Source organism: Myxocyprinus asiaticus, chromosome 8, assembly GCF_019703515.2.
Source record: "Myxocyprinus asiaticus isolate MX2 ecotype Aquarium Trade chromosome 8, UBuf_Myxa_2, whole genome shotgun sequence".
NCBI lineage: Eukaryota > Metazoa > Chordata > Actinopteri > Cypriniformes > Catostomidae > Myxocyprinus > Myxocyprinus asiaticus.
Window position 1 is genome coordinate 43,471,047 of NC_059351.1, and position 69,774 is coordinate 43,540,820.

The window sequence follows — 69,774 nt, forward strand, 5'->3', positions numbered from 1 at the left end:
ACATTCATCACTGGTTGACATCTTCAAATTTCAACAGCATTTCAGATGAAAATTACGTAGCTTACTTTCATAGGTAACATTCACCAGCTTCACTGATTCGTTGAGCTGTGACTCTCTGGAGTTCCGGAGAGTGCTGATGGCACTGAGGACCAGAGCTTCGCTGGGGACTGGAGATGAAGAGTTGAACAGCAGTTTGCTTGTCACCACTGCGGAACCAGATCTGCAAAAGACACCATTTTTTTTTTGAATACAATTGAAGGGTTTTGGAGTGAAAATGGAACTGTCTGACTGTGATTCCTGAAGCGAAATAATTAACACTCACACTAGGTTTAAAGCTGTCACAGGGAAGCTGCTTGTTGTCATCGGAGACACAGTTGTAGTGGTTAAACCTGCAATACAATCCAAAGGGAAACAATACAACTGTCAAGATTTGGAGGAAGGTTTATGCACTTTCAAGACATTACAACATTCATATCACTGAAGATGATCTAATAGGACATACCCATCAGTAAATGAAGCTCATTTAGGAAGCTGACTGGTTTTATCACCTCTCCATCCTGGAAGGTATATTCCATAATGCCCTCTATTTGGTTTGATGTGCTCCTGCAGAAACAGAAGAAAACTGTTTCTAAAAAGCTAAAATTCAAACATGTAAAAGAGATTTATTTAGATATTTTGGCAAATGTATGTTTCTTTTTGGTTGTTTCAACGTCCAGAAATATGTTGATGAAGAAACTGCACATTTCAAATGAACTGGATTAAGTGACAGAAGACAGATTTTCTCTTACGTGAAGTTGGAGGACTTGGGTTCAAAAACTTGGCTGCCAGGCTCATTAAGAAGAGTGTTCAACTGCAGGGAAATATCAAAACATTTGTCACACTCTCGGCATGGTTTGTAATAAGCCCATGCTCTTATTGGGTCAGTTGTGAATGCTTACCACATTATTGGTAATATTCTGCACTCGCTGGTAGGTGTTGCTTCTGAGCTCAGGGTCCCCTTGCATGCTTATGTTGATCAGGTTAAATGTAAAGATGACCGCATAGGAGGTTTCAGAGATTTCTGTTTAAAAATATGTTACTTTTTGATTGCGCCAAAGCTTGACATTCATCACTGGTTGACATCTTCAAATTTCAACAGCATTTCAGATGAAAATTACGTAGCTTACTTTCATAGGTAACATTCACCAGCTTCACTGATTCGTTGAGCTGTGACTCTCTGGAGTTCCGGAGAGTGCTGATGGCACTGAGGACCAGAGCTTCGCTGGGGACTGGAGATGAAGAGTTGAACAGCAGTTTGCTTGTCACCACTGCGGAACCAGATCTGCAAAAGACACCATTTTTTTTTGAATACAATTGAAGGGTTTTGGAGTGAAAATGGAACTGTCTGACTGTGATTCCTGAAGCGAAATAATTAACACTCACACTAGGTTTAAAGCTGTCACAGGGAAGCTGCTTGTTGTCATCGGAGACACAGTTGTAGTGGTTAAACCTGCAATACAATCCAAAGGGAAACAATACAACTGTCAAGATTTGGAGGAAGGTTTATGCACTTTCAAGACATTACAACATTCATATCACTGAAGATGATCTAATAGGACATACCCATCAGTAAATGAAGCTCATTTAGGAAGCTGACTGGTTTTATCACCTCTCCATCCTGGAAGGTATATTCCATAATGCCCTCTATTTGGTTTGATGTGCTCCTGCAGAAACAGAAGAAAACTGTTTCTAAAAAGCTAAAATTCAAACATGTAAAAGAGATTTATTTAGATATTTTGGCAAATGTATGTTTCTTTTTGGTTGTTTCAACGTCCAGAAATATGTTGATGAAGAAACTGCACATTTCAAATGAACTGGATTAAGTGACAGAAGACAGATTTTCTCTTACGTGAAGTTGGAGGACTTGGGTTCAAAAACTTGGCTGCCAGGCTCATTAAGAAGAGTGTTCAACTGCAGGGAAATATCAAAACATTTGTCACACTCTCGGCATGGTTTGTAATAAGCCCATGCTCTTATTGGGTCAGTTGTGAATGCTTACCACATTATTGGTAATATTCTGCACTCGCTGGTAGGTGTTGCTTCTGAGCTCAGGGTCCCCTTGCATGCTTATGTTGATCAGGTTAAATGTAAAGATGACCGCATAGGAGGTTTCAGAGATTTCTGTTTAAAAATATGTTACTTTTTGATTGCGCCAAAGCTTGACATTCATCACTGGTTGACATCTTCAAATTTCAACAGCATTTCAGATGAAAATTACGTAGCTTACTTTCATAGGTAACATTCACCAGCTTCACTGATTCGTTGAGCTGTGACTCTCTGGAGTTCCGGAGAGTGCTGATGGCACTGAGGACCAGAGCTTCGCTGGGGACTGGAGATGAAGAGTTGAACAGCAGTTTGCTTGTCACCACTGCGGAACCAGATCTGCAAAAGACACCATTTTTTTTTGAATACAATTGAAGGGTTTTGGAGTGAAAATGGAACTGTCTGACTGTGATTCCTGAAGCGAAATAATTAACACTCACACTAGGTTTAAAGCTGTCACAGGGAAGCTGCTTGTTGTCATCGGAGACACAGTTGTAGTGGTTAAACCTGCAATACAATCCAAAGGGAAACAATACAACTGTCAAGATTTGGAGGAAGGTTTATGCACTTTCAAGACATTACAACATTCATATCACTGAAGATGATCTAATAGGACATACCCATCAGTAAATGAAGCTCATTTAGGAAGCTGACTGGTTTTATCACCTCTCCATCCTGGAAGGTATATTCCATAATGCCCTCTATTTGGTTTGATGTGCTCCTGCAGAAACAGAAGAAAACTGTTTCTAAAAAGCTAAAATTCAAACATGTAAAAGAGATTTATTTAGATATTTTGGCAAATGTATGTTTCTTTTTGGTTGTTTCAACGTCCAGAAATATGTTGATGAAGAAACTGCACATTTCAAATGAACTGGATTAAGTGACAGAAGACAGATTTTCTCTTACGTGAAGTTGGAGGACTTGGGTTCAAAAACTTGGCTGCCAGGCTCATTAAGAAGAGTGTTCAACTGCAGGGAAATATCAAAACATTTGTCACACTCTCGGCATGGTTTGTAATAAGCCCATGCTCTTATTGGGTCAGTTGTGAATGCTTACCACATTATTGGTAATATTCTGCACTCGCTGGTAGGTGTTGCTTCTGAGCTCAGGGTCCCCTTGCATGCTTATGTTGATCAGGTTAAATGTAAAGATGACCGCATAGGAGGTTTCAGAGATTTCTGTTTAAAAATATGTTACTTTTTGATTGCGCCAAAGCTTGACATTCATCACTGGTTGACATCTTCAAATTTCAACAGCATTTCAGATGAAAATTACGTAGCTTACTTTCATAGGTAACATTCACCAGCTTCACTGATTCGTTGAGCTGTGACTCTCTGGAGTTCCGGAGAGTGCTGATGGCACTGAGGACCAGAGCTTCGCTGGGGACTGGAGATGAAGAGTTGAACAGCAGTTTGCTTGTCACCACTGCGGAACCAGATCTGCAAAAGACACCATTTTTTTTTGAATACAATTGAAGGGTTTTGGAGTGAAAATGGAACTGTCTGACTGTGATTCCTGAAGCGAAATAATTAACACTCACACTAGGTTTAAAGCTGTCACAGGGAAGCTGCTTGTTGTCATCGGAGACACAGTTGTAGTGGTTAAACCTGCAATACAATCCAAAGGGAAACAATACAACTGTCAAGATTTGGAGGAAGGTTTATGCACTTTCAAGACATTACAACATTCATATCACTGAAGATGATCTAATAGGACATACCCATCAGTAAATGAAGCTCATTTAGGAAGCTGACTGGTTTTATCACCTCTCCATCCTGGAAGGTATATTCCATAATGCCCTCTATTTGGTTTGATGTGCTCCTGCAGAAACAGAAGAAAACTGTTTCTAAAAAGCTAAAATTCAAACATGTAAAAGAGATTTATTTAGATATTTTGGCAAATGTATGTTTCTTTTTGGTTGTTTCAACGTCCAGAAATATGTTGTTGAAGAAACTGCACATTTCAAATGAACTGGATTAAGTGACAAAAGACAGATTTTCTCTTACGTGAAGTTGGAGGACTTGGGTTCAAAAACTTGGCTGCCAGGCTCATTAAGAAGAGTGTTCAACTGCAGGGAAATATCAAAACATTTGTCACACTCTCGGCATGGTTTGTAATAAGCCCATGCTCTTATTGAGTCAGTTGTGAATGCTTACCACATTATTGGTAATATTCTGCACTCGCTGGTAGGTGTTGCTTCTGAGCTCAGGGTCCCCTTGCATGCTTATGTTGATCAGGTTAAATGTAAAGATGACCGCATAGGAGGTTTCAGAGATTTCTGTTTAAAAATATGTTACTTTTTGATTGCGCCAAAGCTTGACATTCATCACTGGTTGACATCTTCAAATTTCAACAGCATTTCAGATGAAAATTACGTAGCTTACTTTCATAGGTAACATTCACCAGCTTCACTGATTTGTTGAGCTGTGACTCTCTGGAGTTCCGGAGAGTGCTGATGGCACTGAGGACCAGAGCTTCGCTGGGGACTGGAGATGAAGAGTTGAACAGCAGTTTGCTTGTCACCACTGCGGAACCAGATCTGCAAAAGACACCATTTTTTTTTTGAATACAATTGAAGGGTTTTGGAGTGAAAATGGAACTGTCTGACTGTGATTCCTGAAGCGAAATAATTAACACTCACACTAGGTTTAAAGCTGTCACAGGGAAGCTGCTTGTTGTCATCGGAGACACAGTTGTAGTGGTTAAACCTGCAATACAATCCAAAGGGAAACAATACAACTGTCAAGATTTGGAGGAAGGTTTATGCACTTTCAAGACATTACAACATTCATATCACTGAAGATGATCTAATAGGACATACCCATCAGTAAATGAAGCTCATTTAGGAAGCTGACTGGTTTTATCACCTCTCCATCCTGGAAGGTATATTCCATAATGCCCTCTATTTGGTTTGATGTGCTCCTGCAGAAACAGAAGAAAACTGTTTCTAAAAAGCTAAAATTCAAACATGTAAAAGAGATTTATTTAGATATTTTGGCAAATGTATGTTTCTTTTTGGTTGTTTCAACGTCCAGAAATATGTTGATGAAGAAACTGCACATTTCAAATGAACTGGATTAAGTGACAGAAGACAGATTTTCTCTTACGTGAAGTTGGAGGACTTGGGTTCAAAAACTTGGCTGCCAGGCTCATTAAGAAGAGTGTTCAACTGCAGGGAAATATCAAAACATTTGTCACACTCTCGGCATGGTTTGTAATAAGCCCATGCTCTTATTGGGTCAGTTGTGAATGCTTACCACATTATTGGTAATATTCTGCACTCGCTGGTAGGTGTTGCTTCTGAGCTCAGGGTCCCCTTGCATGCTTATGTTGATCAGGTTAAATGTAAAGATGACCGCATAGGAGGTTTCAGAGATTTCTGTTTAAAAATATGTTACTTTTTGATTGCGCCAAAGCTTGACATTCATCACTGGTTGACATCTTCAAATTTCAACAGCATTTCAGATGAAAATTACGTAGCTTACTTTCATAGGTAACATTCACCAGCTTCACTGATTCGTTGAGCTGTGACTCTCTGGAGTTCCGGAGAGTGCTGATGGCACTGAGGACCAGAGCTTCGCTGGGGACTGGAGATGAAGAGTTGAACAGCAGTTTGCTTGTCACCACTGCGGAACCAGATCTGCAAAAGACACCATTTTTTTTTGAATACAATTGAAGGGTTTTGGAGTGAAAATGGAACTGTCTGACTGTGATTCCTGAAGCGAAATAATTAACACTCACACTAGGTTTAAAGCTGTCACAGGGAAGCTGCTTGTTGTCATCGGAGACACAGTTGTAGTGGTTAAACCTGCAATACAATCCAAAGGGAAACAATACAACTGTCAAGATTTGGAGGAAGGTTTATGCACTTTCAAGACATTACAACATTCATATCACTGAAGATGATGTAATAGGACATACCCATCAGTAAATGAAGCTCATTTAGGAAGCTGACTGGTTTTATCACCTCTCCATCCTGGAAGGTATATTCCATAATGCCCTCTATTTGGTTTGATGTGCTCCTGCAGAAACAAAAGAAAACTGTTTCTAAAAAGCTAAAATTCAAACATGTAAAAGAGATTTATTTAGATATTTTGGCAAATGTATGTTTCTTTTTGGTTGTTTCAACGTCCAGAAATATGTTGATGAAGAAACTGCACATTTCAAATGAACTGGATTAAGTGACAGAAGACAGATTTTCTCTTACGTGAAGTTGGAGGACTTGGGTTCAAAAACTTGGCTGCCAGGCTCATTAAGAAGAGTGTTCAACTGTAGGGAAATATCAAAACTTTTGTCACACTCTCGGCATGGTTTGTAATAAGCCCATGCTCTTACTGGGTCAGTTGTGAATGCTTACCACATTATTGATAATATTCTGCAGTCGCTGGTAGGTGTTGCTTCTGAGCTCAGGGTCCCCTTGCATGCTTATGTTGATCAGGTTAAATTTAAAGATGACCGCATAGGAGGTTTCAGAGATTTCTGTTTAAAAAGATATGTTAATTTTTGATCATGCAATATCTTGAAATTCTTTTTTAACATCTTCATAGTTCAAACTGTTTAGTTAAAAAATTATTAAACTTACTTTCATAGGTGACATTCACCAGCTTCACTGATTCGTTGAGCTGTGACTCTCTTGAGTTCTGGAGAATGCTAATAGCACTGAGAACCAGAGCTTCGCTGGGGACTGGAGACATGGAGGTGAACAGCAGTTTGCTTGTCACTACTGCAGAACCAGTTGTGTTTGTTGAAGATGAACTTGTTTTTGTTATGGTTGTCATTTTTGGTGGGGTGGTTGAAATTCTTTGAGTAGTTGCCTCTCCATTTTTCATTGCTGTTGCTGTTGAAGTCATATCTGAAAGTGTTACTTTTGCTATCGAATTCGATGTAGATTTTGATGCACTTGTAGTGATATGAACTTCAGCTCTGGCTGTGAAGTCCACAGTTGCTGCTGGAGCTGTATTTACATGAGTTGTTGTAGTTGTACTTGTAGCCTTTGTTGTTCGAGCTTCTGATAAAGTTGCTTGCTCTATTGGCAACAGAGTTGTAAAAGTGGGATTTTCTATTTTGTTTGTTAAGTGTAGAGTTGTACTGCTTATAGGTACATTTGTGGTTGTTGGAGGTATAATAGTTTTTGTTGGTATTTCATTATTTTTAACTGAGGTTGAAGGAATAGTAGTGGTTTTTGGAGATACAGTTGTAATTCCAGATGACGTAGGAACATGTGGGTTTACAGATTTACTTGGAGCCATATTTGAGGTTGAAGCTGGGCTTATGGTGGGATGTGTAGACACAGTTGTTGCAGATGTACTTATGGTTACAGGTGATTTAGATGTTTTTCTCATAGTTGTCATGGTTGGAGCTTCAGTTGTGGTTGTTTGAAGTGAAGTTGTAGATACTAAGGACATTGCTGTATTTGTTGATGTCACAGCTGTGGTTTTGAAAACTTCATTTGTGAATGGAGTTGTCATTGGAGAGGGTCTCTTTTTTGTTGTTGAAAATGGTGTAGTTGCTGGAACAGTATTTGTTGGAGGTGCAGCATTAGTTATTGTGGACATAGTATATGTGTTTGTGGGGGTCACAGTAGTTGTATAAGATGGATCTGTTGAATGTGCAGTTGAAGTTTGTAAGGATATAGACATGGTTGTGAGGGCCAGAGTAGTTTCAGAAGTTAGTTGTGCTGCAGTTGGAGCAGTTGTTGTTGTTGGAGGTGTTGGGGGGGTTGCTGAAGACATAGACGTTGTTGAAGGGGTTACAACTGTGGTTGTAGAGGCTTCAGTTTTTGGAAGTTCAGTTGTAGATGCTGAGGATATAAGCAGGGTTTTAGGGGTCATAATTGTGGATGTAGAATCTTCAGTGTTTGTTGTTGAATACGTTGTTGTTGCTGAAGCAGTAGTTGTTAGAGATACAGTTGCAGTGTTTGAGGGTGTAGGAATGGTTGATTGAGGCTCAGTTAGTTGTACAGGAGTTGTTGAAGCTATAGTGGTTGCTGTGGATGCTGAAGTTGTGGTTGGTAAAGTAGTTGTTGGAAGTACAGCTGTACTTGCAGAGGATGTAGGCATGGTAGTGGGAGTCACTGTTGTGATTGTAGAAGCTTCGTAGGTTGTTGTTGTTGGGGGTATTGGTATGGATAGAGAAGTAGTTGTGGTTGCTGGAGGTTCAGTTGTAGTTGCTGAAGATGTATGCATAATTGTTGGGGTCATAGTTTTGGTTGTTGAAGATGGTGTTGTTGGAGGTGCATTTGTAGTTTTTGAGAACATAGACATGATTGTGGGGGACATGGTTGTTGCTGTATACATCTCAGTGGTTGCTGTTGATGGTGTTGTGGTTGGAGAAGTAGTTAGGTTAGTTGAAAGTGTAGTTGACATTACTGAAGATGTAGGCATTATTGTTGTGGTCACAGCTGTAGTTGTTGAAGGTGCAGTTGAAGTTGTCAAAGATGTTGGCATTGTAATAGGATTCAAAGTTGTGGTTGTAAAAACTTCAGTGGTAGTTGTTGAAAATGGTGTTGCTCTTAAAGCAGAAGATGTTGTTGGAGGTACAGCTGTAGTTGCCGAGGATGTGGGCGTCGTTGTTGGGGTTAGATTGGTTGGTGAGACTTCAGTCATTGATGTAGATGGTGTAATTATTGTTGAATAAATAGTTGTTTTTGGAGATGTAGTCATTGTTGCTGAGGACGTAGGCTTGGTTGTTGGTGTCATAGTTGTCATTGTAGAAACTTTAGTGGTTGTTGTTGATGGTGGAATTGAGGTTGAATAAGTAGCTGTGGTTGTTGGAAGTGCAGGTGTATTTGCTGAAGATATAGGTATTGTTGGGGGATTTATATTTGTGATTGCAGAAATTTCAGTGGCAGTTGTTATATATGGTGTTGTTGGTGGAGCAGTAGTTGTTGGAGGTGCAGTTATAGTTGTGGAGGATGTAGACATAGATGTGGTAGTGACAGTTGAGGTGGTAGAAAATTCATTGGTCGTTTTTGATGGTGTTGTGGTTTGAAAAATACTTGTCATTGCTGGAGGTGCAGTTGTACTTGCTGAGGATGTAGGCATTGCTGTGGTTGTCATAGTTGAGGCTGTAGAAACTTTTTTGGTTGTTGATGAAGGAGTTGTGGCTGGAGAAGTAGTTGTAGTAGTTGGAAGTGCAGTTGTAGTTGTAGAGATTGTAGGCATGGTTGTTGGGGTCACAGTTGTGGTTGTTGAAGTTGCAGCTGTAGTTGTAAAAGATGTTGTCATTATTGTAGGATTCAAAGTTGTGGTTATTGAAACTTCAGTGGTAGAAGATGTTGATGGAGGTGCAGTTGTAAATGAAAATGATGAAGGCATGGTTGTTGGGGTTATAATTTTTGTAAAAACTTCAGTGGTTGTTGATAATGGTGTTTTTGTTGATGCTGAGGATGTAGGCATGGTTTTTGAGGGCTTTGTTGTGGTTATTGTAGATGGTATCATTGTTGAAGGTGCAGTTGTAGTTGCTAAGGATGTAAGCATGGTTTTTGGGGTTATAGTTGTTTTAGAAACTTGAGTGGTTGTTGTTGATGATGATGTTATAGATGCTGAGGATGCAGTTGTAGTTGCTAAGAATATTGGCATACGTGTGGTTGTAATAGTTGAGGTTGTGGAAACTTCATGGGTTGTTGTTGATGGTGTTGTTGTTGATGCTGAGGATATACTCATGGTTGTTGGGGTCATAGTTGTTGGTGTTGTAGATGGTGTTGTTGTTGAAGGTGTGGTTTTAGTTGCTGAGGATGTAGGCATGGTTGTTGGGGTGATAGTTGTGGTTGTTGAAGATGGTGTTTTTGTTGAAGGAGCAGTTGTAATTGCTGAGGATGTAGGCATGGGTATTGGGGTTGCACTTGTTGTAGAAACTTCAGTGGTTCTTTTTGATGGTGGTGTTGTAAATGTTGAGGATTTAGGCATTGTTGTGGGGGTCATAGATGTGATTGTAGAAACTTCAGACATTGTTGTAGATGGTGTTGTTTTTGCTGAAGCAGAAGTTGTCGTTGGAGGTGCAGTCGTAGTTGCTGAGGATGTATGCGTGGTGGTCAGCGTCATAGTTTTCATTGTAGAATGTTCAGTCATTGTTGTTGATGGTGGAGTTTTGGTTGGAGAAGTATTTGTGGTTGTTGGTCGTGCAGTTGCTGAAGATGTCGGTTTTGTTGTAGGGGTCATATTTAAGGTTTTAGAAACTTCTGGGATAGTTGTTGATGGTGGAGTTGTTGTTGGAGAATTAGCTGTGGTTGTTGAAAAAGCAGCTGCAGTAGTTGAGGATATAGTCATGGTTGTTGGGCTTACAGTTGTGGTTGTTGAAGATGTAGGCATTGTTGTAGGATTCATAGTTGCTGTTGTTGAAATTTCAGTTGTAGATGTTGAATATTGTGGTGTTGTTGTAGCAGTAGATGTTGTTGGAGATGTTGTTGTAATTGCTGAGGATGAAGGCATGATTATTGGGGTTATAGTTGTTTTATAAAGTTCAGTGGTTGTTGTTGATTGTGGTGTTATAGATGTAGGAATGGTTGTTGAGGTCATTGCTGTGGTTGTTGACAATAGTGTTGTTGGTGTTGGAGGTCCAGTTGTAGTTTCTAAGGATGTAGGCATGGCTGTTGGGGTTAATGTTGTTGTAGAAACTATAATGGCTGCTGATGATGGTGGAGTTGTAAATGCTGAGGTTGTAGATATTGTTTTGGGGGTCATATTTGTGGTTGTAGAAATTTCAGTCATTATTGCAGATGTTGTTGTTTTTGAATCAGTAGTTGTTGTGGTTGTTGTCGATGCAGTCATAGTTGCTGAGGATGTAGGCTTTGGTTTTGGGGTTATAGATGTAAAAAATTGAGTGGTTATTGTTGATGGTGGTGTTGTAGATGCTGAGGATTTAGGCATGGTTGTTGGGGTGGTTGTTTTAGTTGTTGAAGATGGTGATGTTGTTGAAGGTGCAGTTGTATTTGCTGAGGATGTAGGCATGGTTATTAGGGTTGAACTTGTTGTAGAAACTTCAGTGGTTGTTGTTGATGATGGTGTTGTAGATATTGAGTATGTCTGCATTGTTGTGGGGGTTATAGATGTGATTGCAGATACTTCAGTCATTGTTGTAGATGGTGTTGTTGAAGCAGAAATTGTTGGAGGTTCAGTCGTAGTTGCTGGGGATGTAGGTGTGGGTGTTAGTGTCATAGCTTTCATTGTAGAATATTCAGTCATTTTTGTTGATGGTGTAGCTGTGGTTGGATAAGTAGTTGAGGTTTTTGGAAGTGCAGTTGTAGTTGTTGAGGGTGTAGGCATGGTTGTTGGGGTCACAGCTGTGGTTGTTGATGGTGAAATTGTAGTTGTTGATGATGTAGGCATTGTTGTAGGATTCATATTTGTGGATGTAGAAATTTCAGTTGTTTTTGTTGTTGAATATTGTGGTGTTGTTGTTGTGGCAGAAGATGTTGTTGTAGCTATAGTTGTAGTACCTGAGGATGTAGGCATGATTGTTTGTGTTATAGTTGTTGTTGAAACTTCAGTGGTTGTTGTTGATGGTGGTGTTGTAGATGTTGAAGATGTACGAATTGTTGTTGGGATAATTATTGTGGTTTTTGATGATGGTGTTGTTGTTGATGGAGGTCCAGTTGTATTTTCTGATGATGTAGGCATGGCTGGTGGGCTTAGAGTTGTTGTAGAATCTTTAAAGGCTGTTGTTGATGGTGGTGTTATAAATGTTGAGGATGTAGGCATGATTGTTGGGTTTGTAGTTGTTGAAACTTGAGTGATCATTGTTGATGGTGGTGTTGTAGATGTTGAGGATGTAGGCATGGTTGTTGGGGTTATAGGAGTGGTTGTTGAAGATGGTGTTGCTGTTGAAGGTGCAGTTTCTGAGGATGTAGGCATGGTTGTTGGGGTTATCGTTGTTGTAGAACCTTGAGTGGTTGTTGTTGATGGTGGTGTTGTAGATGCTGTGGTTGTAGACATTGTTGTGGGGTTCATAGTGGTTGTAAAAATTTCAGTAGTAGTTGTTGAGTATTGTGGTGTTGTTGTAGCAGTAGATGTTGATGGAAGTGCAGTTGTAGTTGCTGAGTATGTAGGCATGATCGTTGGGTTTGTAGTTTTTGTTGAAACTCGAGAGGTTGTTGTTGGTGGTGTTATAGATGGTGAGGATGTAGGCATGGTTGTTGGAGTTATAGTTGTTGTAGAATCTTGAGTGGTTGTTGTTGATGGCAGGGTTGTAGATGTTGAGGATGTAGGCATTGTTGTGGGGGTCATAGTTGTGGATGAAGGAACTTCAGTCATTGTTGTATATGGTGGTGTTGTTGAAGGTGCAGTTGCTGATGATGTAGGCATGGTTGTTGGGGTTATAGTTGTTGTAGAATCTTGAGTTGTTGTTTTTGATGGCAGGGTTATAGATGTTGAAGATGTAGGCATTGATGTGGTTGAAGGAACTTCAGTTTTTGTTGTAGATGGTGTTGTTGTTGAATCAGTAGTTGATGGAGATGCAGACATAGTTTCTGAGGATGCAGGTGTGTGTGTCTGTGTCATATTTGTTGTTCTATCATCATCAGTCTTTGTTGTTGATGGTGGAGTTGTGGTTGGAGAAGGACCTTGGGAGGGTGTAGGCATGGTTTTTGGGGTCACAGTTGTGGTTGTTGAAGGTGCAACTGTAGTTGCTGAAGATGTTGGCATTGTTGTAAGATTCATTGTTGTGGTTGTAGAAATTTCAGTTGTAGATGTTTCATTTTGGGGTGTTGTTGTTGTAGCAGTGGATGTCGTTGGAGGTGTAGTTGTTGTTGATGATGATTTAGGCATTAATTTTGAGGTTATAATTGTTGTAGAAACTTGAGTGGATGTTGTTGTTGGCGGGGTTGTTTGGGTTATAGTTTTTGTAGAATCTTGAGTGGTTGTTGTTGATGGTGGGGTTGTAGAGGTTGAGGATGTAGGCATTGTTGTGGGGGTCATAGATGTGATTGTAGAAACTTCAGTGGTTGTTGATGATGGTTGTGTTGTAGATGTTGAAGATGTAAGAATTGTTATTGGGATAATTGTTGTGGTTGTTGACAATGGTGTTGTTGATATTGGAGGTCCAGTTGTGCTTTCTGATGATGTAGGCATGGCTGTTGGGGTTAGAGTTGTTGTAGATACTTTAATGGCTGTTGTTGATGGTGGTGTTGTAGATGCTGAGGTTGTAGACATTGTTGTGGGGGTCGTAGTTGTGGTTGTAGAAACCTCAGTCGTTGTTGCAGATGGTGTTGTTGTTGAATCAGTTGTTGTTGTTGGAGATGCAGTCATAGTTGCGGAGAATTTAGGTGTGGATGTTATGATTACACTTGTTGTTGAAACTTGAGTGGTTGTTGTTGATGGTGGTGTTGTAGATGTTGATAATGTGAGCATTGTTGTGGGGGTCATAGTTGTGGTTGTGGAAACTTCTGTGGTAGATGTTGATCGTGGAGTTGTGGTTGGAGAAGTAGTTGTGGTTGTTGGAAATGCAGTCGTAGTTGTTGAGGGTGTAGGAATTGTTGCTGAGGACACCGTTGTGGTTGTTGAAGGTGCAGCTGTAGTTGCTGAAGACGTAGGCATTTTTCTTGGATCCATAGTTGTGGTTGTAGAAATTTCAGTTGTAGTTGTAAAATTTTGTGATGTTGTTGTAGCAGTGGATGTTGTTGTAGGTATAGTTGTTGTGGCTGATGATGTAGGCATGGTTGTTGGGGTTATAGTTGTGGTTGTTGAAGATGGTATTGTTTTTGAAGGTGCAGTTGCTGAATATGTAGGCAAGGTTGTTGGGGTTATTGTTGTTGTAGAAACTTGAGTGGTTGTTGCTGATTGTGTTGTTGTTGTTGGAGATGCAGTTGTAGTTTCTGAGGATGTAGCCATGGGTGTCGGTGTCATAGTTGTCATTGTATAAACATCAGTCTTTGTTGTTGATGGTGTAGTTGTGGTTGGAGAAGTATTTGTGGTTTTTGGAGGTGCAGTTGCTGAAGATGTCAGCCTTGTTGTAGGGGTCATATTTAAAGTTGTAGAAACTTCAGTGACAGTTGATGATGGTGGAGTTGTGGATGGATAATTAGTTGAGGTTGTTGGAATTGCAATTGTAGTTGTTGAGGGTGTAGTCATGGTTGTTGGGGTCACAGTTGTGGTTGTTGAAGGTGCAACTGTAGTTGCTGAAGATGTAGGCATTGTTGTAGGATTCATATTTGTGGTTGTAGAAATGTCAGATGCAGTTGTTGAATATTGTGGTGTTGTTGCAGCAGAAAATGTTGTTGGATTTGTAGACGTAGTAGATAAGGATGTAGGCATGATTGTTGGGGTTAGAGTTGTTGTGGAAGCTTGAGTGGTCATTGTTGATGGTTGTGTTGTAGATATTGAAGATGTAGGAATGGTTGTTGGGGTCACTGATGAGGTTGATGACGATGGTGTTGTTGTTGAAGCTGCACTTGCTGAAGATGCAGGCATGTTTATTGGGATTAGAGATGTTGTAGAAGCCTGAGTGGTTGTTGTTGAATGCGGGGTTGTAGATGTTGAGAACGTAGGCATTGTTGTGGGGGTCATAGTTGTGGTTGTAGAAACATCAGTGGTTGTTGTAGATGGTGTTGTTGTTGTTGTTGGAGATGCAGTTGTAGTTTCTGAGGATGTAGCCATGGGTGTCGGTGTCATAGTTGTCATTGTATAAACATCATTCTTTGTTGTTGATGGTGTAGTTGTGGTTGGAGAAGTATTTGTGGTTTTTGGAGGTGCAGTTGCTGAAGATGTCAGCGTTGTTGTAGGGGTCATATTTAAAGTTGTAGAAACTTCAGTGACAGTTGATGATGGTGGAGTTGTGGATGGATAAGTAGTTGAGGTTGTTGGAATTGCAATTGTAGTTGTTGAGGGTGTAGTCATGGTTGTTGGGGTCACAGTTGTGGTTGTTGAAGGTGCAACTGTAGTTGATGAAGATATAGGCATTGTTGTAGGATTCATATTTGTGGTTGTAGAAATGTCAGTTGTAGTTGTTGAATATTGTGGTGTTGTTGCAGCAGTAAATGTTGTTGGATTTGTAGACGTAGTAGATAAGGATGTAGGCATGATTGTTGGGGTTAGAGTTGTTGTGGAAACTTGAGTGGTCATTATTGATGGTGGTGTTTTAGATGTTGAAGATGTAGGAATGGTTGTTGGGGTCATTGTTGTGGTTGTTGACGATGGTGTTGTTTTTGAAGGTGCAGTTGCTGAAGATGCAGGCATGGTTGTTGGGATTAGAGTTGTTGAAGAAACTTGAGTGGTTGTTGTTGATGGTGGGGTTGTAGATGTTGAGGATGTAGGCATTGTTGTAGGGGTCTTAGTTGTGGTTATAGAAACTTCAGTAGTTGTAGATTGTGTTGTTGGAGATGCAGTTGTAGTTTCTGAGGATGTAGGCGTGGGTGTCGTTGTCATAGTTGTCATTGTATAATCATCAGATTTTGTTGCTGATGGTGTAGGTGTGGTTGGAGAAGTATTAGTGGTTGTTGGAGGTGCAGTTACTGAAGATGTCAGTGTTGTTGTAAGGGTCATATTTAATGTTGTAGAAGCTTGTAGTGCAGTTGTAGATTCTGAGGATGTAGGTGTGGGTGTCGGTGTCATAGTAGTCACTGTATAAACATCAGTCTTTGTTGTTGATGGTGTAGTTGTGGTTGGGGAAATATTTGTGTTTGTTGAAGGTGCAGTTGCTGAAGATGTCAGCGTTGTTGTAGGGGTCATATTCAAAGTTGTAGAAACTTCAGTGACAGTTGTTGATGGTGGAGTTGTGGTTGGATAAGTAGTTGAGGTTGTTGGAAGTGCAATTGTAGTTGTTGAGGGTGTAGTCATGGTTGTTGGGGTCACAGTTGTGGTTGTTGAAGGTGCAACTGTAGTTGCTGAAGATGTAGGCATTGTTGTAGGATTCATATTTGTGGTTGTAGAAATGTCAGATGCAATTGTTGAATATTGTGGTGTTGTTGCAGCAGAAAATGTTGTTGGATTTGTAGACGTAGTAGATAAGGATGTAGGCATGATTGTTGGGGTTAGAGTTGTTGTGGAAGCTTGAGTGGTCATTGTTGATGGTTGTGTTGTAGATATTGAAGATGTAGGAATGGTTGTTGGGGTCACTGATGAGGTTGATGACGATGGTGTTGTTGTTGAAGCTGCACTTGCTGAAGATGCAGGCATGTTTATTGGGATTAGAGTTGTTGTAGAAGCCTGAGTGGTTGTTGTTGAATGCGGGGTTGTAGATGTTGAGAACGTAGGCATTGTTGTGGGGGTCATAGTTGTGGTTGTAGAAACATCAGTGGTTGTTGTAGATGGTGTTGTTGTTGTTGTTGGAGATGCAGTTGTAGTTTCTGAGGATGTAGCCATGGGTGTCGGTGTCATAGTTGTCATTGTGTAAACATCATTCTTTGTTGTTGATGGTGTAGTTGTGGTTGGAGAAGTATTTGTGGTTTTTGGAGGTGCAGTTGCTGAAGATGTCAGCGTTGTTGTAGGGGTCATATTTAAAGTTGTAGAAACTTCAGTGACAGTTGATGATGGTGGAGTTGTGGTTGGATAAGTAGTTGAGGTTGTTGGAAGTGCAATTGTAGTTGTTGAGGGTGTAGTCATGGTTGTTGGGGTCACAGTTGTGGTTGTTGAAGGTGCAACTGTAGTTGCTGAAGATGTAGGCATTGTTGTAGGATTCATATTTGTGGTTGTAGAAATGTCAGATGCAGTTGTTGAATATTGTGGTGTTGTTGCAGCAGAAAATGTTGTTGGATTTGTAGACGTAGTAGATAAGGATGTAGGCATGATTGTTGGGGTTAGAGTTGTTGTGGAAGCTTGAGTGGTCATTGTTGATGGTTGTGTTGTAGATATTGAAGATGTAGGAATGGTTGTTGGGGTCACTGATGAGGTTGATGACGATGGTGTTGTTGTTGAAGCTGCACTTGCTGAAGATGCAGGCATGTTTATTGGGATTAGAGTTGTTGTAGAAGCCTGAGTGGTTGTTGTTGAATGCGGGGTTGTAGATGTTGAGAACGTAGGCATTGTTGTGGGGGTCATAGTTGTGGTTGTAGAAACATCAGTGGTTGTTGTAGATGGTGTTGTTGTTGTTGTTGGAGATGCAGTTGTAGTTTCTGAGGATGTAGCCATGGGTGTCGGTGTCATAGTTGTCATTGTGTAAACATCATTCTTTGTTGTTGATGGTGTAGTTGTGGTTGGAGAAGTATTTGTGGTTTTTGGAGGTGCAGTTGCTGAAGATGTCAGCGTTGTTGTAGGGGTCATATTTAAAGTTGTAGAAACTTCAGTGACAGTTGATGATGGTGGAGTTGTGGTTGGATAAGTAGTTGAGGTTGTTGGAAGTGCAATTGTAGTTGTTGAGGGTGTAGTCATGGTTGTTGGGGTCACAGTTGTGGTTGTTGAAGGTGCAACTGTAGTTGCTGAAGATGTAGGCATTGTTGTAGGATTCATATTTGTGGTTGTAGAAATGTCAGATGCAGTTGTTGAATATTGTGGTGTTGTTGCAGCAGAAAATGTTGTTGGATTTGTAGACGTAGTAGATAAGGATGTAGGCATGATTGTTGGGGTTAGAGTTGTTGTGGAAGCTTGAGTGGTCATTGTTGATGGTTGTGTTGTAGATATTGAAGATGTAGGAATGGTTGTTGGGGTCACTGATGAGGTTGATGACGATGGTGTTGTTGTTGAAGCTGCACTTGCTGAAGATGCAGGCATGTTTATTGGGATTAGAGTTGTTGTAGAAGCCTGAGTGGTTGTTGTTGAATGCGGGGTTGTAGATGTTGAGAACGTAGGCATTGTTGTGGGGGTCATAGTTGTGGTTGTAGAAACATCAGTGGTTGTTGTAGATGGTGTTGTTGTTGTTGTTGGAGATGCAGTTGTAGTTTCTGAGGATGTAGCCATGGGTGTCGGTGTCATAGTTGTCATTGTATAAACATCATTCTTTGTTGTTGATGGTGTAGTTGTGGTTGGAGAAGTATTTGTGGTTTTTGGAGGTGCAGTTGCTGAAGATGTCAGCGTTGTTGTAGGGGTCATATTTAAAGTTGTAGAAACTTCAGTGACAGTTGATGATGATGGAGTTGTGGATGGATAAGTAGTTGAGGTTGTTGGAATTGCAATTGTAGTTGTTGAGGGTGTAGTCATGGTTGTTGGGGTCACAGTTGTGGTTGTTGAAGTTGCAACTGTAGTTGATGAAGATGTAGGCATTGTTGTAGGATTCATATTTGTGGTTGTAGAAATGTCAGTTGTAGTTGTTGAATATTGTGGTGTTGTTGCAGCAGTAAATGTTGTTGGATTTGTAGACGTAGTAGATAAGGATGTAGGCATGATTGTTGGGGTTAGAGTTGTTGTGGAAACTTGAGTGGTCATTATTGATGGTGGTGTTTTAGATGTTGAAGATGTAGGAATGGTTGTTGGGGTCATTGTTGTGGTTGTTGACGATGGTGTTGTTTTTGAAGGTGCAGTTGCTGAAGATGCAGGCATGGTTGTTGGGATTAGAGTTGTTGAAGAAACTTGAGTGGTTGTTGTTGATGGTGGGGTTGTAGATGTTGAGGATGTAGGCATTGTTGTGGGGGTCTTAGTTGTGGTTATAGAAACTTCAGTAGTTGTAGATTGTGTTGTTGGAGATGCAGTTGTAGTTTCTGAGGATGTAGGCGTGGGTGTCGTTGTCATAGTTGTCATTGTATAATCATCAGATTTTGTTGCTGATGGTGTAGGTGTGGTTGGAGAAGTATTAGTGGTTGTTGGAGGTGCAGTTACTGAAGATGTCAGTGTTGTTGTAAGGGTCATATTTAATGTTGTAGAAGCTTGTAGTGCAGTTGTAGATTCTGAGGATGTAGGTGTGGGTGTCGGTGTCATAGTAGTCACTGTATAAACATCAGTCTTTGTTGTTGATGGTGTAGTTGTGGTTGGGGAAATATTTGTGTTTGTTGAAGGTGCAGTTGCTGAAGATGTCAGCGTTGTTGTAGGGGTCATATTCAAAGTTGTAGAAACTTCAGTGACAGTTGTTGATGGTGGAGTTGTGGTTGGATAAGTAGTTGAGGTTGTTGGAAGTGCAATTGTAGTTGTTGAGGGTGTAGTCATGGTTGTTGGGGTCACAGTTGTGGTTGTTGAAGGTGCAACTGTAGTTGCTGAAGATGTAGGCATTGTTGTAGGATTCATATTTGTGGTTGTAGAAATGTCAGTTGTAGTTGTTGAATATTGTGGTGTTGTTGCAGCAGTAAATGTTGTTGGATTTGTAGACGTAGTAGATAAGGATGTAGGCATGATTGTTGGGTTTAGAGTTGTTGTGGAAACTTGAGTGGTCATTGTTGATGGTGGTGTTTTAGATGTTGAAGATGTAGGAATGGTTGTTGGGGTCATTGTTGTGGTTGTTGACGATGGTGTTGTTTTTGAAGGTGCAGTTGCTGAAGATGCAGGCATGGTTGTTGGGATTAGAGTTGTTGAAGAAACTTGAGTGGTTGTTGTTGATGGTGGGGTTGTAGATGTTGAGGATGTAGGCATTGTTGTGGGGGTCTTAGTTGTGGTTATAGAAACTTCAGTAGTTGTAGATTGTGTTGTTGGAGATGCAGTTGTAGTTTCTGAGGTTGTAGGCGTGGGTGTCGTTGTCATAGTTGTCATTGTATAATCATCAGATTTTGTTGCTGATGGTGTAGGTGTGGTTGTAGAAGTTTTAGTGGTTGTTGGAGGTGCAGTTACTGAAGATGTCAGTGTTGTTGTAAGGGTCATATTTAATGTTGTAGAAGCTTGTAGTGCAGTTGTAGATTCTGAGGATGTAGGTGTGGGTGTCGGTGTCATAGTAGTCAATGTATAAACATCAGTCTTTGTTGTTGATGGTGTAGTTGTGGTTGGGGAAATATTTGTGTTTGTTGAAGGTGCAGTTGCTGAAGATGTCAGCGTTGTTGTAGGGGTCATATTCAAAGTTGTAGAAACTTCAGTGACAGTTGTTGATGGTGGAGTTGTGGTTGGATAAGTAGTTGAGGTTGTTGGAAGTGCAATTGTAGTTGTTGAGGGTGTAGTCATGGTTGTTGGGGTCACAGTTGTGGTTGTTGAAGGTGCAACTGTAGTTGCTGAAGATGTAGGCATTGTTGTAGGATTCATATTTGTGGTTGTAGAAATTTCAGTTGTAGTTGTTGAATATTGTGGTGTTGTTGTTGCAGTAAATGTTGTTGGAGTTGTAGTTGTAGTAGATAAGGATGTAGGCATGATTGTTGGGTTTAGAGTTGTTGTGGAAACTTGAGTGGTCATTGTTGATGGTGGTGTTGTAGATGTTGAAGATGTAGGAATGGTTGTTGGGGTCATTTTTGTGGTTGATGATGGTGTTGTTGTTGAAGCTGCAGTTGATGAAGATGCAGGCATGGTTGTTGGGGTTATAGTTTTTGTAGAAACTTGAGTGGTTGTTGTTGATGGTGGTGTTGTGGATGTTGAGGATGTAGGCAATGATGTGGGGGTCATAGTTGTGGTTGTAGAAACTTCAGTAGTTGTTGTTGATTGCGTTGATGTTGGAGATAGAGTTGTAGATTCTGAGGATGTAGGCGTGGGTGTCGGTGTCATAGATGTCATTGTATAAACATCAGTCTTTGTTGTTGATGGTGTAGTTGTGGTTGGGGAAGTATTTGTGGTTGTTGGAGGTGCAGTTGCTGAAGATGTCAGCGTTGTTGTAGGGGTCATATTCAAAGTTGTAGAAACTTCAGTGACAGTTGTTGATGGTGGTGTTGTGGTTGGATAAGTAGTTGAGGTTGTTGGAAGTGCAATTGTAGTTGTTGAGGGTGTTGTCATGGTTGTTGGGGTCACAGTTGTGGTTGTTGAAGGTGCAACTGTAGTTGCTGAAGATGTAGGCATTGTTGTAGGACTTATATTTGTGGTTGTAGAAATTTCAGTTGTAGTTGTTGAATATTGCGGTGTTGTTGTTGCAGTAAATGTTGTTGGAGTTGTAGTCGTAGTAGATAAGGATGTAGGCATGATTGTTGGGTTTAGAGTTGTTGTGGAAACTTGAGTGGTCATTGTTGATGGTGGTGTTGTAGATGTTGAAGATGTAGGAATGGTTGTTGGGGTCATTGTTGTGGTTGTTGATGATGGTGTTGTTGTTGAAGGTGCAGTTGATGAAGATGCAGACATGGTTGTTGGGGTTATAGTTGTTGTAGAATCTTGAGTGGTTGTTGTTGATGGTGGGATTGTGGATGTTGAGGATGTAGGCATTGTTGTGGGGCTCACAGTTGTGGTTGTAGAAACTTCAGTAGTTGTTGTTGATTGCGTTGTTGTTGGAGATAGAGTTGTAGTTTCTGAGGATGTAGGCGTGGGTGTCGGTGTCATAGATGTCATTGTATAAACATCAGTCTTTGTTGTTGATGGTGTAGTTGTAGTTGGGGATGTATTTGTGGTTGTTGGAGGTGCAGTTGCTGAAGATGTCAACGTTGTTGTAGGGGTCATATTCAAAGTTGTAGAAACTTCAGTGACAGTTGTTGATGGTGGTGTTGTGGTTGGATAAGTAGTTGAGGTTGTTGGAAGTGCAATTGTAGTTGTTGAGGGTGTTGTCATGGTTGTTGGGGTCACAGTTGTGGTTGTTGAGGGTGCAAATGTAGTTGCTGAAGATGTAGGCATTGTTGTAGGATTCATATTTGTGGTTGTAGAAATTTCAGTTGTAGTTGTTGAATTTTGTGGTGTTGTTGTTGCAGTAAATGTTGTTGGAGTTGTAGTCGTAGTAGATAAGGATGTAGGCATGATTGTTGGGTTTAGAGTTGTTGTGGAAACTTGAGTGGTCATTGTTGATGGTGGTGTTGTAGATGTTGAAGATGTAGGAATGGTTGTTGGGGTCATTGTTGTGGTTGTTGACGATGGTGTTGTTGTTGAAAGTGCAGTTGATGAAGATGCAGGCATGGTTGTTGGGTTTATAGTTGTTGAAACTTGAGTGGTTGTTGTTGATGGTGGGGTTGTGGATGTTGAGGATGTAGGCATTGTTGTGGGGGTCATAGTTGTGGTTGTAGAAACTTCAGTAGTTGTTGTTGATTGCGTTGATGTTGGAGATAGAGTTGTAGATTCTGAGGATGTAGGCGTGGGTGTCGGTGTCATAGATGTCATTGTATAAACATCAGTCTTTGTTGTTGATGGTGTAGTTGTGGTTGGGGAAGTATTTGTGGTTGTTGGAGGTGCAGTTGCTGAAGATGTCAGCGTTGTTGTAGGGGTCATATTCAAAGTTGTAGAAACTTCAGTGACAGTTGTTGATGGTGGTGTTGTGGTTGGATAAGTAGTTGAGGTTGTTGGAAGTGCAATTGTAGTTGTTGAGGGTGTTGTCATGGTTGTTGGGGTCACAGTTGTGGTTGTTGAAGGTGCAACTGTAGTTGCTGAAGATGTAGGCATTGTTGTAGGACTTATATTTGTGGTTGTAGAAATTTCAGTTGTAGTTGTTGAATATTGTGGTGTTGTTGTTGCAGTAAATGTTGTTGGAGTTGTAGTCGTAGTAGATAAGGATGTAGGCATGATTGTTGGGTTTAGAATTGTTGTGGAAACTTGAGTGGTCATTGTTGATGGTGGTGTTGTAGATGTTGAAGATGTAGGAATGGTTGTTGGGGTCATTGTTGTGGTTGTTGATGATGGTGTTGTTGTTGAAGGTGCAGTTGATGAAGATGCAGACATGGTTGTTGGGGTTATAGTTGTTGTATAATCTTGAGTGGTTTTTGTTGATGGTGGGATTGTGGATGTTGAGGATGTAGGCATTGTTGTGGGGCTCACAGTTGTGGTTGTAGAAACTTCAGTAGTTGTTGTTGATTGCGTTGTTGTTGGAGATAGAGTTGTAGTTTCTGAGGATGTAGGCGTGGGTGTCGGTGTCATAGATGTCATTGTATAAACATCAGTCTTTGTTGTTGATGGTGTAGTTGTAGTTGGGGATGTATTTGTGGTTGTTGGAGGTGCAGTTGCTGAAGAAGTCAACGTTGTTGTAGGGGTCATATTCAAAGTTGTAGAAACTTCAGTGACAGTTGTTGATGGTGGTGTTGTGGTTGGATAAGTAGTTGAGGTTGTTGGAAGTGCAATTGTAGTTGTTGAGGGTGTTGTCATGGTTGTTGGGGTCACAGTTGTGGTTGTTGAGGGTGCAAATGTAGTTGCTGAAGATGTAGGCATTGTTGTAGGATTCATATTTGTGGTTGTAGAAATTTCAGTTGTAGTTGTTGAATTTTGTGGTGTTGTTGTTGCAGTAAATGTTGTTGGAGTTGTAGTCGTAGTAGATAAGGATGTAGGCATGATTGTTGGGTTTAGAGTTGTGGAAACTTGAGTGGTCATTGTTGATGGTGGTGTTGTAGATGTTGAAGATGTAGGAATGGTTGTTGGGGTCATTGTTGTGGTTGTTGACGATGGTGTTGTTGTTGAAAGTGCAGTTGATGAAGATGCAGGCATGGTTGTTGGGTTTATAGTTGTTGAAACTTGAGTGGTTGTTGTTGATGGTGGGGTTGTGGATGTTGAGGATGTAGGCATTGTTGTGGGGGTCATAGTTGTGGTTGTAGAAACTTCAGTAGTTGTTGTTAATTGTGTTGTTGTTGGAGATAGAGTTGTAGATTCTGAGGATGTAGGCGTGGGTGTCGGTGTCATAGATGTCATTGTATAAACATCAGTCTTTGTTGTTGATGGTGTAGTTGTGGTTGGGGAAGTATTTGTGGTTGTTGGAGGTGCAGTTGCTGAAGATGTCAGCGTTGTTGTAGGGGTCATATTCAAAGTTGTAGAAACTTCAGTGACAGTTGTTGATGGTGGTGTTGTGGTTGGATAAGTAGTTGAGGTCGTTGGAAGTGCAGTTGTAGTTGTTGAGGCTGTAGTCATGGTTGTTGGGGTCACAGTTGTGGTTGTTGAAGGTGCAACTGTAGTTGCTGAAGATGTAGGCATTGTTGTAGGATTCATATTTGTGGTTGTAGAAATTTCAGTTGTAGTTGTTGAATATTGTGGTGTTGTTGTTGCAGTAAATGTTGTTGGAGTTGTAGTCGTAGTAGATAAGGATGTAGGCATGATTGTTGGGTTTAGAGTTGTTGTGGAAACTTGAGTGGTCATTGTTGATGGTGGTGTTGTTGATGTTGAAGATGTAGGAATGGTTGTTGGGGTCATTGTTGTGGTTGTTGATGATGGTGTTGTTGTTGAAGGTGCAGATGATGAAGATGCAGGCATTGTTGTTGGGGTTATAGTTGTTGTAGAAACTTGAGTGGTTGTTGTTGATGGTGTGGTTGTGGATGATGAGGATGTAGGCATTGATGTGGGGGTCATAGTTGTGGTTGTAGAAACTTCAGTAGTTGTTGTTGATTGCGTTGTTGTTGGAGATAGAGTTGTAGATTTTGAGGATGTAGGCGTGGGTGTCGGTGTCATAGATGTCATTGTATAAACATCAGTCTTTGTTGTTGATGGTGTAGTTGTGGTTGGGGAATTATTTGTGGTTGTTGGAGGTGCAGTTGCTGAAGATGTCAGCGTTGTTGTAGGGGTCATATTCAAAGTTGTAGAAACTTCAGTGACAGTTGTTGATGGTGGTGTTGTGGTTGGATAAGTAGTTGAGGTTGTTGGAAGTGCAATTGTAGTTGTTGAGGGTGTTGTCATGGTTGTTGGGGTCACAGTTGTGGTTGTTGAAGGTGCAACTGTAGTTGCTGAAGATGTAGGCATTGTTGTAGGACTCATATTTGTGGTTGTAGAAATTTCAGTTGTAGTTGTTGAATATTGTGGTGTTGTTGTTGCAGTAAATGTTTTTGGAGTTGTAGTCGTAGTAGATAAGGATGTAGGCATGATTGTTGGGTTTAGAGTTGTTGTGGAAACTTGAGTGGTCATTGTTGATGGTGGTGTTGTAGATGTTGAAGATGTAGGAATGGTTGTTGGGGTCATTGTTGTGGTTGTTGATGATGGTGTTGTTGTTGAAGGTGCAGTTGATGAAGATGCAGGCATGGTTGTTGGGGTTATAGTTGTTGCAGAATCTTTAGTGGTTGTTGTTGATGGTGGGATTATGGATGTTGAGGATGTAGGCATTGTTGTGGGGGTCACAGTTGTGGTTGTAGAAACTTCAGTAGTTGTTGTTGATTGCGTTGTTGTTGGAGATAGATTTGTAGTTTCTGAGGATGTAGGCGTGGGTGTCTGTGTCATAGTTGTCATTGTATAAACATCAGTCTTTGTTGTTGATGGTGTAGTTGTGGTTGGGGAAGTATTTGTGGTCGTTGGAGGTGCAGTTACTGAAGATGTCAGCGTTGTTGTAGGGGTCATATTCAAAGTTGTAGAAACTTCAGTGACAGTTGTTGATGGTGGAGTTGTGGTCTGATAAGTAGTTGAGGTTGTTGGAAGTGCAGTTGTAGTTGTTGAGGGTGTAGTCATGGTTGTTGGGGTCACAGTTGTGGTTGTTGAAGGTGCAACTGTAGTTGCTGAAGATGTAGGCATTGTTGTAGGATTCATATTTGTGGTTGTAGAAATTTCAGTTGTAGTTGGTGAATATTGTGGTGTTGTTGTTGCAGTAAATGTTGTTGGAGTTGTAGTCGTAGTAGATAAGGATGTAGGCATGATTGTTGGGTTTAGAGGTGTTGTGGAAACTTGAGTGGTCATTGTTGATGGCGGTGTTGTAGATGTTGAAGATGTAGGAATGGTTGTTGGGGTCATTGTTGTGGTTGTTGACGATGGTGTTGTTGTTGAAGGTGCAGTTGATGAAGATGCAGGCATGGTTGTTGGGTTTATAGTTGTTGTTGAAACTTGAGTGGTTGTTGTTGATGGTGGGATTGTGGATGTTGAGGATGTAGGCATTGTTGTGGGGGTCACAGTTGTGGTTGTAGAAACTTCAGTAGTTGTTGTTGATTGCGTTGTTGTTGGAGATAGAGTTGTAGTTTCTGAGGATGTAGGCGTGGGTGTCGGTGTCATAGATGTCATTGTATAAACATCAGTCTTTGTTGTTGATGGTGTAGTTGTGGTTGGGGAAGTATTTGTGGTTGTTGGAGGTGCAGTTGCTGAAGATGTCAGCGTTGTTGTAGGGGTCATATTCAAAGTTGTAGAAGCTTCAGTGACAGTTGTTGATGGTGGTGTTGTGGTTGGATAAGTAGTTGAGGTTGTTGGAAGTGCAATTGTAGTTGTTGAGGGTGTTGTCATGGTTGTTGGGGTCACAGTTGTGGTTGTTGAAGGTGCAACTGTAGTTGCTGAAGATGTAGGCATTGTTGTAGGACTCATATTTGTGGTTGTAGAAATTTCAGTTGTAGTTGTTGAATATTGTGGTGTTGTTGTTGCAGTAAATGTTTTTGGAGTTGTAGTCGTAGTAGATAAGGATGTAGGCATGATTGTTGGGTTTAGAGTTGTTGTGGAAACTTGAGTGGTCATTGTTGATGGTGGTGTTGTAGATGTTGAAGATGTAGGAATGGTTGTTGGGGTCATTGTTGTGGTTGTTGATGATGGTGTTGTTGTTGAAGGTGCAGTTGATGAAGATGCAGGCATGGTTGTTGGGGTTATAGTTGTTGTAGAATCTTGAGTGGTTGTTGTTGATGGTGGGATTGTGGATGTTGAGGATGTAGGCATTGTTGTGGGGGTCACAGTTGTGGTTGTAGAAACTTCAGTAGTTGTTGTTGATCGCGTTGTTGTTGGAGATAGATTTGTAGTTTCTGAGGATGTAGGCGTGGGTGTCTGTGTCATAGTTGTCATTGTATAAACATCAGTCTTTGTTGTTGATGGTGTAGTTGTGGTTGGGGAAGTATTTGTGGTCGTTGGAGGTGCAGTTACTGAAGATGTCAGCGTTGTTGTAGGGGTCATATTCAAAGTTGTAGAAACTTCAGTGACAGTTGTTGATGGTGGTGTTGTGGTTGGATAAGTAGTTGAGGTTGTTGGAAGTGCAATTGTAGTTGTTGAGGGTGTTGTCATGGTTGTTGGGGTCACAGTTGTGGTTGTTGAATGTGCAATTGTAGTTGCTGAAGATGTAGGCATTGTTGTAGGATTCATATTTGTGGTTGTAGAAATTTCAGTTGTAGTTGTTGAATATTGTGGTGTTGTTGTTGCAGTAAATATTTTTGGAGTTGTAGTCGTAGTAGATAAGGATGTAGGCATGATTGTTGGGTTTAGAGTTGTTGTGTAAACTTGAGTGGTCATTGTTGATGGCGATGTTGTAGATGTTGAAGATGTAGGAATGGTTGTTGGGGTCATTGTTGTGGTTGTTGACGATGGTGTTGTTGTTGAAGGTGCAGTTGATGAAGATGCAGGCATGGTTGTTGGGTTTATAGTTGTTGTTGAAACTTGAGTGGTTGTTGTTGATGGTGGGATTGTGGATGTTGAGGATGTAGGCATTGTTGTGGGGGTCACAGTTGTGGTTGTAGAAACTTCAGTAGTTGTTGTTGATTGCGTTGTTGTTGGAGATAGAGTTGTAGTTTCTGAGGATGTAGGCGTGGGTGTCAGTGTCATAGATGTCATTGTATAAACATCAGTCTTTGTTGTTGATGGTGTAGTTGTGGTTGGGGAAGTATTTGTGGTCGTTGGAGGTGCAGTTGCTGAAGATGTCAGCGTTGTTGTAGGGGTCATATTCAAAGTTGTAGAAACTTCAGTGACAGTTGTTGATGGTGGAGTTGTGGTCTGATAAGTAGTTGAGGTTGTTGGAAGTGCAGTTGTAGTTGTTGAGGGTGTAGTCATGGTTGTTGGGGTCACAGTTGTGGTTGTTGAAGGTGCAACTGTTTTTGCTGAAGATGTAGGCATTGTTGTAGGATTCATATTTGTGGTTGTAGAAATTTCAGTTGTAGTTGGTGAATATTGTGGTGTTGTTGTTGCAGTAAATGTTGTTGGAGGTGTAGTCGTAGTAGATAAGGATGTAGGCATGATTGTTGGGTTTAGAGTTGTTGTGTAAACTTGAGTGGTCATTGTTGATGGCGATGTTGTAGATGTTGAAGATGTAGGAATGGTTGTTGGGGTCATTGTTGTGGTTGTTGACGATGGTGTTGTTGTTGAAGGTGCAGTTGATGAAGATGCAGGCATGGTTGTTGGGTTTATAGTTGTTGTTGAAACTTGAGTGGTTGTTGTTGATGGTGGGATTGTGGATGTTGAGGATGTAGGCATTGTTGTGGGGGTCACAGTTGTGGTTGTAGAAACTTCAGTAGTTGTTGTTGATTTCGTTGTTGTTGGAGATAGAGTTGTAGTTTCTGAGGATGTAGGCGTGGGTGTCAGTGTCATAGATGTCATTGTATAAACATCAGTCTTTGTTGTTGATGGTGTAGTTGTGGTTGGGGAAGTATTTGTGGTCGTTGGAGGTGCAGTTGCTGAAGATGTCAGCGTTGTTGTAGGGGTCATATTCAAAGTTGTAGAAACTTCAGTGACAGTTGTTGATGGTGGTGTTGTGGTTGGATAAGTAGTTGAGGTTGTTGGAAGTGCAATTGTAGTTGTTGAGGGTGTTGTCATGGTTGTTGGGGTCACAGTTGTGGTTGTTGAATGTGCAATTGTAGTTGCTGAAGATGTAGGCATTGTTGTAGGATTCATATTTGTGGTTGTAGAAATTTCAGTTGTAGTTGTTGAATATTGTGGTGTTGTTGTTGCAGTAAATATTTTTGGAGTTGTAGTCGTAGTAGATAAGGATGTAGGCATGATTGTTGGGTTTAGAGTTGTTGTGGAAACTTGAGTGGTCATTGTTGATGGCAGTGTTGTAGATGTTGAAGATGTAGGAATGGTTGTTGGGGTCATTGTTGTGGTTGTTGACGATGGTGTTGTTTTAGAAGGTGCAGTTGATGAAGATGCAGGCATGGTTGTTGGGTTTATAGTTGTTGTTGAAACTTGAGTGGTTGTTGTTGATGGTGGGGTTGTGGATGTTGAGGATGTAGGCATTGTTGTGGGGGTCATAGTTGTGGTTGTAGAAACTTCAGTAGTTGTTGTTAATTGTGTTGTTGTTGGAGATGCAGATGTAGTTTCTGAGTATGTAGGCGTGGGTGTCTGTGTCATAGTTGTCATTGTATAAACATCAGTCTTTGTTGTTGATGGTGTAGTTGTGGTTGGGGAAGTATTTGTGGTCGTTGGAGGTGCAGTTACTGAAGATGTCAGCGTTGTTGTAGGGGTCATATTCAAAGTTGTAGAAACTTCAGTGACAGTTGTTGATGGTGGAGTTGTGGTCTGATAAGTAGTTGAGGTTTCTTGAAGTGCAGTTGTAGTTGTTGAGGGTTTAGTCATGGTTGTTGGGGTCACAGTTGTGGTTGTTGAAGGTGCAACTGTATTTGCTGAAGATGTAGGCATTGTTGTAGGATTCATATTTGTGGTTGTAGAAATTTCAGTTGTAGTTGGTGAATATTGTGGTGTTGTTGTTGCAGTAAATGTTGTTGGAGTTGTAGTCGTAGTAGATAAGGATGTAGGCATGATTGTTGGGGTTAGAGTTGTTGTGGAAACTTGAGTGGTCATTGTTGATGGTGGTGTTGTAGATGTTGAAGATGTAGGAATGGTTGTTGGGGTCATTGTTGTGGTTGTTGACGATGGTGTTGTTGTTGAAGGTGCAGTTGATGAAGATGCAGGCATGGTTGTTGGGTTTATAGTTGTTGTTGAAACTTGAGTGGTTGCTGTTGATGGTGGGGTTGTGGATGTTGAGGATGTAGGCATTGTTGTGGGGGTCATAGTTGTGGTTGTATAAACTTCAGTAGTTGTTGTTAATTGTGTTGTTGTTGGAGATGCAGTTGTAGTTTCTGAGGATGTAGGCGTGGGTGTCTGTGTCATAGTTGTCATTGTATAAACATCAGTCTTTGTTGTTGATGGTGTAGTTGTGGTTGGGGAAGTATTTGTGGTCGTTGGAGGTGCAGTTACTGAAGATGTCAGCGTTGTTGTAGGGGTCATATTCAAAGTTGTAGAAACTTCAGTGACAGTTGTTGATGGTGGAGTTGTGGTCTGATAAGTAGTTGAGGTTGTTGGAAGTGCAGTTGTAGTTGTTGAGGGTGTAGTCATGGTTGTTGGGGTCACAGTTGTGGTTGTTGAAGGTGCAACTGTTTTTGCTGAAGATGTAGGCATTGTTGTAGGATTCATATTTGTGGTTGTAGAAATTTCCGTTGTAGTTGGTGAATATTGTGGTGTTGTTGTTGCAGTAAATGTTGTTGGAGTTGTTGTCGTAGTAGATAAGGATGTAGGCATGATTGTTGGGTTTAGAGTTGTTGTGGAAACTTGAGTGGTCATTGTTGATGGCGGTGTTTTAGATGTTGAAGATGTAGGAATGGTTGTTGGGGTCATTGTTGTGGTTGTTGACGATGGTGTTGTTGTTGAAGGTGCAGTTGATGAAGATGCAGGCATGGTTGTTGGGTTTATAGTTGTTGTTGAAACTTGAGTGGTTGTTGTTGATGGTGGGATTGTGGATGTTGAGGATGTAGGCATTGTTGTGGGGGTCACAGTTGTGGTTGTAGAAACTTCAGTAGTTGTTGTTGATTGCGTTGTTGTTGGAGATAGAGTTGTAGTTTCTGAGGATGTAGGCGTGGGTGTCGGTGTCATAGATGTCATTGTATAAACATCAGTCTTTGTTGTTGATGGTGTAGTTGTGGTTGGGGAAGTATTTGTGGTTGTTGGAGGTGCAGTTGCTGAAGATGTCAGCGTTGTTGTAGGGGTCATATTCAAAGTTGTAGAAACTTCAGTGACAGTTGTTGATGGTGGTGTTGTGGTTGGATAAGTAGTTGAGGTTGTTGGAAGTGCAATTGTAGTTGTTGAGGGTGTTGTCATGGTTGTTGGGGTCACAGTTGTGGTTGTTGAAGGTGCAACTGTAGTTGCTGAAGATGTAGGCATTGTTGTAGGATTCATATTTGTGGTTGTAGAAATTTCAGTTGTAGTTGTTGAATATTGTGGTGTTGTTGTTGCAGTAAATATTGTTGGAGTTGTAGTCGTAGTAGATAAGGATGTAGGCATGATTGTTGGGTTTAGAGTTGTTGTGGAAACTTGAGTGGTCATTGTTGATGGCAGTGTTGTAGATGTTGAAGATGTAGGAATGGTTGTTGGGGTCATTGTTGTGGTTGTTGACGATGGTGTTGTTGTTGAAGGTGCAGTTGATGAAGATGCAGGCATGGTTGTTGGGTTTATAGTTGTTGTTGAAACTTGAGTGGTTGTTGTTGATGGTGGGGTTGTGGATGTTGAGGATGTAGGCATTGTTGTGGGGGTCATAGTTGTGGTTGTAGAAACTTCAGAAGTTGTTGTTGATTGCGTTGTTGTTGGAGATGCAGTTGTAGGTTCTGAGGATGTAGCCGTGGGTGTCGGTGTCATAGTTGTCATTGTATAAACATCAGTCTTTGTTGTTGATGGTGTAGTTGTGGTTGGGGAAGTATTTGTGGTCGTTGGAGGTGCAGTTACTGAAGATGTCAGCGTTGTTGTAGGGGTCATATTCAAAGTTGTAGAAACTTCAGTGACAGTTGTTGATGGTGGAGTTGTGGTCTGATAAGTAGTTGAGGTTGTTGGAAGTGCAGTTGTAGTTGTTGAGGGTGTAGTCATGGTTGTTGGGGTCACAGTTGTGGTTGTTGAAGGTGCAACTGTTTTTGCTGAAGATGTAGGCATTGTTGTAGGATTCATATTTGTGGTTGTAGAAATTTCAGTTGTAGTTGTTGAATATTGTGGTGTTGTTGTTGCAGTAAATATTGTTGGAGTTGTAGTCGTAGTAGATAAGGATGTAGGCATGATTGTTGGGTTTAGAGTTGTTGTGGAAACTTGAGTGGTCATTGTTGATGGCGGTGTTTTAGATGTTGAAGATGTAGGAATGGTTGTTGGGGTCATTGTTGTGGTTGTTGACGATGGTGTTGTTGTTGAAGGTGCAGTTGATGAAGATGCAGGCATGGTTGTTGGGTTTATAGTTGTTGTTGAAACTTGAGTGGTTGTTGTTGATGGTGGGGTTGTGGATGTTGAGGATGTAGGCATTGTTGTGGGGGTCATAGTTGTGGTTGTATAAACTTCAGTAGTTGTTGTTAATTGTGTTGTTGTTGGAGATGCAGTTGTAGTTTCTGAGGATGTAGGCGTGGGTGTCTGTGTCATAGTTGTCATTGTATAAACATCAGTCTTTGTTGTTGATGGTGTAGTTGTGGTTGGGGAAGTATTTGTGGTCGTTGGAGGTGCAGTTACTGAAGATGTCAGCGTTGTTGTAGGGGTCATATTCAAAGTTGTAGAAACTTCAGTGACAGTTGTTGATGGTGGAGTTGTGGTCTGATAAGTAGTTGAGGTTGTTGGAAGTGCAGTTGTAGTTGTTGAGGGTGTAGTCATGGTTGTTGGGGTCACAGTTGTGGTTGTTGAAGGTGCAACTGTAGTTGCTGAAGATGTAGGCATTGTTGTAGGATTTATATTTGTGGTTGTAGAAATTTCAGTTGTAGTTGGTGAATATTGTGGTGTTGTTGTTGCAGTAAATGTTGTTGGATTTGTAGACGTAGTAGATAAGGATGTAGGCATGATTGTTGGGGTTATAATTGTTGTGGAAGCTTGAGTGGTCATTGTTGATGGTTGTGTTGTAGATGTTGAGGATGTAGGAATGGTTGTTGGGGTCATTGATGTGGTTATTGATGATGGTGTTGTTGAAGGTGCAGTTGCTGAAGATACAGGCATGGTTGTTGGGGTTATAGTTGTTGTAGAAACTTGAGTGGTTGTTGTTGATGGTGGGGTTGTGGATGTTGAGGATGTAGGCATTGTTGTGGGGGTCAGAGTTGTGGTTGTAGAAACTTCAGAAGTTGTTGTTGATTGCGTTGTTGTTGGAGATGCAGTTGTAGGTTCTGAGGATGTAGCCGTGGGTGTCGGTGTCATAGTTGTCATTGTATAAACATCAGTCTTTGTTGTTGATGGTGTAGTTGTGGTTGGGGAAGTATTTGTGGTTGTTGGAGGTGCAGTTGCTGAAGATGTCAGCGTTGTTGTAGGGGTCATATTCAAAGTTGTAGAAACTTCAGTGACAGTTGTTGATGGTGGAGTTGTGGTTGGATAAGTAGTTGAGGTTGTTGGAAGTGCAATTGTAGTTGTTGAGGGTGTAGTCATGGTTGTTGGGGTTACAGTTGTGGTTGTTGAAGGTGCAACTGTAGTTGCTGAAGATGTAGGCATTGTTGTAGGATTCATATTTGTGGTTGTAGAAATGTCAGTTGTAGTTGTTGAATGTTGTTGTGTTGTTGTAGCAGTAAATATTGTTGGAGTTGTAGACGTAGTAGATAAGGATGTAGGCATGATTGTTGGGGTTATAATTGTTGTGGAAGCTTGAGTGGTCATTGTTGATGGTTGTGTTGTAGATGTTGAGGATGTAGGAATGGTTGTTGGGGTCATTGATGTGGTTATTGATGATGGTGTTGTTGTTGAAGGTGCAGTTGCTGAAGATACAGGCATGGTTGTTGGGGTTATAGTTGTTGTAGAAACTTGAGTGGTTGTTGTTGATGGTGGGGTTGTGGATGTTGAGGATGTAGGCATTGTTGTGGGGGTCATAGTTGTGGTTGTAGAAACTTCAGTAGTTGTTGTTGATTGCGTTGTTGTTGGAGATGCAGTTGTAGGTTCTGAGGATGTAGGCGTGTGTGTCTGTGTCATAGTTGTCATTGTATAAACATCAGTCTTTGTTGTTGATGGTGTAGCTGTGGTTGGGGAAGTATTTGTGGTTGTTGGAGGTGCAGTTGCTGAAGATGTCAGCGTTGTTGTAGGGGTCATATTCAAAGTTGTAGAAACTTCAGTGACAGTTGTTGATGGTGGAGTTGTGGTTGGATAAGTAGTTGAGGTTGTTGGAAGTGCAATTGTAGTTGTTGAGGGTGTAGTCATGGTTGTTGGGGTCACAGTTGTGGTTGTTGAAGGTGCAACTGTAGTTGCTGAAGATGTAGGCATTGTTGTAGGATTCATATTTGTGGTTGTAGAAATGTCAGTTGTAGTTGTTGAATATTGTGGTGTTGTTGTAGCAGTAAATATTGTTGGATTTGTAGACGTAGTAGATAATGATGTAGGCATGATTGTTGGGGTTAGAATTGTTGTGGAAGCTTGAGTGGTCATTTTTGATGGTTGTGTTGTAGATGTTGAAGATGTAGGAATGATTGTTGGGGTCATTGATGTGGTTGTTGATGATGGTGTTGTTGTTGAAGGTGCAGTTGCTGAAGATACAGGCATGATTGTTGGGTTTAGAGTTGTTGTGGAAACTTGAGTGGTCATTGTTGATGGTGGTGTTGTAGATGTTGAAGATGTAGGAATGGTTGTTGGGGTCATTGTTTTGGTTGTTGACAATGGTGTTGTTGTTGAAGGTGCAGTTGATGAAGATGCAGGCATGGTTGTTGGGGTTATTCTTGTTGTAGAAACTTGAGTGGTTGTTGTTGTTGGTGGGGTTGTGGATGTTGAGGATGTAGGCATTGTTGTGGTGGTCATAGTTGTGGTTGTAGAAACTTCAGTAGTTGTTGTAGATGGTGTTGTTGTTGGAGATGCAGTTGTAGTTTCTGAGGATGTAGGCGTGGGTGTCGGTGTCATAGTTGTCTTTGTATAAACATCAGTCTTTGTTGTTGATGGTGTAGTTGTGGTTGGAGAAGTATTTGTGGTTGTTGGAGGTGCAGTTGCTGAAGATGTCAGCCTTGTTGTAGGGGTCACATTTAAAGTTGTAGAATCTTCAGTGACAGTTGTTGATGGTGGAGTTGTGGTTGGATAAGTAGTTGAGGTTGTTGGTAGTGCAATTTTAGTTGTTGAGGGTGTAGTCATGGTTGTTGGGGTCACAATTGTGGTTGTTGAAGGTGCACCTGTAGTTGCTGAAGATGTAGGCATTGTTGTAGGATTCATAATTGTGGTTGTAGAAATGTCAGTCGTAGTTGTTGAATATTGTGGTGTTGTTGAAGCAGTAGGCATCAATGGAGGTGCAGTTGTAGTTGCTGAGATTGTTGGCATGATTGTTTGGGTTATAGTATTTGTAGAAACTTCAGTGGTTGTTGTTGATGGTGGTGTTGTTGTAGATGGTGAGGATGTAGGCATGGTTGTCGGGGTGATAGTTGTGGTTGTTGAAGATGGTGTTGTTGTTGATGTTGCAGTTGCTGAGGATGTAGGTATGGTTGTTGGAGTTAGTGTTGTTGTAGAAACTTCTGTCGTTGTTGCAGGTGGCATTGGTGTTGTTGAATCAGTAGTCTTTATTGGAGAAACAGTTGTAGTTGCTGAGAGTGTGGCTGTTGGTGTCATAGCTGTCATTGTTGATACTTTAGTTGTTATTGTTGTTGGTGGAGTTGAGGTTGAATAAGTAGTTGTGGTTGTTGGAGGTGTAATTGTAGTTGCAAAGGATGTAGGCATGGTTGTTTGGGTCACAGCTGTTGTAGAAACTTTAGTGGTTGTTGTGGATGGTGCCATTGTGGTTGGAGAAATAGTTGTGGTTGTTGGAGGTGCAGTTGACATTGAGGATGTAGGCATTGTTGTTGTGGTTGTTGGAGGTGCAGTTGACATTGAGGATGTAGGCATTGTTGTTGGAGGTTCAGTTGTAGTTGCTGAAGGTGTAGGTGTTGTTGTGGGTGTCACAGTACGTGTTGTAGACAAGTTAGTTGTTGATGGTGGCATTGTGTTTGGAGTTGTTGTTGTTGTTACTAAAGTTGCAGTTGTTGTTGATGATGCTTCTAAGGATGTAGACAATGTTGTAGGGGTCACAGTTGTGTTTGAAAGAAGTGGTGTTGTGTTTTGTGTAGAAGTTGTGCTTTGAGCTCCTGCACTTCCACATATTGTCCACCATAAGTATACTGAAAAAAATGCCAGACACTGAATCAGTTTCATAAATAATTTAAAAGTCTTTAACATTACTTTATGTAACACATTTTCCAATATATTCCAGATTTAATGTAGAATATACTTACATATGGTAAGGGAAACTGTCCTTCTGCCACATTTTAAAATTAAGCACCTAAAATAGAAAATAATTTTTTTTAACAATTTGTCCTAAATAAAATACATCTTCACAGTTCAAATTAAGCTAGAGATAAATGGGCTATCTGATTTACATTACTGATGCTATTTCTTTTGCAGATTAGATTGCATAGACATGATCTGATACATTCTGTTCTGGTCCTATGTTGCACACTTAGCTTAACTTTGCTTAAAGTCTTGTAAAACTTTTTTTTTAACACTTGTTATTTTGAAAGTCTATTATACTGCTTTTGAACCAGGCTAGTGTTCGCACCACTTCTGTGAGACTAGCTCCAAGTTGCACTCTGCGGTCAAGCCAGCCGCGGTTCAGAATTGCATGGTCAAGCCAGCTGTGTTTATTAAGCCAATTTAAATCCGAGTGCGCGCATATTGCAGTAATAACAATACTTTGCGGAAAGAACAGAAAGACCTCCTTCCTGACTCCTGTTGAGTGCAGAAGATAGTGAGTCTTACTATATTGACGAAAAAGCGTTTATTAAGTGTTTGTGACGTGCTGGTGTTTATTAATATTTTTGATTTAGCCTATGTGAAAGGTGACTGGTTTAGAAGACTCTTGGATAGGGCAGGTAAATAATTTATAACCAAAGTTTACTGAATTAACTTAACATTACATTTACATATTACATATAATAAATTTTACTTGTCTGCCAAGGATCTCTCATTGTCATTCGTATGTACCTTGTAATAAATTTTGAATTGTAAATCCTGCAGGTCAATTAAAACTGCACAGTTTTGAGAAAATTAATGGCAAAATCACCCCAAAATCTAAGTGCATCCTTGCACTTGGATCATTTCCTCATATTCAAACACCAGAAAAAAGTTTTCATTTAGAGGTTTGCTGACTTATTCAATGGATTATAGATAAGAGTGATCCTGACTGTTACTGTATCAATTTTCAAGTCATTTTACTGTACAATTTTTGAGAAAGTGAAAGGCAAATTCACCCCAAAATTTAAAGTGCATCCTAGCGCTTGGATAATTTCCTCATATTCAAACACTCTTAAAAAGCTTTCTTTTATAGGTTTGCCCACTTTTTCAAAGGATTATAGATTAGAGTGACCCTGACTGTTACTTATTAACATATAAAATTTAAACTCATTTAATGTAGTATTGGACAAAATTACAGGGAAATACTCTGCTGACATCATACACAGAATGTCTTCTTACATTTTGAGTTTTATATAGTATTGAGATTAACTTAAACTTTAAAATGATCTATCTAAATGAAAATCCAGATACAACAAGTGAGAGATCAGAGAGATAAGGAAAGAGAGTTGGTAACACAAAGAAAAATCAAAACGATGCAGTGTCATGTCCTTGTTTTAAAATGATCACACTTTTATAAATTCTTTGCTTTTCTTATTTCAGATAACAGCTATGTGCATCTTAAAGAACAACAGCACTTTTGGCATGCTGTTGTACTCATGCACAACCCATCAGACTGCACAACAGTGTCTACTGTGGCTTCAGCACCTGTGGACATTTTTTGACTCTCTGCTGCACACTGATGCACACACTTAATAAAATTAGCTTCTCATATTAGGTTTTTGTCTTATTAGTGAAAAATTACATATTTGCATTTGTATCTACTGTGACATGTCATAACACAGGCTACATAATACTTATCACTCCATCTTTCTGTATTTCACTCTTTATAAAACTCTTGTTTAAATTGCATTAGGTTGTATTGCAGTATTCTCATTATCAATCAGTACTGTGCTTAAGGTGTCCTTGAGTGTCTTGAAAGGCACCTATAAATAAAATGCATTATTATTTTTATTAAAATTATTATAGGAGTAAGCTGGAGCAGAGGTTGCGGCAGAATGACACCAGGGAGTTCTGCAGAGGCATGAGGACCATCACTGGTTACAAGCTTTCTGGACAATAAAAACCAAAAATAAAAACAAGGAAAGGAAAACTCGACAATATATATATATATATTGTCGAGTTTTCCTTTCCTTGTTTTTATTTTTGGTACTTCTGCAAAGTAACTGCAGCTTTGGCACCCCTCCCAGGAGCGCAGTGTAAACTTAAACATTTTTTAAAGTCTTTTTGAACTCAAAAAACAAGGTACATTCCAAACTAGGGTATTTTACAGGGTGCAAGAGCCTGTTTGATGAAATTAGTTTAGCCAGATCAATATTTTCTAATAATGAACAACACTTACACTTATCAATCTTCGTTAATGTTAATTCTAATGTATATTAGTATATAGAGGACCTACAGAGCTGAGATATTCTAAAAATCTTAGCGCTGTGTTATAAAATGTTTGGTGTAAATATTTAAATAAATAATTTTTATTTTTAAATACTCTGATGGTGATGATGTAAAAAACAACAACAACAAAAACAACAACAACCCTCTTAGTTACAAATAGACTGCTTTTCAATGATATTTCAATGATATAATATTCATTGTTAATTCACAGCCTCCCCCCGCCCCAATACTGTTTTTATTTTGTTTGTTTTTTTATATGTTTGTTTGTTTGTTTCTAAAATAAAGAAAATCTCAAAGACATAAAGTCATAGCATAAAGCTATGCAGCTCCTGTGTAAGTGTATGAACCACTGATCTCTCTCTCTCTCTCTCTCTCTCTCTCTCTCTATATATATATATATAGATCAGTAGTATGAACACACAATGATCAGTGGTGCGTGGAATTGGCTATGATGCAAGGGGCACCAGCTAAAATCTTGCCTAGGGCACCAAATTGGTCAGGGCCGGTCCTGATGACATTTAAAAGAAAATATTAACCTAGCTAAACTAGTATCATCAAATAGGCTCTTGCACCCTGTAGAATACCCTAATTTGGAATGTACCTTGTTTTTTGAGTTCAAAAAGTCATTTTTCTGTACAGTGTTTGAAAAAATTAAAGGCAAAATCACCCCAAAAATCCATCCTATACTATCCTATACTATCCTATACTATCCTCTATTTTTGGTTTTTATTGTCCAGAAAGCTTGTAACCAGTGATGGTCCTCATGCCTCTGCAGAACTCCCTGGTGTCATTCTGCCGCAACCTCTGCTCCAGCTTACTCCTATAATAATTTTAATAAAAATAATAATGCATTTTATTTATAGGTGCCTTTCAAGACACTCAAGGACACCTTAAGCACAGTACTGATTGATAATGAGAATACTGCAATACAACCTAATGCAATTTAAACAAGAGTTTTATAAAGAGTGAAATACAGAAAGATGGAGTGATAAGTATTATGTAGCCTGTGTTATGACATGTCACAGTAGATACAAATGCAAATATGTAATTTTTCACTAATAAGACAAAAACCTAATATGAGAAGCTAATTTTATTAAGTGTGTGCATCAGTGTGCAGCAGAGAGTCAAAAAATGTCCACAGGTGCTGAAGCCACAGTAGACACTGTTGTGCAGTCTGATGGGTTGTGCATGAGTACAACAGCATGCCAAAAGTGCTGTTGTTCTTTAAGATGCACATAGCTGTTATCTGAAATAAGAAAAGCAAAGAATTTATAAAAGTGTGATCATTTTAAAACAAGGACATGACACTGCATCGTTTTGATTTTTCTTTGTGTTACCAACTCTCTTTCCTTATCTCTCTGATCTCTCACTTGTTGTATCTGGATTTTCATTTAGATAGATCATTTTAAAGTTTAAGTTAATCTCAATACTATATAAAACTCAAAATGTAAGAAGACATTCTGTGTATGATGTCAGCAGAGTATTTCCCTGTAATTTTGTCCAATACTACATTAAATGAGTTTAAATTTTATATGTTAATAAGTAACAGTCAGGGTCACTCTAATCTATAATCCTTTGAAAAAGTGGGCAAACCCATAAAGGAAAGCTTTTTAAGAGTGTTTGAATATGAGGAAATTATCCAAGTGCTAGGATGCACTTTCAATTTTGGGGTGAATTTGCCTTTAATTTTCTCAAAAATTGTACAGTAAAATGACTTGAAAATTGATACAGTAACAGTCAGGATCACTCTTATCTATAATCCATTGAATAAGTCAGCAAACCTCTAAATGAAAGCTTTTTTCTGGTGTTTGAATATGAGGAAATGATCCAAGTGCAAGGATGCACTTAGATTTTGGGGTGATTTTGCCATTAATTTTCTCAAAACTGTGCAGTTTTAATTGACCTGCAGGATTTACAATTCAAAATTTATTACAAGGTACATACGAATGACAATGAGAGATCCTTGGCAGAAAAGTAAAATTTATTATATGTAATATGTAAATGTAATGTTAAGTTAATTCAGTAAACTTTGGTTATAAATTATTTACCTGCCCTATCCAAGAGTCTTCTAAACCAGTCACCTTTCACATAGGCTAAATCAAAAATATTAATAAACACCAGCACGTCACAAACACTTAATAAACGCTTTTTCGTCAATATAGTAAGACTCACTATCTTCTGCACTCAACAGGAGTCAGGAAGGAGGTCTTTCTGTTCTTTCCGCAAAGTATTGTTATTACTGCAATATGCGCGCACTCGGATTTAAATTGGCTTAATAAACACAGCTGGCTTGACCATGCAATTCTGAACTGGCTTGACCGCAGTAAATTGCACAGCCAAAGATATAGTATCTAAAGAGTGAAACAACTCAGTGCCAGAAGCCAAGTGCATTATTGAATTAAATACAAACAGAACTCATAAAACATAACATGAGCAAAAACTGGATTGGGCAGGGAAGTCTGACCAATTTACCAAAGAGAAAAGTTTAACAATGGACAAAGGCTTCATTCAAAAACTTCAAAAATTATGCCTGCACAGTAGGACTGCACAATTAGCGGAAATAAAATCGAAATCATAATAAGGCTTTGTGTGATTATTAAACAATTAAATATATTTTTATTTATAAAAATAAAAAGGCTGCAAATTTAATAAATTAATAAATAAATATTCTGCATGCATGCTCATATTTTATGTGTCCTTCTCTGTTCCCGAGAGACCAGGGCCTCGTTTCCCAAAAGCATCATAACAAGTTTTAGTAGATTGTAGAAATGATCGTATGAATCATCTTAGAATTATGGGCTGTTTCCCGAAAGCATCGTAACTTAAGTAGTACTTGAAAATGGTCGCAGATTTCCGAGTGCTGTGGAGTAATCGTAGAGCGCTTAAGAGCACCACAATGACATAAACTTATGCAGACATGCATAGTGTGATTTTAGTGTGATAAAATCACTTACTAATCTTTTCTGTGTAAAGTTATAGCCAATTTTACAACTTTGTTGCCATGACAATGTAATGTCAACAAACCCCACAATCCTGAAATGATTGTAAAAATGACGATTTAAACAACTTTACAGCTCAGATAACAGTTTTAACAGAAGAATTAATGTAAGTGCTTTAATAAAATTATAAGCTTCACATTTCTGCCTTTAAACCCTAAAAAAATTGGCCACATTCACTTCCAAGAGCCTCACTGTAACCACAATTTTTGCTTCTTCTTCTTTTTTTTTTTTTTCTTTTTTTTAAGAAAAGGAGGGACGAGTCAAAATTATTTGTTTGTGGTCATCAACATTATGCCACATATGCTGTAGATTGAGCTCAACTTGTATTGACCAAAGTCTTTTTAGCAAGTCAGTTCAATCAGCGGTCATCTTTGGAATGCTCATGGGGAGGTGTTTTTCTTTTTTTGGGGGGGGGTAAACAAGCGGCATGCCACTACAGCTCCTATTTACTTGAATTGAGAAAGACCGAAATCTCAAAAACGGTTGGTCAAGATTACGATCAAAGAACATATTTCAAATCAGCAGTAAAATCTGACTTCACTGGTATTATAGAATTGTGCTTCTTTACCTAAGATTATGCCAAAAAAAAAACCCTACATTTTCCTGGCTTGTATAGCTAATGCGCATGCACGTTCTCCAGTTGATTGACAGGCGATGTCTGTATCTAAAAGCTGATTGGCTCTTTTACCTGTAAGGCGGGACTTACTTTCTACATCCGTTGACCGCTGGGCGTTCCAATTTGTCCCATTCTTTTTAACAGAAGTGACCCGTCTCCAGTGCTGGTCCTAGCCTTTTAGGGGCCCTAAGCAAAAATGGGGGGGGGGCCCTTCAGTATGTTCGTAACACTACTTATAATGTCTTTGACAGTGGGGTCCCGGATCTGCCAGGAGGACTTGCTTAGTTGCCTATAGGGAGGACCAGCACTACCGTCTTTTATAGGTTCAGTACATGTTAAGCTCAATCGACAGCATTTGTGGCATAATGTTAATTACCACAAAAAAATTATTTCGACTTAAGTCATACATAATTTACAAATTGGCTATTTCTTATGATCTCCGATTTTCACATAAACTCGTACGACTTCATCACGTGCAAATTCCCGGATATCTAATGCGGGAGTTCCGCACATGAGGTGTTAAGGACATGCTTATTAATATTATGCCCTTACCCAAACCCCTTATCTAAACTTAACCAATCAGTAGATTGTGTAAACAGAATAGGAAGCTGGTGTGTGTGACAGAAGCAAGTAACTGACACGTATTAGAAGGAAACGATGTCCAGCAACATCACTGGCTGTAGTGAAAGTTGTTGGGATTCAAACGAGTGCAGTTGCGTGATATCATACGAATTAGCCAAATTTAGAAAAGTCGTTCGAATCCTGACGATTTCACTGTGAGAGTGTGTTGGTTAAAACTCATGCACTATTTGAGCTGTAAAGTTGTTTAAATTGTCATTTTTACAGTCATTTCAGGGTTTTAGGGTTTGTTGATATTACATTTTCATGGCAACAAAGTTGTAAAATTGGCAATAACTTTACACAGAAAAGGTTAGTAAGTGATTTTATCACACTAAAATCATGTTTACACACATGCTGTATGTTTTGTGGGTATACTTTTGAAAATGTTTGTATTTTAACATTCAAAAATTGGCCCTCATTCACTTCCATTGTAAGTGTCTCACTGGAACCAAGATTTATGTTTTTGTTAAATAAAATAAAAAATTTTGTGGTAACTAAATTGCCACAATGCAGTCGATTGGGCTTAACTTGTGAACCCGGAATATACCTTGAAGTACAAATTGACAGAGTGACAGCATGTTTACTGGAAATTTTGAAGGCTGCAAGTTGTCAACTCAATGCATTTTGATACAACAAAATGTCAAAATCATTTAAAGTGTACTTATTTTTTATAATGTCTATTTTGATATTTAATTATGATTTGGTAATTGTAAATGCCAGAAATCATGCCATTGAATTTTTGTGGACTCTTGACTCCATTTCAGTACTTTGCGCCAGAAGATGGCGACAAATGAGCATAATTTTTGTTTAACGGAAGGTAAGTCATGGAATCGTTCACTCAATTGATTCATTAAAAACACAATATATCATCCGATATATTATTATTATTATTATTATTATTATTATTATTATTATTATTATAGCAGATCCGATTTTTTTTAGATTTCTTCAAAATGTTTGCAAATGTCAAATATTTCTATGTAAAATCATAATTTTATAAATACATAATTTTCTGCAATCGATTACTAATTTTCATCTAATTAATTACATCATATGCCAATTAATTAATCAAATTATTTGTAATTAATCGCTTATATCAATATTTGGCAAAGGCCCCCAAATAAAAATAATTCAATATATATAATGTTTGAATAATTATATTGCGTAAACTAAATCACATTGTTTAGGCAAACGAGTAAAAACGTGGCTTAAGAAGGCAACATGTTGTTCATTTTTATATCATTGAAGAAGCTTGTCACTGGCCTACAGTTCATAGCCATACATTTTGCAATGAAATTCGTCCAGTCTGGCCGAGGTGGTCTTTTCCTAAGGGTTTTCTAAGGACGCGAGCACATACAATAGGATATGTCTTTACTTTGGTTGCGTTGCTAAACTTGAGCTGGAGAATCCATTCGGAGTTGTGCTCCATTCAGATATATATAATTAATCGCACTCAATTAACGCATTAAATCGACAACCCTAACACACACACACACACACACACACACACACACACACACACACACACACACGGACATAAATGCAAGGAATATCATAATGTCATGCGCAGTCATAATAGACTTTGAATTCTTTGGATTAAAAAAAAAAAACGTAAATTAATTTACATTGATTGATTCTACTAACGGCCGTCCCATGAGCACTCCGACTGACATGCGTTACATAAAACACTAAAAAAAACATTTACTCTAATTTTTTCTAAAAATGAAAAAAAATTCTCAATCATGAAATGTGTCCCGTATTTCTGTCGGCTGTTTAAAAGAACTAGCAATGTTAAATTTGCGAATGAATAATTCTTTTGAGTCGGTTCTTTTCAGTACAGGCTTGCAAAACGGTCTGAATCGATTCGTGATTCAGTACAATTCGTTCGGAGCGCTCACTCACTGGATCATATGGAGCGGTTTCTCACACAGTAAAACAGTTTCTGGGTAATTACGAATACAGAGAAGAAACAGCGCTGGATACAGTGTAAATTTACCATCAATAAACTGAAACAAAAGGCTGTCTTTTTGAGAGGTAACTTTGAGAAACTTCAACTAGTGCTGTGGCATGTGAACAAAGGGCTGTTCAAACCGTACGTGTTTTTGCGTCCGCTCGCGCTGTTTTTCAATCGTTTTCCATGTAAACATTCGCTAGATAGATGTCTTTTGAAAACTGCGTCACGTTTCACTGTGTTTTCAGCATCTCTCACAGGAGCGCTGCATTTTTAGACACTGTGTCAAGTTAAAAAATAACTTAAACTGATAAACACAGGTCTTGAGACACCTGCGTTCTGCTCTATACGTTGTGGTGTGTTTTGCTTACTTAGCACAAAAATATGTCTGTTCTGAATGGTTACTGGAATAAATGCTTTAGCCAATAGTTACATGAATGCTACTCATCCTCAAGAAAATAAAACAAACGCAAAGTCACAAGAATTGAATGCTTTGGTGTAGTTTTTTTGCGCGCGCACACACACACACACACACACAAAGAAACAGCCCATAATTCTAAGATGATTCGTACGATCATTTCTACGATCTCGGACCACCCTAGATATAAGGTTTATAAGGCAGGTTTCTGTGCATACCCTCAGATGAAATCCTGCAGGCGCCCCTACTATTAATAATAAGAACAGCAAGAAAGGCAGTGGGGTCTGACCCAACTTAAGGGGTCATACAAGGGTCTACTTTACCTTTTCACTTCAAAATAAAAAATCAATCCACCATTAACAAATAGGCATACAACTTTTAATTTGCAACATAATTCAAGATATCACTATTACACGTTTAAAGAGAGAGAGAGAGAGAGAGAGAGAGAGAGAGAGAGAGAGAGAGAGAGAGAGAGAGATCGTGTTACCTCGAAATTAAATAAATCTAATAAACGATGGTGTTCAGATGAATTGTCAAAATTAAGAAGGGCACAGCTATACAAAAAATGTGTTGCTATGAGAGGGGGAAAGGGGGTCGTTGTCCCATCTTTCCCTATGTTAAATGAATAATTATTTACCTAAAAATCTATTCAGTTGAGATCAGTCACCTACCTTCTTTCGCCGTTCAAAGTCATAACCATGTACACCGAACTGTATTGCAATACTTTGTGTGATTTGTCTTCTTAGTTCAAATGTAACAGACTGAAAAGAATAATTTTGGGCGATTGTATATCAAAGGTGTGTTGACGTTGAAGGGTGTGGGAACAGGTGTAATTTGGTGACCGATCCCTATATCTCGCAATACAGAAGCATCCTTACGGTGTTATTCCCTGTCAACAATAAAGGGTGTAAATACAATGCTACTTAATGTCAACATGAATGTCAAGAATTCGATTCAGTTACTGCAGTTGTTTCCATTTCCACCAAAGGTTTTATAAGATAGGTTAAACCTTTTTTTTATTTTTATTTTTTTATTATTATTATTTTTTTTATAATAATAAGAATGTAGTATTCCAAAATAAAATCCGATTTTATTCACTTAGCACACAATATGTGGTCTTGTATAGGATTATTGTAGAAATTGGCATTGGAAAATATTAACGCTAAATTGTCTCTGATCATTAGCTTATATTGAATCATTTCATTCAAGAGATGGTACCTTATCTTATTTGATAAGAAGTCTAAGTAAATTTTGAAAGAAAAATGTATGTTAAAATTAAATTAATGAAGATGTTGTCTAATGAGTCAAATGAACACCTTCATGGCGATGTCTATTAATAGGAATACAAAGGATAGGATCTTTCTTTTTTTCTATCTCTTTTGCGCTCATATTTTATTGTTATACTGGTCTAGGGTGTGTTTAACACTCTTGGAATGTTTTATATAAACACATTCACACGGAAACTTACGTAGACATACCTTTGAGGTTATCTAAAGGACCATTACAATACAATCTATAGTAATATGTATAATGCAACAGGGTACCTCAACTGACTTGTTTTATGAGCAATAGTCTTCCATGAAAAAGAAAAAAGCATGCAAAAATGCTCCAATGTTAATGGAAGCTAAATTCAAACATAAGTACAGTTGTTGCTTCAACTAATAAAACATTTATTAAACTTTTGTTGTAACTTAGAGGGTTGTTATAAGCACATTTTCAAAGTGGTTAGGCCTCACATAGACCCTTAGAATTTTGGCATGTATAACAAAAAACAAACAATTTGCTTACAGTATCCTTACAAATTAATAATGGTAACACTTTACAATAAGGTTATATTTTTGTAAAGTTATAGTTCACCCAAAACTGAAAATTCTCTCATCATTTACTCACCCTCATGCTATCCCAGATGTGTAAGACCTTCTTTCTTCAGCAGAACACTGTAAATTTTTAGAAGAATATCTCAACTCTGTAGGTCCATACAATGCAACTGAATAGTGAGCGGACCTTTGTAGCTCCAAAAATCACATAAAGGAAACATAAAGGTAATCCATATGACTCCAGTGTTTAGATATCCATATCTTCAGAAGTGATAATAAAGGTGTGGGTGAGAAACATAAAAATTTAAATCCTTTTTTATTCTAAATCTCTACTTTCACTTTTATCTGAAAGTCACATGTGGTGCCTGTTTAGTTTAATTTTCACATTTGAAGGTGAAAGTTAAAGTGGAGATATAGAGTAAAAAGGACTAAAATATTGTTCTGTTTCTCACCACACCTATTATATTGCTTCTGGTTATGGATTTAACCACTGGAGTCTTATGGATTACTTTTATGTTTCCTTTAGGTGATTTTTGGAGCTAAAAATGTCTGATCACCATTCACTTGTATTGCATGGACCTACAGAGCTGAGATATTTTTCTAAAAATCTATGTTTATGTCCTGCTGAAGAAAGAAATTCATACACATCTGGGATGGCATGAGGGTAAGTAAATGATGGGAGAATTTTCATTTTGGGGTGAACTATCCTTTTAAATTGCATTAGGTGTCATGAACTAAGAATGAACAATATATTTTTACAGCATCTCGCAATCTTGATTGATGTTAATTTATAAAAATACAATTGTTCATGGTTAGTTCATGATGCATTAGCTAATGTTGACAAATACAACTTTTAATTAAAAAAATGAAATTAACAATTACAAAGATTGATAAATGCTGTGAAAGTATTGTTTATTTTTAATTCATGTTAAATAATGTTAATGAATACTACCTTATGGTAAACTGTTACTGTAACAGTTGACCAGTGTTTTGAGAAATAACCTAAAAAAAAAAATTATTAATGACATAAGACATTTTCAGATAGAGTAATAAAACCTGTAACGTCACGGTTATTTATCCTCTTATGTCAGTGTTCAGCTTCTGTCACTACATCTCTAGAAATTTAGAATTTCTTATTTTCCCCTTTTGTGATCATTTTACAAATTACAACTGCAAACAGCCCAACTAGAACAGCAAACGCCTTCATTGCTAAATACTGTATGGCATTGATTGATTGAAATAACATTTCACAACACTACTATTATGCTTCCTTTAAAAATCTTTTGAAACTCCCATGAAAACAAAACATTGGCTTTGATCATCATTATTTTTTACTTTTTTCCAAAGGGTAAATGACCACAGATAAAATGCATAACTACTGCTGTCATTTTAGAGCTACACAAGTGGGTGTATAAAAAGTTCTACAATGAAAACATTTCAAACGACTACAAACATAAATGTGAAAATGCTTCGGACCAGGGCTCTTCAACTACTTTCTTACATGAACCACCTAATCCAGATGAACACTTTTTTTTTCTGTATTCATCTTACTGTAGCTAGCACTGTCATTGTAAATAATATGTTAACATGAAAAACAACACTAAACACTGTTAATTCTATACATTTATTCTAATATAGTTGTGGGTATTCAATTAAAAAATGTTAAGGTCTGGCCATAAATTCCTTCTAAAGATCTGGCTGAAGAACAAACACAACCTCACACCCTCAACAAACAAATAGGTTTTGATGAACTTTACTTTAGAACTAAAAACATAATGATTATTTTAGCATTGTTGAGCTATTGTATACAAATTATGAAAACTGAGGAAGAACATTTAGATCTGCTGAAGTCTGTATCTTTGACAATATCAACCCACATAAGAAAATAATGGCAATCTAATAAAATTAATGTAAAACTGAAAGAAGAGAAATGTCTGTTCTTCCCTTTTCTCTGTTATCCTCCTATTCAATGAGGGGAAAGTTAGCCTTTCCTTGTTCTGCATAGATTGTGCATTTGTGCAGGAGCCAGATATTTGTGCAGATAATCAAAAACGGAGAACAACAAACTGAATTAATGATGTCTGGGATTGAGAACGCTGACACATGTGTGTATATAGAACCACACACAGTAAGTATATATAGTATATATACTTTGCACATTGTACAGTATCAAATCAAATCACTTTATTGTCACACAGCCATATACACAAGTGCAATGGTGTGTGAAATTCTTGGGTGTAGTTCCGATCAACATAGCAGTCGTGACATTGATGAGACATATACCAATTTACAATAACATCAAATTAACACAGCACAATTTAAACATCTGATATACACATAATTACACTCAACAATATACAAATAATAACATACACTGTACAGTATACAATGCGCACTATATAGATACACATTATTCAATAAAAATAAAAAATAAAAATATATAAAAAAGTATATATAGTAGTAAATATAGAATGTACAGTATTGTACTGTATTGACATTCAGGCTGTCGGTTGATAGTCAGTTGTTAAGAGAGAATATAATATAATAATAATATAATTTATGACAGTCCGGTGTGAGATATAAGAGTAAGGGTTATAAAGTAAGGGTAATAAAGTGCAGTGCTGATGTATTTTGATCGTGGGAGATCAAGAGTTCAGAAGTCTGATTGCTTGGGGGAAGAAGCTGTCATGGAGTCGGCTGGTGCGGGTCCTGATGCTGCGATACCACCTGCCTGATGGTAGCAGTGAGAACAGCCCATGGCTCGGGTGGCTGGAGTCTCTGATGATCCTCCGAGCTTTTTTCACACACCGCCTTGTATATATTTCCTGGAGGGAGGGAAGCTCACCTCCGATGATGTGTCTGGCAGTTCGCACCACCCTTTGCAGTGCTTTGCGGTTGTGGGCCGTGCTATTGCCGTACCAGACGGAGATGCAGCCAGTCAGGATGCTCTCTACAGTGCAGGTGTAGAACTGTGTGAGGATGTGGCGGTTCATTCCAAACTTCCTCAGCCATCTCAGGAAGAAGAGGCGCTGATGAGCCTTCTTCACAACAACTTCAGTGTGGATGGACCATGTGAGTTCCTCAGTGATGTGGACACCCAGGAACTTGAAGCTGCTGACTCTCTCCACTGGTGCTCCATTGATGGTGATGGGACTGTGTTCTCTGTCCTTTCTTCTGAAGTCCACCACAAGCTCCTTTGTCTTACTGAAGTTGAGGGAGAGGTTGTGCTCCTGACACCAGTGTGTCAGAGTGTGCACCTCCTCTCTGTAGGCTGTTTCATCATTGTCAGTGATCAGACCTACCACCGTCGTGTCATCAGCAAACTTAATGATGGCATTGGAGCTGTGTGTTGCCACACAGTCATGTGTGTACAAGGAATACAGTAGTGGGCTGAGAACACAGCCCTGTGGGGCTCCAGTGTTGAGGGTCAGTGATGAGGAGATGTTGCTGCCTATTCTAACCACCTGGCATCTGCTTGACAGGAATTCCAGGATCCAGCTGCACAGCAAGCTGTTTAAGCCCAGAGCCTGGAGTTTCTCATCTAGCTTGGAGGGCACTATGGTGTTGAATGCTGAGCTGTAGTCTACAAACAGCATTCTCACATAAGTGTTCCTTTTTTCCAGGTGGGAGAGAGCAGTGTGTATTGTAGATGCAATGGCATCATCAGTGGAGCGGTTGTTGCAGTAAGCAAACTGCAATGGGTCAAGAGAGAGAGGCAGCACAGAGCAGATGTAATCTCTGATTAGTCTCTCAAAGCATTTGCTGATGATGGGGGTCAGAGCAACAGGACGCCAGTCATTTAAGCAAATTATTTTTGATTGCTTTGGAACAGGCACAATGGTGGATGTTTTAAAGCATGTGGGGACTACAGACAAAGAGAGGGAAAGGTTGAAAATGTCCGTAAAAACACCAGCCAGCTGGTTCGCGCACGCTCTGATGACGCGGCCCGGAATGCCGTCTGGGCCCGTGGCTTTGCGGATATTCACCCGTCGGAAGGATCGGGTTACATCCGCTACAGAGATGGAGAGTGAACTAACCTCTGTAGCTTCGGCCGCGAGACCTCTCTCCACGAGGGCGGTGTTATTTTCCTCAAAACGAGCATAAAAAGTATTTAGCTCATCCGGAAGAGAGGCAGCGGTGTTCATGGTGGAGTTTTTATTCCCTTTAAAGTCCGTGATGATGTTAATTCCCTGCCACATGCTTCTAGAGTTGGTGGTGTTAAACTGTCCTTCAATCTTGCTCCTGTACTGATGTTTTGCGGTTCTGATAGTTTTTTGGAGGACATAACTGGCTTGTTTATGCTCCTCCGCGTTCCCGGAATTAAAAGCGGAGGTCCGCACATTAAGTGCCACGCGAACATCGCTATTTATCCATGGTTTCTGATTCGGATAGATCCGTATTGTTCTGGTCGGAACCACATCCTCTACGCACTTTCTGATGAAACACATTACGCTATCAGCGTAAAGCTCGATGTCGTCATCAGAGACGGACCGGAACATCTCCCAGTCCGTGTGATCAAAACAGTCTTGTAGTGTAGAATGATTGGTCTGACCAGCACTGGATCGTTCTGAGGGTGGGTGCTTCCTGTTTCAGTTTCTGCCTGTAAGCGGGCAGAAGCAGAATGGAAGAGTGGTCCGATTTGCCAAATGGTGGGTGGGGGAGGGATTTGTAGCCATCCCGGAAGGGAGAGTAGCAATGGTCCAAAACCCGGTCCCCTCGTGTGTTGAAACTAATGTGCTGGTGGTATTTTGGTGCGACTGATTTTAAACTGGCTTTATTAAAGTCCCCGGTCACAATGAACACGGCCTCAGGGTGCACGGTTTCCTGCTCACTTATACTCCCATACAGTTCCTTGAGTGCCCAGTCTGTGTCGGCTTGTGGGGGGATGTACACAGCTGTGATAATTTCTGCTGTGAATTCCCTCGGTAACCAGCATGGTCGACACAGAAGCATGAGAAATTCCAGATCAGGAGAGCAGAAAGACTTGATAGAATGTACGTTCCTCTGATCACACCAGGATTTGTTGATTGTGGCAGCGGGGGCGTGGTCAAGCATCTCTCCGGAGAGAGAAAGCGGTAAGGGCGCTTACTCCTGAGCTAAATTATGTCTAACACCTGTCTCTAATTTCAGTGAGCACGGGGAGAGCGGCATAAAGAGAGCGACACAACGCTCAGAGTGAGAGACTGGATATGACAGAGCTGAGCCAGAGTGACCATTCCTGAATAGTGGAAGTTATTTGTAGAAGCAGTGTGTGTGTTAGTGTGGACAGAGTGTATAAACGTAACTATAAAGTGGTGTCGAGGAAGAGGGGAATAAAAGCGTCACCTGAAAAAAGGAAAACTGCTTCTCGCGTCCTCTTTTACACTGGTGCCGAAACCCGGGATTGAAGTTTGGGTCGAAGATGGATGGAGGTCGTCCCGTAGAGTCCTCCCAGTTGGCGGAGATCCTCCAAGCCCTCGTCAGCCTACATCGGAACCACCAACAAACGCTGCTTGAGCTCCGACAAGATCAAGACCACCGGTTTGTCGAGCTCATGCATGCTCAAGCCGAGGACCGGCAGGCGATCCGGAGCCTCCTCAGCCAGGGGGCATCCTCAGCCGCGACCCCGGACACACCCACGCCGTTACCCCCGCCAGCATTACAGAAAATGGGGGCGGCGGACGACCCCGAGGCTTTCCTGGATTTGTTTGAGCAGACCGCCGAGATCTGGGGCTGGCCGCTCGGCCAATGGGCAGCCCGACTGATCCCACTACTGTCCAGGGAAGCCCAGCTCGCGGCTCAACAACTGCCAGCGTCGAGCCTCCTGGCCTACGGAGATCTAAAAAAAGCCATCTTGCAACGGGTTGGTCGCACTCCGGAGGAAAGTTGTCAACTCTTCCGGAGCTTGAAGTTGGAAAGCTCTGACCGCCCGTTTGCCTTTGCCCAGCGGCTCCGTGACGCCTGCCGAAGATGGCTGTTAGCGGGGGATCGCGACGTCCAGGGAATTATCGACCAGGTGGTACTGGAACAGTTCATACTTCGACTGCCAAAAGGAACGGCGGAGTGGGTCCAGTGCCACCGCCCGGCGTCGTTGGAGGAAGCTATCCGACTTGCGGAGGACCACATGGCGGCGATCCCGAGGACAGAAGATCCCTCCTACATTCTCTCTCCTCCCTCTGTTTCTTCCCCCTCCCCTCTCTCTCTCTCGTCTGCTCTCTCTCCAGGTCCCGTTCCTGCCCCACGCAGACGAGGAGGAACCCAGCCCCTGAGACCAGTTCCCCAGGTGTGGGAGGCGACACCTTCCCCTACTCCAGTGCCCCGCCGCTCTCCCCTCAGGGGGCGCCCACCGACGCAAGTGCGGGCGTGGCGCCTGGGCCGGCCTGCTGGAGGTGCGGAGACCCGAGCCACTTCCGAGATCAGTGCCCTCTGATGGAGCTGGGGACGGTGGTGCAGGTCTCTGACCTCCCACAGGCTGCCCCCGACCGGGCCGGAGCGTACCGGATACCGGTAAGTGTCAAGGGGGGTACTCACCAAGCGTTGGTGGATACCGGGTGTAATCAAACCACTATCCACCAACGCCTGGTTCAACCCGAGGCATTGGTCACATCCAAAACGGTGAAGGTGAAGTGTGTACACGGGGATATTCACAAGTATCCAGTGGTGACCCTGACAATTAAATTTCGGGAGAAAAAGCATAGAGTGGAGGCTGCGGTTAGTTCCCGCCTCACCCATCCGCTGATTTTGGGGACTGATTGGCCTGATTTTAAAGCTTTATTAAAGGGAATTTGTGCGGATGGGTCCTGTGTGAGAATAGGGAGATGTGTGATGTGCGATGCTCTGGCAGGGGAGGCGGAGCCGGGGCCATCCTCGACAGCTCCACGTCATGATGACGAGAGAGGGGGAGAGGCTGCGGCCCCTCCCCTTCTCAGGGAATTCCCTGAGGGGGATTTCCCTTTGGAGCAGTCACGAGACAAAACCCTCAAACACGCCTTTGACCAAGTGAGAGTTATCGATGGTCAACGACTCCAGCCTGACATCGCACTTTCATATCCCTATTTTGCAATTATAAATGAGCGGTTGTATCGAGTGACACAGGACACCAAAAGGATACCAAAGAGGATACAACCCAACTTTTGATTCCAAGGAGCCATCGGGAAATGGTATTCCAGACGGCTCATTATAATCCTATGGCAGGTCACCTAGGAGAAAGGAAAACACTGAACCGTCTAATAGCCCGTTTCTATTGGCCGGGCATTGGCGGCGATGTCCGCAGGTGGTGTGCGGCATGCCGTGAATGCCAGCTGGTTAACCCACCGGCCACCCCAAAAGCGCCATTGCGCCCTCTCCCTTTGATCGAGGTCCCCTTTGAGAGAATTGGAATGGACCTCGTCGGGCCATTAGAACGGTCAGCACGCGGACATCGCTTTGTATTGGTCCTAGTGGACTATGCAACGCGATATCCGGAAGCAGTGCCTCTTCGCAACATCTCAGCACGCAGTGTTGCGGAGGCACTCTTCAAAATAATCTCCCGGGTGGGGATTCCGAAAGAAATCCTCACCGATCAAGGCACAACGTTTATGTCACGGACACTACGCGAACTGTACGAGTTGTTAAATATTAAATCGATTCGCACCAGTGTATACCATCCTCAAACGGATGGCCTGGTGGAACGATTTAATAAAACCCTCAAAAACATGATTCGTAAGTTCGTGCACGATGATTCTAGAAATTGGGATAAATGGCTCGACCCCCTGTTATTTGCAGTACGAGAGGTCCCGCAAGCCTCCACTGGCTTCTCCCCATTCGAGCTGCTGTATGGGCGACGCCCATGCGGCGTGCTTGATGTATTGCGAGAAGCCTGGGAGGAAGGACCTTCAAACAGTAAAAATGAAATTCAGTACGTTCTTGATCTTAGAGCAAAACTCCACACCTTGGGGCAACTAACACAGGAGAATTTGCTCCAAGCTCAAGAACGACAGCGCCGACTGTATGACAGGGGAACTTAGCTAAGGGAATTTGCACCGGGAGATAAAGTGCTTGTATTGCTTCCCACATCGAGCTCTAAATTACTCGCCAAGTGGCAAGGACCCTTTGAGGTCACACGACGAGTGGGAGATCTCGATTATGAGGTTAAACGATCCGATAGAGGGGACGCACGTCAAATATACCACCTCAATCTCCTAAAATTGTGGAGGGAGGCGGTCCCCGTGACGTTGGCTACAGTGGTTCCCGAGAAGGCGGAGCTCGGACCGGAGGTGAGCTCAAAACATAAACAGTTCACCCCGGTCACTTGCAGAGACCACCTCTCACCGAGCCAACTCGCGGAGGTTGCCAGGTTGCAACAGGAGTTGCAGATGTGTTTTCCCCTCTACCGGGACGTACAAACCTCATCCATCACCACATCGAGACCGAGCCGGGGTGGTGGTACGTAGCCACCCCTATCGACTACCCGAACACAAAAAGAAAATTGTTCGGGAAGAATTGGATGCGATGCTTGATATGGGGGTAATAGAAGAATCCCACAGTGATTGGTCCAGCCCAGTTGTTCTAGTGCCTAAGAGCGACGGGTCTGTGCGATTCTGTGTGGATTATAGAAAAGGCAACGCGGTGTCTAAATTTGATGCATATCCAATGCCTCGCGTTGATGAGTTGCTCGATCGGTTAGGCACTGCTCGGTTTTATTCAACATTGGATTTGACGAAGGGTTATTGGCAGATCCCCTTGACACCAATTTCCCGTGAGAAAACCGCCTTCTCCACACCGTTTGGATTACACCAATTTGTGACACTTCCGTTCGGTTTGTTTGGGGCCCCGGCTACGTTTCAGCGTCTCATGGACCGAATCCTCAGGCCGCATTCAGCTTACGCCGCTGCCTATTTAGATGACATCATCATTTATAGCAATGATTGGCAGCGGCATATGCAACACCTGAGGGCGGTTCTGAGATCGCTGCGCCGAGCGGGGCTCACAGCGAACCCGAAGAAGTGTGCGATTGGGCGGGTGGAGGTACGGTATCTGGGGTTCCACTTGGGCCACGGGCAGGTGCGTCCCCAAATTGACAAGACAGCGGCGATTGCGACCTGCCCGAGACCCAAGACCAAAAAGGGGGTGAGACAGTTCCTGGGGCTGGCTGGCTATTATAGGAGGTTTGTGCCTAACTATTCGGACGTCACCAGCCCGCTGACTGATCTCACTAAAAAGGGAGCTCCAGATCCGGTCCAGTGGACGGAGCAGTGTCAACAGGCGTTCACGCAAGTTAAAGCCGCACTTTGCGGGGGGCCGCTGTTACATTCACCTGACTTCTCTCTCCCTTTTGTTTTACAGACAGATGCTTCAGACAGGGGGCTGGGGGCTGTGCTCTCGCAGGTGGTGGGGGGGGAGGAGCGCCCGGTGCTGTACATTAGCCGTAAGCTCTCGTTAAGGGAAACTAAGTACAGCACCGTGGAAAAGGAGTGTCTCGCCATCAAGTGGGCGGTCCTCACTCTCCGATACTACCTGTTGGGGCGGGCCTTCACCCTCTGCTCGGATCACGCCCCACTCCAGTAGCTCCACCGCATGAAAGATACTAACGCCCGGATCACCCGTTGGTATCTGGCTCTTCAGCCGTTTAAGTTTAAGGTGGTCCACAGACCGGGGGCGCAGATGGCTGTCGCCGACTTCCTCTCCAGGAATGGGGGGGAGTGGTAGGCAGGCCGGATGTCGCCCCGGCCTGAGTCGGGCGGTGGGGATATGTGGCAGCGGGGGCGTGGTCAAGCATCTCTCCGGAGAGAGAAAGCGGTAAGGGCGCTTACTCCTGAGCTAAATTATGTCTAACACCTGTCTCTAATTTCAGTGAGCACGGGGAGAGCGGCATAAAGAGAGCGACACAACGCTCAGAGTGAGAGACTGGATATGACAGAGCTGAGCCAGAGTGACCATTCCTGAATAGTGGAAGTTATTTGTAGAAGCAGTGTGTGTGTTAGTGTGGACAGAGTGTATAAACGTAACTATAAAGTGGTGTCAAGGAAGAGGGGAATAAAAGCGTCACCTGAAAAAAGGAAAACTGCTTCTCACATCCTCTTTTACATTGATCATAAAACATACACCACCACCTCTGCTTTTACCTGAGAGGTCTTTCGCTCTGTCCGCTCGGTGCACGGAGAACCCCGCGGGTTCAATGGCTGAGTCTGGAATCTCCGTAGACATCCAAGTTTCCGTAAGGCAGATAATACAGCAGTCCCTCGTCTCTCGTTGGAAAGAGATCTGCGCTTTCAGCTCGCAGAGCTTGTTATCCAGAGACTGAACATTTGCCAGTAGAATAGTGGGTAGCGGGGGTCGATTTGCACGGCGTCTTACTCTGATGAGAATGCCGGCTCTGTTTCCCCTTTTCCTCCTGCGTTTCCGCATCCGGACTGCCCAGACAAAGGGCTCCGCTTGCGTGTTTGTAAACAGTGGGTCGGCATTGAGGAATTTGGAGTCCGGTTTACGGTGTGAAATTGCTGAACCAATGTCCAAAAGTGTTTGTCTGTCGTAAACAATAAGGCAGACAACATCCAATACAAAAAACATAAGAATTGTGAACAAAACAAACAAAACATTACTATGTTGTGTCAGAGCTCGCACCGCAGCAGCCATACTCGGCACCATCTTGAGTCCAGTAGTTATAATGGGGGAAAAAGAAACATTTTGAACAAATAAAACTATGTTTGTTACTTTAATATTTTGAGTAGCTTACTGTGGCAAAGGTCTCTTGCTTATCGTAAAGGAGGAAGCGGGAACCGGGTGAACAATCACAAAGACTTTTAATGACACCAACAGTTCAACTCAAATACAACTTAAAAGTGCTTTCCAGTACACGAACGCCGGCCCACACACACACACACGCAGCTCCATTTGATGCTCTCACTGGTGGCTTTTCAGACCAACACGCAGAATGCACATGTTTAGCAGCTGCATGCTCTCTCTCAACCTGGCGTCTCCAGCTCCTCTTTATCCCCCTCCCAGCTGATTGGGGTAACTCAGCTCCAGGCAGGTGTCCATCCTTACGGCCCGGCCATGCCCTCATCCTCGTCACAATTACTTAATATCCATTAGTTGCAAACACAGAATTTTTATGATTATGTATTAAATGTATTAACTTGAATAATCTATACGCTTTGAAGGCGTGTGCCTTTTCGATATAGAATTTAGGTTACATTTACTTAAAAAATGTGACTGTTGGATTTGAATGAGTCAATTTGGTCTAACCAGCAGGAAATGACTCACAGTGGATCATGAGAAACATGCCATTTATCAGTAATTTTAAAGGAATAAAACATCTTTGAGAACATATGAAGCTGCACTTATTAACAATGAGCCAGTGCTGTAACACTTTAGAATACTGTTTCATACCTAATAGGTAACTATGGAGGAACTAATGCAGGAGGCAGTGGTGGCTCAGGGGTTAAGGCTCTGGGTTACTGACCAGAAAGTTGGGGGTTCAGCTCCAGCACCGCCAAGATGCCACTGTTGGGCCCTTGAGCAAGGCCCTTGACCCTATCTGCTCCATGGGTGCTGTTTCATGGCTGACCCTGTGCTCTGACCCCAGCTTAGATGGGATATGTGAAAAAAGAATTTCACTGTATATGTGCATATGTATAATGTGTGACAAAAATAAAAACTATTAGTAACTACTATTAACTAATAAAACCCTTTTCCACCTGGTATTAAGATGCGTCTCACTGATCCAATCAGTCTCTTGCTGTTGCGTATCTATGACACGACTTGACACGACTTTTTGGCATGTTATTCATATGCCAAAATCTAATTTTATGTGCATATTATACGCAAAATACTCCCATTTACTTATGCATGCCACGCAGTTCACTTAAAAAAAAAATCGCCATCATGCCGACTATGTACGAAGATCCATGATTGAGCGTGCCTAAATGAGCATGTACGAAGAACAATGATTGAGCAATGGCTTTGACAACAGCAAATAGGTAGGTATTTAGAAAAGACACTGGCTGGGTTTCCCGAAGCACTAAGTAGAACGTTAGCAGCACTTAAGTAGTAATAAATCTCTAAGGTGTATTTCCCAAAAGCATCGTTGTCTAAGTAGTTCGTAAAAACGTTCGTAAATTAACGAGTGCTTTGAACTGATCTTGAGTCCATTAAGTGCAACTTAAACATATCTTTCTGGCATCTTTCACAGACAATGGGACATTTAATTAATTGTATTAATATATTTTGATCATTGGAAAGCTATTGTAAACTATATAAAAGTGTTGAAAAATCGCTATGAAATCAGTAGGCAGTCTCCGCAGTCTGTGCATGCAACGTGATAGGTTTACATTTACAAGACACATAATGCAGTATAACGTTATATTAGCTTTCACTGATAAGCATAATTGTAATGGCAATAGAAAGATGACATTTTCTTATTAAACAGACTATTTAAGAAGACATATGTTTGTGTCGCGTGGCGCCATGCGAGGTTCGGACGCGTGAGCGGCGAGCTCTGCGCACTTTGCTAGTTTGAATACTTTTTGTGTCATAAACCGGTGAGATTCGATACACCCTGTTCCATAACTGTTCTATGTCAAAGAATTCAAAATCCCCGGGATCTAGAGACATTAAAAGACACTTACGTGCTCAAGCTGTTACCCCTGACAAGGCCGCAGACCAGGGACTCAATTTGGCCAGTGAGGTGAAAGAGATTCAGCGTCAACTATTGAACATGATGGCAATACTGATGAAGGTCGTTGCTGACTTGGAGGATCTTGCTGTAATACATCAATCGATCACTGCCATGGAGATGAAATTCACTGAGTTGGTTACAAGAGTTGGGGATGTCGAGAGACGGAGTGATTATCTGGAGTCATCGGAGAGGGAATTAGCTGCAAATCCGCTAGTGACCAAGACAGACTTGGAGCCCGTCTAGGAAAAGTTGGAAGACCTTGAGAATCGTAACCGGCAAAACAATGTCCGAATTGTTGGAATTGCTGAGGACGACGAAGGCAGAGATATGGTGAAATTCCTAGATGAGTTCTTCCCGCGTCTGCTTGATATAACAGGCCATAAGCTGGAAATCGAGTGAGCTTACAGAGTTCCGGCTTGGAGATCTGCTGAGGGAGACAGGCCCTGATCAATTCTGGCCATATTTCTGAGATCATCTGATAAAGATCTCGTGTTATGCGAGGCAAAGAGTAAAGGAAGACTTTCTTGGAAGAACCACAGCAGTTTCCTGTTCCCAGACTTTGCAAATTCGACAAGAGATAAACATGATCGATTCAAGGAATGCAAGAAACTCTTACATCAACGGAAGGTCGCTTTTGCACTGATGTTCCCGGCCAAATTGAGAATAGATACTAAGGATGGCCACAAAATATTTACATGTCCACAGTAAGTGATGTCCTTCATAAAGTCAATGGAATGAGTGGGTCATTGTATGATGCTCTCGATTTGACTGTCCGAGGAAGCTGAGTGCCTTTTTTGTTTCTTTTTGTTTTGGTTCTGCCTGGCAGCTGGAGTTTGTTTTGTGGAATAACACTCCTTTGGAACAGTTTGTGGATGAATCTGCATGTTCTTTTTGCTTATGCCTCCTATTGGATGGAGTTTGTTTTGTGGAATATTTCTTGCAAATCATTAGAGTGATTAGGGCATTTGTTACACTCAGGTAACAGCCGAATGGGCCGGCTCACTGAACATTCTTTTGACTGCCCGAAGAAACTGAAGTTTTTGTGTGTGTGTGTGTGTGTGTGTGTGTGTGTGTGTGCTGGTTCCGCTAGCGACTGGAGCTTGTTTTGTGGAGGAACACACCTTCGGGACAGTTATGTGGATGAATCCACATGTTCTTTGCACTTATTCCATCTATTGGCTGGTGTTTGTTTTATAGATTATTTTCTGTTGTGTAATTCTGTCTCACAAAATTTATATAGAAGCACCGGTCTTCAGCAATCCGATGGCAAAGTTGTCGCGTGGAACTCTCGTAGGCATACATGGACTGTTTGAGTTTAGAGGGTTGGACGGCGGTTGGCGCTGTCGTGCACGGGGTTAATGCTCATGTTTTACTTTTTTCTATTTTTTTTTATTCTGGGGGATGTTCGGGGGTTGATTTTTGCACCAATGTTGGAATGTGGTCGTTATAATTTTATTTTTGAACACAATCTATTTTTTCACATATGTCAAAATATCAAATATTAATATGAGCAGACTGTCTCTCTTCACGTGGAATGTGTTCTTAAAAGTAAGAAATATAATATAGTGTTTCTTCAAGAAACGCATCTTATCCCGCAGGAAGCTGAAAAATTTGGGAAGATATGGTGTGGACATGTTTTCTTTAGTGCTGGCACAAGTAAGAGCAGGAGAGTCATTACATTGATAAGTAAACATCTACAATTCAAATGTCTCAAACAGATTAAAGATAAATTAGGATTATTGTTTTAGCAGAAATTCAGGGGCAAAGGTTGATTTTGGCTAATATTTATGCACCTAACACTGATGATCAGGGCTTTTTTATAAATCTTGAAGGGATGCTGCAAGCCGCTGGCACCCTTCATGATATAATATTGGGAAGAGACTTTAATCTTTTGATGGACTCAGTCCTTGATCATAGTGAAGCAAAAGTGTGTAAGCCCCCTAGAGCAACACTGACACTTTTACAGGATGTGTAATAATCTTGGTCTTACAGATATTTGGAGACTTCTGGACCCATCTTGTAGGGACGATACATTTTTTTCATCAGTCCATAAGATTTATTCTAGAATAGAATATTCTGTAGTGGATTGCTCAAACATTGGAAACATCTTAGTCTCAGATCATGCTCTGGTGAGTTTAGAGGTGTTGCCACATACGAAGAAAAAGAAATCATATAGGCTCTTTAATGTATCCCTTTTGCAAAATCCTGAATTCCAACAAATGTTAAAGGCCGAAATCAATGTTTATATGGAGATCAACTGGTCCTCAGTAAACTCTGTGGGTGTGGCTTGGGAGGCCCTTAAATTGGTCCTTTGGGGTCAGATCATACAGTATGCCTCATTCATCAAACAATCCAAAACACGAGAACTCGTGGTGTTGGAAGGGAATATTAAAAGTGCTGAGGTAGAGCTGAAGCGCCGAATGTCATCTGATGGCCTCAGAGAATTGACCTGTTTGAAATACAGATATAAGACTATTTTGTCGTGGAAGGTGGAGTTTTGGCTATTCAGGGCAAGACAGTCATACTTTGAGTTGGGGGACAAAGCAGGAAAACTTCTGGCTAGATATATAAAACAGAGAGAGTCTTTTTCTACCATTCCCTCAGTGAAATCTGCTGGTGGTGAAATATTTACCATTGATATTAATAATGCTTTTAAAGAGTTCTATCTTGATCTCTAAAGCTCCATGTTTTCGTCTACTGATGAAGATATTAGAAATTTTGTGGAACCATTAGAAATCCCTAAACTGATGGCTGAGCAAAAAAATTCTCCTGATTCTGAGATAATCTTGGAGGAGCTTGGTGAGGTAATTAAGGCCTTGCCTACAGGCAAGGCTCTGAGGCCAGACAGGTTTGGTGCTGAATTTTTTAGATCTTATGCTACATAAATGGCTCCACTTTTATTCAAAGTTTATACGGAATCATTAAAGAATGGAAAGTTTCCGCCAACCATGATACAAGCCTTAATCAGTCTGATTCTTAAAAAGGACAAAAATCCAAGCGAGTGTAAGAGTTACCATCCAATTTCCCTGATCCAGCTAGACGTAAAAATATTGTCAAAACTTCGGCGGTACAAACAAATGGATTAATTTCAGATTATTTTACTCTGGATAGGGGCACCTGGCAGGGTTGCCCTCTTGCCCCATTATTGTTCTGTCTTGCCCTGGAACCATTAGCAGCCGCGATAAGAAGGGAATATGATTTTCCAGGGATGGTGGTGGGAGGTATGGTGCATAAGCTTTTGCTTTATGCAGATGATATTTTATTATTTGTCTCCTACCCCATTAGATCTATGCCTTGCCTCCACAGAATTATTAATTCCTTTTCTAATTTCTCAGGATACAGAGTCATTTGGTCTAAATCCGAAGCTTTGGCTCTGACAGCGTACTGCCCAGTAAAGGCTTTCCAGCCGGGCGCCTTCCAGTGGCCCAAACAGTGTATTAAGTATCTGAGCATTTTATTTCCAGCAAATTTGTCTGATTTAGTTCATTTTGACCCCTTAATAAAAAGGTTTTCGAGCGATATGGGCAGGTGGGCTTCATTACATTTATCGATGATTGGGAAGGTTAATGTTATTAAAATGAATTTTACTCCAAAATTTAACTACCTGCTACAATCTCTCCCTGTAGATGTCCCTCTCTCTTATTTCAAGCAATTTGATACCACAGCAAAGACCTTCATTTGGAATGGTAAGCATCCTAGATTACATTTTAATAAGTTACAAAGGCCGATTGACTAAGGTGGGCTAGGCCTATCCAAGATTTTGTTTTATTATTATGCATTCGGTCTCAGACATTTGGCTCATTGGTCGCTTCCACCTGAGAGAGCCCCTCCCTGGTTTTGTATTGAACAGGAATTTCTTGCCCCTATTTCGCCATTGCAAAGCCTTTCTATAAAACTAATCGGAGAAGTTACACACTGTTATCTCGCATTTGCACTCGGTATGGACAAAAGTGTCCAGAGTGTTTAATTCTGACATTTATTTAAATGTTGCCTCAAGCATATGGCTGAACCCTAAATTATGTATAATAAGTCCCCTTTCTGCTGGTCAAAGTGGATTGTGAGGGGGGTTACTACACTCGGTGACCTATATGAGAGTGGAGTGTTGAGATCTTTTGAAAATTTGGTTCAACATTTTGGGATTCCCAGATCTCAGTTCTATAGGTATTTAAGCTGTGTCACCTGCACTGTATTGTTTTGGGAGTGGACCCCCTCTAGATTGTATAGGCTTGGTCTTAAAGACACACCCACCTGCTGGCGATGCCAATCAGAAGATGGATACAGCCCATGTTTTTTGGGGGTGTATTAAGATCCAAGAATTTTGGTTGAAGGTTCAGAGTTTTATATGTGATGTTTTGGGCACTCAAATTATATTCTGCCCCACACTCTGTATTTTGGGCGATGGGGCAGTCATAAATTTCGGGGATAAACACAAAAAATTGGGTTCTGACCACTATTATGATTGGCAGGCAAATTATTTTAAGGGGATGGAAGTCGGATGGAGCGCCCTCATTTCCAGAGTGGTGTGCGGAGATGGGGAGGGTGGCTGCTTTCGAGGAGATGTCAAGCAGAAGGCTGGGGGTTTGGAATTTGTTTGATAGGAAGTGGGACAATTTCTTTGTGTTTTTGGGGGGACTCTCAGGGAGGGGCTGTGGAGAGAGATGTTTAGTTTTAATTATATATGATTATTATATTTTCTGTTTTGTTTTCTTTCTTTCTTTTTTTCTATTTTTTTTTTTGTTTTTGTTTTTTTGTTTTTGTGCGTATTCTATTTGTGACCACTGGGGTGTTCGTTGGGGGTCAGGGTGGGGTTGGTGATTGGGGAGGGAGAGGGGTATTGGGGGGGTTAAATGTTAAATGTTGATTCAATGTATATATATATGTTGTGTTTTTTATTTGTTATATGTCTATGAATCAATAAAAATGTTAATTGAGAAAAAAAAGAATACGTATGTGAGTAATGTGACCACGCAGTTTAAACCTTAAATAAATATGCCTTAATAAATAATTAAAATATGGTTAACAGAGGAGATTAGAGCGAGAGTGTGTAATGAGAGATTCACTCTTTCTCTCTCTACATCTTCCTCTTCTTTCTTCCTCCAGTGGCTGGTTCAAATCAGCTCGCCTATAGTCTTTTTACAAGGCAGTAACAAATTGCATGATGCATTATGGCAGTAAGGCTACAAGTACACAGTACCTTCAACTAACCAGATGATCTATTAATATTTAGACAGGTCTATGAGTAGTTCAGTACTGATGCCCATCATTTTAATCCTGTTCTGCATGCATTTGTTCAGTTTCCAGCTAAAGGTCTGCGGTAAAGTTAGTTTTGCGTTTGACATTCATTGGATAGGGTTCATACATATTAAACTTCAAGACCACTTGACCTAAAGATGTCAGATTAACTGCAAATTACTCAGAATATTATTCCCTCTGTTGCAGAAGGCTTATTTTGGGAGTTTTGCTTTGGGAGTTTGAGCATCAATACATCTGAAACTCTGTCTTACTAAAGCCATAAGTATTTCTTTAAATAAATTCTGTAATTGTTAGGTAATATATTTCAGCACCTCGACAAGGTTACAAAGAACTTCCATGTTTGTCAGTATTTCCACGTTATTTTCATTTTGAGAAGACAAAATCCTGGACATACTGGCCACAGTGATCAGCACCTTTGGACTGGTGTTGTGCTGTAATTTGACTCCCCACCACCTGATTGGTCCTTATTCCTAAAGCCTATCCCTACACCCACCTCTGATCTTAACCATAGTAGGGAGCCATTGGTCCCTATCCCTAAAGCCCACCCCTAAACATAAGGATACTAGGGAATCAAATTTCAGCACGACACTGGACAGCTCCCTTTAGAAAGCACTTAAGTTCTACTTTATAACGAGCGATTTACATGCTGGTTTGGGAAACGGGCGTTACTCCATCGTAAAATAATGAGAGCTGTTAGTTAAGATGATTGTTAAAGTTGCAATTTTATCGGGAAACACAGCCACTGGATCTGTTTTTCTTGTTTTCTTGTAGAATAAAACAACTTGTGTGCATTTGTGAATGCATCCAGCATCTACGTTGCTCTCTAAATCACCCATTCACTTTTAATTGCGAGGCGATTGTTTGCTCAATGTCTCGTGGTGCACATTTCTTAAAATGTCATGGCATTTTCCAGATTGAAAATTTTATTTAATATTTTTGCAATGGTCAGCTTGCAATGGTCAACTGTAGGGTTTAGTTATAGGATTTTCTCCATTTATGATATATTTTAATGACGTATGCGACATCTGTGATGTACGGTATGTTCTGTATGGAGGGAAACGTCTCGGGTTACTTGACTGTAACCCTTGTTCCCTGAAAAAGCGGAATGAGATGCTGCGCTTAATTAAGCGCTTATGGGAACGTCTTTAGAAGTGACCAGCTGTGAATATGTGTGCAACACGTCAATGAAATTGACTAGAACCTTTATAGCCTCTGTTGGTGACATCATCAGAATGCGCCAGTACCAGGGGCTATAAATAGATGTGCCACAGGTGCATCATCAGGTATATTTGTCTGAAGAGCAGTCCTGGGACATCCTCAGTGCGACAATAAAGCGCAGCATCTCATTCCGCTTTTTCAGGGAACAAGGGTTACAGTCAAGTAATCCGAGACGTTCCCTGTCAAAAGCTACACTTAATGCTGCACTTGATTAAGCACTTATGGGAACGAGAATACCCACGCCGCCTCACTGTGGGTTTCTGGACCCCTTACGGTTGTGTAGTGTGTGCTCACAAGAACGCAAAATGTCTCAGACATGAGCTTGTGACGTTGACTCAAGGACGTGAGAGCCCGGAGTGGCATGAACATCCAAACTATAAAATCTTATGAATGTGTGCGGAGAGAACCAGCCTGCCGCATTACAAACATGCTGCAGAGGGGCACCCCCCACCAAAGCTTTAGAAGAAGTGACACCCTGGTAGAATGAGCCCTGATGCCTACTGGCGAAGCTTGACCGCGCGCCTCATAGGCAATGGCAATAGCATCCCTCACCCAATGTGACATTGTTTTGTGGCGGCCGCCCCATTACGGCCCCCATGACAAACAAATAGTTGCCCTGACTTACGCCACTGGATAGTACGGTGGATGCTGGCCTGAAGAGCACGGACTGGACACAGTCTGTGAAGTTTCTCCTGATCCGGCGTTGTGAACGGCAGAGGACAGAAGGCCTCAAGAGTGACCGGATGTACGGTCAAGAAAGGAACCTTAGGCAGGTAGTCAGGATGAGGAAGCAATATCGCTTTCGCCATTCCTGGTGCAAAGTCTAAGCAGGATGGCAAGACAGACAGAGCCTGCAAATCCCCAATTCTTTATAAAGAAGTGATAGCCATAAGAAAAACCATCTTTAGAGTCCGGAGCTTGTCAGACACCGACTCTAGAGGTTCAAAGGCGGTCTCAACCAGACCCTCAAGGACTATAGCTAAGTCCCATGAAGGGATCGTGGTTCTAACGGGAGGCCTCAGTCGCATGGCCCCACGGACGAAGCGAGCGAGCACAGGGCCGCATAAACCCTGAGAGTGGCGGGGCATGTACCTACTGATAATTTCTCCTGCAGGAAGTCCAGAACTGAAGCAATCTGGCAGTTAACTGGATCTGCATTATGTGCAGTGCACCACCTTTCAAAGACACCCCATTTATTGGCATAACATTTTCTAGTGGACGGAGCCCTTGCACTCAGAATGGTCTCAAGAACTTCAGGTGAAAACAAAGTGTCCCTCAGTTGGTACGCTTCAAGGGCCAAACATGAAGGTTCCACAGCTCGGGCCGGGGATGAAATATTGTTCCCTGCGCTTGAGACAAAAGGTCCCTCCTCTCCGGTATTGCCCAGGGCGAGCCGTTGAGGAGAGATATTATCTCCGAGAACCATACTCTGTTCAGCCAATGTGGCGCTATCAGTAAGAGGTAAGATCCTTGTTGACAAACTCTGGCTAGAACTCCCGGGAGCAGAGAAACCAGAGGAAACGCAAAGAGGTCCACCTCTTAAATCTTAACCAGATTTGTTTCACTAACTCGGGGTGGAGTTTCCATTCTCACATCGGTATTTTCTGTCTGGACAGTAAATCCACTCCCACATTCAGGCATCCAGGGATATATACTGCTTTGAGTGACAGGAGCTTGCCCTGGGCCCAAAGAAAAATCTGCCACACTAGTCTGTTTAGTTGGCACGACCGCAGACCTCCTTGGTGATTTATGTAAGAGACTGCCGCTGTGTTGTCCACCCGCACCAGGACATGGCAGCCTCTCAGATGCTGGAGGAAATATTTCAGGACCATAAATACAGCCATCAACTCGAGACAGTTGATGTGCCAATCGAGCTGATGACCCTCCCATTCAGGGCCGACAGGGAGGCGTCTGTCATTTGCAATCTGCGACAGCAAGACACACCTAGAGTGGGACCCAAGGTGAGGAACCGGGGTCTGAGCCACATAGAGAGGGTACGTAGCCCGCGGCACGTAACACTTATCTGCCTTCGGGGATTGGCCCTTGGATGAAATCCCCTGGCTTTGAGCCACAACTGAAATGGTCTCATATGCAAAAGGCCCATTGGGATCACAGACGACGCAGATGCCATGAGACCTAACATTCATTGATACTGAAGAACAGTACGATCTTGGCCTAGCCTGACTTTGCTCAGGGTATTCTGAATGGTCTCGATTCGAGTGGGAGACAGCTGTGCCCACATCATGATCAAATTCCATACGATCCCTAAATATGTCGTTCTCTGGGCAGGAGAAAGAACGTTTTTCTTGTCATTGAGTCTCAACCCCAGAGAAACTAGATGAGCTAAGATGACATTTCTGTGCTGTAATGTTAGTCCTTGCAATTGTGCTAGTATCAGCCAGTAGTCTATGTAATTCAAAATGTGGATGCCCTGAAGTTGCAATGGAGCCAGTGCTGCATCCATGCACTTTGTGTATGTGCGAGGTGATAAGGCTAGGCCGAATGGAAGAACCCGATAATGGTAAGCTTCGCCCCCGAAAGCAAACCTCAGGAACTTTCTGTATTGTGGCAGTATTTCTATATGGAAGTATGCGTCCATGAGATCGATCATGACTAATGTATGGCTTTACTAGTTGTTTAGATCAGTGTTACTATCAGAAATAATTAATAATTATTTCTTGAGTTATTAATTAATATTTAAATTAATTAATTGAATCTAACTCATTAAAACCTCATATGGGGCTCCAGTAAATGTAGTGCGCTACATTTAGCAATAATTAATAATTATCAAAGACAATTATTAATTATTAAAATCAATAGAACACTGATGAGAATCAGTGTTAGCTTTTTCTAATCCTTTAAATCAACAATTATCAAAGATAATCGTCAATTGTTAACATCGATGAAACATTAATTAAAATTAACACTAGCTTATTGATCATTAAAATTCAACAATCATCAAAGATAATTATCAATTATCAAAAATCAATAGAATATTAATAAGGATTAACATTGACGGGGCACCACCCTGGAATCAGGGACAATAACCAGATAGTATATCAGTCTCAATATTAGATTGTTTTCTTAGGAAAATCGACATCCGAAGAATATCGATTTTCAGGAAAAAAACAATGAATGAAGGCTTGAATCCGAGCACTGACATCCCGTCAGCATGACACAGGTGTATGCAAAACAAACCAAAACACTTCTCTTTGTAATATAACAAAGTATATTTATGCAGTAATATCAATTAATAATTAATTCAATGCAGTCAATAAACTTCCGACTTACAACTACAAACAAAACAGTGATATGATTAGATATGGAAATCAAAATAATCCTATAACACATGAGGGTGTGTGTGTGTGTGTGTGTGTGTGTGTGTGTGTGTGGACTCTCGTGGAGAGTATTTCACGTGAGACTTCCGGCCAGGGAATATGACTGCGAATGTGGGCGGAGAGAAACAAGTCAATGGTAGCTTAGGGACAAAGCTGATCTTTATCACGAAGCTATCTACTAGCCAAAAATGTGTGCCAGAATGTTTGTGAGGGGTCGCGTGTGTGTGTGTGGTTAGTACGAGAGAGAGAGAGAGAGAAAATTAAGTAACGGCCCCAAAGCTGATTTCGCGATTGTGGGAGAGAAAGCAGCTGTTAGTTTATCACTCAGAGACGTGGTGGACGGCTCGTAAACAGTCCCGCGTTCTTTGATTCTTTAATGGATAAACTCAGTTTGCCGGTCTCGCCCGCGATGGTGAAAATGCACAACAGTCCAATTAATACAGCAAATCAAATTCGTGATAATTAATACCCTGAGTATTAATAATGAGCGGACATGGTAGTCCGTAAACTGTACAAGCAAAAAACCTTGAAACACAAGAATACCACACTATAATATTCTACCTCTGCCCAGATGTAAACCTCTTACTTGAATCGCATGAGGATGCAGAATGTGTGTTCATCCGTCCTTTAACTCAGACTCGGTTCCTCGAGGCTCGGGTGATGACGGGAGGCTGTTTCCTCGCTCTGTCGGAGGTTGGTACAGCTGCTGGTTCTCGGCGGGCTGGCGGAGAAATCAGAAACGTCGACTTGATTGAAGATGGAAGAGAAATCTTTAATCTCTTCACTTCTGCAGGCAAACAGATGAAGATGCGGATTGCTCGGCGGTCTCCTTCGGATCCGTTAGAGTGTTCAGTTGAACACAGAGTAATCTCAACTCGTCCAGCGAGATGGAGATTGTATGGCCAC

At 41.1% G+C, this 69,774-nt stretch overlaps 3 protein-coding genes and 1 long non-coding RNA gene across 4 annotated transcripts in view; all 4 read right to left on the bottom strand.

Annotated features, from left to right (window-relative positions):
• The window catches only part of LOC127444778 (uncharacterized), a 24,455-nt gene extending 9,480 nt beyond the window's left edge, over positions 1-14,975 (bottom strand). The window contains exons 1-34 of the mRNA XM_051704327.1: positions 12,785-14,975; positions 12,210-12,313; positions 10,766-12,119; positions 10,030-10,627; positions 9,080-9,283; positions 8,043-8,230; positions 6,665-6,766; positions 6,440-6,561; positions 6,290-6,351; positions 6,004-6,104; positions 5,824-5,890; positions 5,568-5,722; positions 5,340-5,461; positions 5,190-5,251; positions 4,904-5,004; positions 4,724-4,790; positions 4,467-4,621; positions 4,239-4,360; positions 4,089-4,150; positions 3,803-3,903; positions 3,367-3,597; positions 3,139-3,260; positions 2,989-3,050; positions 2,703-2,803; positions 2,267-2,497; positions 2,039-2,160; positions 1,889-1,950; positions 1,603-1,703; positions 1,167-1,397; positions 939-1,060; positions 789-850; positions 503-603; positions 323-389; positions 66-220 (exon numbers count right to left, since the gene is read on the bottom strand). Of these exons, the coding sequence (XP_051560287.1) occupies positions 66-220; positions 323-389; positions 503-603; positions 789-850; positions 939-1,060; positions 1,167-1,397; positions 1,603-1,703; positions 1,889-1,950; positions 2,039-2,160; positions 2,267-2,497; positions 2,703-2,803; positions 2,989-3,050; positions 3,139-3,260; positions 3,367-3,597; positions 3,803-3,903; positions 4,089-4,150; positions 4,239-4,360; positions 4,467-4,621; positions 4,724-4,790; positions 4,904-5,004; positions 5,190-5,251; positions 5,340-5,461; positions 5,568-5,722; positions 5,824-5,890; positions 6,004-6,104; positions 6,290-6,351; positions 6,440-6,561; positions 6,665-6,766; positions 8,043-8,230; positions 9,080-9,283; positions 10,030-10,627; positions 10,766-12,119; positions 12,210-12,313; positions 12,785-14,975 (7,810 nt within the window). The remainder of the gene's footprint in view (positions 1-65; positions 221-322; positions 390-502; positions 604-788; positions 851-938; positions 1,061-1,166; positions 1,398-1,602; positions 1,704-1,888; positions 1,951-2,038; positions 2,161-2,266; positions 2,498-2,702; positions 2,804-2,988; positions 3,051-3,138; positions 3,261-3,366; positions 3,598-3,802; positions 3,904-4,088; positions 4,151-4,238; positions 4,361-4,466; positions 4,622-4,723; positions 4,791-4,903; positions 5,005-5,189; positions 5,252-5,339; positions 5,462-5,567; positions 5,723-5,823; positions 5,891-6,003; positions 6,105-6,289; positions 6,352-6,439; positions 6,562-6,664; positions 6,767-8,042; positions 8,231-9,079; positions 9,284-10,029; positions 10,628-10,765; positions 12,120-12,209; positions 12,314-12,784) is intronic.
• A 4,351-nt stretch (positions 14,976-19,326) lies between these two features.
• LOC127444779 (mucin-2-like) lies at positions 19,327-22,809 on the bottom strand. The gene is made up of 4 exons (XM_051704328.1): positions 22,552-22,809; positions 20,497-22,458; positions 20,160-20,335; positions 19,327-19,517 (listed from the first exon to the last, which is right to left on the bottom strand). Exons 1-4 carry the CDS (start codon positions 22,713-22,715, stop codon positions 19,327-19,329), a joined length of 2,493 nt encoding a protein of 830 aa, XP_051560288.1. The 5' UTR covers positions 22,716-22,809.
• A 3,372-nt stretch (positions 22,810-26,181) lies between these two features.
• On the bottom strand, positions 26,182-35,063 carry LOC127444780 (mucin-2-like). Its single transcript, XM_051704330.1, has 6 exons — positions 34,800-35,063; positions 34,202-34,367; positions 33,251-33,397; positions 30,338-31,429; positions 27,139-27,631; positions 26,182-26,536 (listed from the first exon to the last, which is right to left on the bottom strand). The coding sequence occupies exons 1-6, from the start codon at positions 35,061-35,063 to the stop codon at positions 26,182-26,184; spliced, it is 2,517 nt and encodes an 838-aa protein (XP_051560290.1).
• Positions 35,064-35,507: 444 nt separating this feature from the next.
• On the bottom strand, positions 35,508-45,339 carry LOC127444901 (uncharacterized). Its single transcript, XR_007897889.1, has 3 exons — positions 45,277-45,339; positions 35,714-35,760; positions 35,508-35,599 (listed from the first exon to the last, which is right to left on the bottom strand). It is a non-coding gene; the product is annotated as an uncharacterized LOC127444901 (long non-coding RNA).
• Positions 45,340-69,774: the final 24,435 nt, after the last annotated feature.

Coding starts and splice junctions, on each gene's coding strand:
- LOC127444779 (XM_051704328.1), bottom strand. CDS start 22,715: ATGCCTACATCCTCAACATCCACAATCCCACCATCAACAAAAACCACT. Junction 22,459..22,551: donor ACCCCAACAACCATTCCTAC/ATCTTCAACATC, acceptor ATCCTTATCTAC/TACGACTACAACTCCAACAA. Junction 20,336..20,496: donor ACTCTATCTCCAACATCAAC/GCAATCAACAAC, acceptor CATCAACTGCAG/CTTCAACAACAACACCATCA.
- LOC127444780 (XM_051704330.1), bottom strand. CDS start 35,063: ATGACAGCTATGACACCAACAGCCACACTCTCAGCAACTACAACTGTT. Junction 34,368..34,799: donor CATCAACAACAACCACTGAA/GTTTCTACAAAT, acceptor GTTTATACAAAG/ACAACTATGACACCGACACC. Junction 27,632..30,337: donor AACGCAATCAACAACAACTA/CTGAAGTTTCTA, acceptor CAGTTGCACCTT/CAACAACCACAACTGTGACC.